The following is a 72,089-nucleotide window of genomic DNA, read 5'->3' as shown; positions in this document are numbered from 1 at the left end:
TACTTGCAAACAGAATGAAAAATCTGATAGAGAAAATCATCTCCCCAGAACAATCCGGTTTTACACCACATAGACAGACTAGTGACAGTACATTAACATTAGATGCACTGATATCCTATGCTAACCGATACCATATCAACATCTACACAATGGTAGTGGATGCCCACAAGGCATTTGATAGGGTTAATCTAGAATTCTTACTCCAAACACTACCCTACTTTAATATACCCAATAACTTCATTCAGATCATCCAAACTCTCTATAGCAACCCATACACATCTATATATATAAATAAAACTTGGTCAAATAGGATCCTAATAAAAAATGGAACAAGACAAGGATGTCCATTATCACCCTTCCTGTTTAACCTTTACCTAGAACCACTCTTTCTATACATTAAACAAAACACATACCACAATCCTCCATCAACACACAACTTCAAAATATACCTCACTGCATTTGCGGATGATCTGAACATATACTGCACTATGCCAAATTCAGATATAAACAAAATAATAGCTGCAATTGAACATTTCTCGACTATGTCTAACTACAAACTAAACCTCAATAAAACTAATATTTTCCCCATAAAAACACCCAAACTCATCTCACTAATACCATTGTTAAACACAATAAAAATAAAAGAAGAAACTAAATATCTGGGGATCACCTTTTTCCAGAATAACAAAGACTTCTGCCAACACAATGTAAATCTTAAATGGCAAAATATAATGCAGGACTGTAAAAGATGGAACAACCTAAAACTACCATTCTTGGCCAAAGTATCAATAATCAAAATGAACATTTTACCTAGACTAATGTATATATTCATGACATCACAGACAACAATACATAATAAATTCTTCAAACAAATTCATACCTTCCTAGCAAACTTTATATGGGAACCCAAAAAAAAACAGAATCTCCTATCCAAAATTAACACTCCCCAAAAGCAAAGGAGGACTAAATCTACCAGATTTTGAAATGTACTACTCGATCATTAACACTAACAGAATATTAAGAATAGCTGAACATAACCCGTCAATGGAAAATTGGTCTCCTCTTTGGGTGACAATCTATTATAGATATATTAAAGTTCTAGGTTTCAATCCCAAAGCACTTCCATTCCCGAAACCGAAAGAAATACAAACTTATAACATTATAGAGCCCTTAAAACATTCTATCAACTTAGTGCAAAAACTCTTTCAATTCTTGAACCTTAGACAAGCCATGACAATACTGCAACCCCTTCATAAAAACTCAAATTTAAAAATAAACAATAAGATGCTGGACTTAGTCCCTTTTCCCAGACTGAAAAATAAAACAATCCAAGATATTTATCCCTACCTTAACTGTTCAATACAAGAAATGAGGACCAACTTAAACCTCCCTAAATCACACATAATAATCCTAAGACAAATCAAAGAACTATGTTCCAGTTACCTCCAAAATGATATTATGACCAACAGGGACATAGAAACTTGTAGCAGGTTTTGGAAAACTATTATCACAACAAAGAAAACTATTACCAATTCATATAAAATGATAAATGAAATCAAATACCAGAAAGACATCCTCTTCTCTAACTACTGGAGAAAAATTAAACCATCCATAGATGATCAGCAAATAAGCCAGGCAATCAATCTAACACTGAAGATTCTACCCCTCAAAAATTTAGCTTACACTCAGCTCATGATCAATAACAATGCTTATTTTACACCTGCAATCCTACACAAATTTAGCACATCAAAATCACCTTTCTGCCCACACTGTAAGGACCAGATGACTTAATCCATGTATTTTGGAGCTGTAAATGTGTCTATAAACTCTGGAACTCTCTCAAGGTACAATTACAAAAAAAATGGGTTATCAAACATCAACATTAACTTGGGAATTCACTCTATTACACATTCTCCCACCCAACATACCAAGAAAACAAGCAAATACACTTTTAACAATTTTCCTACTAATGAAACTGTATATAGCTTTTAAATGGCTAGAAACGATAAATATCTCCTGGGAGGGTTTTAAACAAGCTATACAACACCTTTTAGCTCATAAAATAGTAATAGATAAAAGAAACAAAAACATGAAATCCAGAGAAATTTGGGAACAAATCTTTAATTTCATATTAGCATAATGCATCACACAGCAACTTAGAAATACACTATAATGGAACCAAAGAACACATACAAGTTCAGATATTAAATAATAAATTGGATATTACGAATGTATATACTGTCTATATAACTGTGAAACTAACAGTGAAAGCATCTATGTACATAGTGTAAATAGATATGTTGTACGACCTATATCCTGTGGTATTTGACATCAATGTATAACATATATATATATATATATATATATATATATATATATATATATATATACGGTCATATTGTAAGATAGTTTTTATTTGTGACATTTATTAATGTAAAAATAAAAATAAAAATTATTGAAAAAAAAAAAAATCTGCCAGTCCAGCTCTCTAACTTCTAACATACTGTTGCACCCATTAGCAAACCTACTATCATTTATTTGTTCTAATACTGTGAAATAATTTTTTTTAAAAGCATAGCATTTAGAAACCTGTTTAAACAGGGCATTATTTTCATCTTAATTTTTTTATAGCCCTAACATGTTCTCGAATTCTGAATCTAAGTTGTCTTATGGTCTTCCCTACATAATAATGCAAATTAACAAAATCATTTTTTGTTGGATATAGTTTTGAAAAATATTTTTTTTGAGTTTAATAGTAATATCTATCAGCAGAGAAATTTTTGAATAAAGCTGATTTTGTAACAAGTCTGTTCATTGGCTGATGGTATCGAAGGGAAGACTTAGAGAAAATAAGTCAGAAGGTTATTGAAGAAAAACATTCTAAGTTTCTCCCTATTATTAAGGGAGGATTTAAGTTAAAAGATTTCAGTACTACTTCTTCAGAAAAGATGTCAGCATTTCCTAAAGTTATGTCAATAGAAAGTGAGAATGTTAAAATAATAAAAAGAAATAACTGGCGTATTATTAAAGGAAATGTTGAACTGAGTAACATATTGGGGGATTATCCACAATTTGTTCATAAGAGAAATAAAAATCTTAAAATGTTATTAGAAAGAGAAATTATAAAAAGCTCTATATACTATGGAAAATCAGGTACTTTTAGTTGTAAGAAATGTAAGCGGTGTGAGCTCATTGGTGGGCTTAGTTGTATAACCATTCCACATTTAAACATTGTTATTGATAGTAAGCAAATATATAGCTGCAATAGTTCTAATGTAGTATACTTAGCTATGTGTGCATCATGCTCCCATTATTATGGAGGGAAGACCATAAGACAACCTAGATTCAGAATTCGAGAACACGTTAGGGCTATAAAAAATAAAGATGAAAATAATGCCCTGCTTAAACATGTTTCTAAATGCCGTGCTTTTAAAAAATTCCATTTCACAGCATTATAACAAATAAATGATAGAAGGTTTATTAATGGGTGCAATATGTTAGAAGTTAGAGAGTTGGACTGGCAGATTTTCTGAGGGAAGACCAACCACCTGGTTTAAATGAGTCTGCTAATATTAAATGCTTATTAAGGATTAGGTGTTTAAGTTAATATTTATTTATTATTTTGTGACATATTATTTTGTGATATTTATAATATTTATAATATATATTTAATTATTTACTGATCTGTGGGTCTATATTATATTATATTATCAAAGAGGCATTATAGCAAATGCCTCTTCATCGACCCTTAAAGAGCAAACCGCAAATTATGTGAATGGCCAAATCATTAGTTTTTTTCCCTAGGGAAAAAATTGCTTGGCCATCAGCATAAATTTGCCCCTTTCCCCACTGTAGTGCAATCTCGGAGTTGGTATATTTAGTTAGAGGGGTGTGGGGACAAAGTGCCCCACATTGGGGGGTGCTGGGGGCAAGGCCCCCTACTTTGAGTTGATTTTAGTGATATTTCGTTTTTGGCTGGATCAGTGATTTTTTTTCCCTAGGAACCCAAACATAACCAAACTAATGTTCTATGTGTCTCAAACAATCACAGAACTAAAACAATCCTTCCATACTGATTCAGCCAGCACCAGCATAGAAACAGTTACCCATACTAAGCTACTAGGTGTTTTAATTGATGATAAATTAAAATTAAATCAGCATATTTTGCAGTTAACCACACACACACACACACACTAGGTCGCCTGTACAGAACAACACCTTATTTCTCCAATTCCACTTGACAGTCCATAGCCAGAACTTACCAACTCCCTGCCTTACTCTATGCATCACCAGTTCTCACCAACTTAAACAAAATGGATAAATGCAAACTTGTGAGTTGTTACAACAAAATTGCCAAGTTTGTCACAAATTCATCACTGAAATCTTATCACTGCAAAGCTTTAAAAGAGCTAAAATGCTAGAACTATACCACTACTTGTCATACTCCAGTCACTGCACACAAGCTTATCTGCACCCCAGAAAAATGCAGTGCACTCCAAAGCACCCTGCAATACGATTCCTGTACTAAGGTACAGCAACACATTTCTTCTACTTACAACCAAATCTAATAACAACGCTGGTGACTCTCTCTACTCTATGTCTCAAAACTGGGGAACTCTATCCCTGTCAAAATTAGGCAAATACAGAAATTACCTATTTCAAACCCAGCTCCAACAAAACTTAACAATAACTGGTTATGTTCATGTAGCTCACCTGGATAGCCCCACCTCACAATACTGCATTGCCCTTACCTGTTTACCTCTTCCTTCCACTTCTTCTCCTAGTCCTCATTTTTCTTCCTTTCCTTATTTCTCCTACATCCTCTGTTTAACATCACACCATTTGTGCTCGCATTTACATATTCTACCAGACATCCTTATAAAATTATCACAAGCTTCTTCCTCCCCCTTTAATTATCGGTTGAGCGCTGTATTTATACCAAACTATGCATATTATCTGGAGATGTATGTATGCTAAAGATTTATGTAACCTTAACCATGCTTATTATCTAAAGCATTACACCTGTAAAACATCTTTCATGTGTTAACAGTTTTGTATATTTGCTGCTATGGTTCCTGGCAGCAATTGCCGGTAAACAGTACCAGTCCACAAGCATTACTTTTTTGACAGAAAAACACAGCAAAAAACACATTAAACACTATTCCAGCCCCACAAAAGTAAAATAAACACAATTTCTTCACAGAAAAAAAATGTCTTTTATTTATTTACGCAACTTTTATACTGACAGAAAAAAAACAATGCTCCATTTAAAAGTACATTCCATTCTTGAGACAGTCCATTATAACACAATACTTCTAGCTTTAAAATAACTTTCCTGAAGAGGAAATTAATAAAACATCAACAACATAAAGAAACTGGTAGTTTTTCTCCCCCCAAAGAGAAGTTATCTGCCCACCAGAAAAAACACAAGACAATCGCCGATCCTTGAAAGCCTCAGAGGAACATACTGTTTAGTGGCACTAAAGCTCTGAAGGGCTTCACCCCCAAACTTAACTTTTAGTCAGCTCAGCTTCCGCTGCCTGACAGTTTGGGCATGTGGAAGGTGCCCTGCAGCTTTGGAAGCTGGACGGCTGTTATATCCTTACAGGATATAATCCATATAACTAAGACTCAGCAGCAGTGATTAATATGATGAACATCTATCAGTATCATTGTGATGTATTAATATTCTACTGCCCATGGTTTTTTGCTATGATATCCCTAGTGACAGCATTTTTGTTTCTACTACTTCTGGGGGAGTGGTGGTGGTGCTGCGGTAGCGTTGTCGCCTCACAGTAAGATGTTGTCCTGTTCGATTCTCAGCTAAAGCATCTTCTGTGTGGAGACATGCGTGAATGAGTGTACCTTTGTTGAAGGTTGTGCATCAGAGCTGGCAACTCGGCATGTAAAAATCTACTGCCAATCATTAGCGGACCGGAGTTTCGCTATGGCGACCCCTAACCGGGAAAAGCCAAAAGACACAACATCAAGGCACTACTTCTGAAATACTTTTGGGTGTATTAATCCATATTGTATTAATACTGAAATATGTTTCTTCTCTTTTCTTCTGAACCTGGAGTATTTATTTATTTATTTGCATTTGTTTATCAGGAAAGTCCGACTGGGCAGAAACCCATTTTTACTGGAGGCCCAGGGAGAAAAGCTCTAGAAATTACATACAATTACATAGACATAATAATATAATTTATATACAGCATATTAGTAAAATATGTTAGGAAACGTATATTTATTTTATTTTATTATATATTTTATTTGATATTTGTTGACTGGGTTAGTCCGACTGAACTGAAGCCCTTTTTCAGTGTTCCCCATTCTTCCTGTTCTGTCTGCTTTAGAGGATGTGTCTTACTGCCTGCAGTTTTCCTGACAGCCAGGAAAAGCTCCACAATTAAGTATATGTACAATAACAAAACTTTGCTGCTGTGACCATTTGTTCTACCTCATACCATACATCTTTTACCCCATATCCTTTTGGTGTAGCACCTACAGCCATTATGGATCACAGGTTAGCCACACTCACAGTGGCTTTTGGGGTCCCCTCAGTGGGCAAATGAGAGCCACTCTTGTTGGTCCTGGGAGTGGGGAAAAGGGAAGTTTGCCCTGTTGTGTCGGAATGCTGTGTCTATTCCTGGGGAGCTTCTTTTGCTATTAGTAACTTAGTTGACTCCATTTTTCCTGTCAGAAACAAACAGAAAACCGAGCATTTATCTACTCCTCAGTTTTCTTTGGATAGGAGTAGTTTACTGTGTCTGGCTCAGGGTTTAATTCAGGCTAGTGATCCTTCATGGAAGATAGTTTCTGGTAAAAGAAAGAGGGACTCCTCTTTATTCTGAATCTGAACAGGAAGATGCAGGAACAGATACAGTTTTTGCCCTGAAATTTCTGATTTTGAGACAGAGGAGAGCTCCGTTTCTGATTCTCCCTGTTTGGGCTTCTGTTTCACAGAGAGCGGTGCTAGAATGTGCCAGTGTGTATGAATTTTTACAGAAGGATTTTCCTGAACCTACTTCCATTCCTCCTGTTCTGTATGCTTTAGAGGATGTGTGTTACTGCCTGCAGTTTTCCTGACAGTCAGTAGATAGATAGGATATGTAAAGTTCCTCAGTTTTTTAAATTTGTATATGTTATTCTCAAACCTGATCCAGCAGTTATAGCTTTAGATGATCCCACTACTGCTAAGCACTTAGTTAATTCCAGTTTTAGCATTTTTTGATAAGGATGGGAAATTACTTATAGGTGTGGGAAAACGTGTATACTTTTGCAAGTTTGATTTTCAGAATTTTGAATTGTCAGGCTCATACTTTAAAGTTTGTTTTGACAAACTGTAAAATAATGAGGAATTTTTTATCTGCAGGTTCTCCTTGTGAGGAAAAATATGCTTTAAGTAACTTAATATCTTTCACTGAGCAGGTCACTACTCGTTATTTAGTGTGTGTATGACTATGTTGATACTTCTTCCAGGGCTAAGGTCACTGTTACTGTTTGGAGGAGGTTTATATGGCTGTATTCTGAGAACCTCCCAGATGATGTTAAAAATAAGATTTTAAATTCTCTCTTGGATAGAGATTTAGTATCTGGCCTGTCTGATGCAGGAGTGATCAAAAATGTGATGAAAAGGGTAAGCTAAACCAGGGAATCTCTTAGATTTTGCAGCCTACCTTTTCAATTTTTCCAAGAGATTTTCCCCTCATCCTGTTTTATCAAAAACAGTATAAACCATGTCAATAGAATAGAGGTAAACAGACATTTAATAAGAAATGGTAAAGGTGCTCCAAAAAGAACTCTTGAACCTCCCAAACCCAAGGACAATCCAACAAGTCTGAATGACTGTTCAAGAGACCCTGTGAAACCATCCCACCCTGGCCCTTTTTTCTTCTTCCAGAAAGTCTGAATCTCCATTTTTGTTTTTAGCAACAGATAGGTTTAGACAAATGGGTTCTGAACATTATTTATTTAGGCTACAGATGGCAGTGGGAGGAAATCCCTCCTTTTCAGTGGGTCATTCCTCATCTTCCAGATCAGACTCTTTTGTTACTACTGGTTCTTCATCACACGCTGTCCCAAGAAGTGATAGAACCAGTTCTTCCTTTCCAGGTGGGAAAGGGTTTTCATTCAAGAATGTTTCTAGCGCCTATGAAAGAAAATTCTTGGAGACCAGTTCTGGATCTTTCTTTTCTTTCCAAACCTGTTTGTGATAGTGCCCAAATTCAAAATGATGTTGCTTCACAACCTGTTACTTCTTCTTTCTCTTTTATGTTTCCAGGCAATACTAGACTTAAAAGATGCTTCTCATTACATCCCCATTCATTGAGACTTCAGACTTTTCTTAAGATTTAGTGCGTCTGAATCACACTTTCAGTTCTGTCTTACCCTTGGGACTATCCATTACACAGAGAGTGTTCACAAAGTGCCTAGCACCAGTTATAGCTCATTGCAGGCTGCAGGATAGCCACATTTTTCCATATTTAGACATCTTACTTATCTTTGCAGAGTCTTTTTCAAAGTGTTGGGAATCTCTCTCTCTCTCTTTCTCTTGGGTGAGAGATCTCTTACCCAAGCTAGTATTCCAGGAGAACATTCAAAAGTCTTTCTTGACTCCTTCACACAGGATTGTGTCCCTGGGATGTCAACTAGACACCTCAGTTCAATGAGCTTTTCTTTCACAAGAAAACGTTGATCTTTATTTAGATCTATTTCTAAGGCTTTCCACTCAGATTTTCATCACGGTGAGGGAATAACTCATGATTTCAGGTCTCATGGCATCTATGATTTTCATGATACCATTGGCAAGACTCCACAAGAGAAAGATATAGTGGTATCTGAATCTCTTTGGTTCCAACATCAGCATTCTTTATCTTTTCAAATCCCAATGCTGGGGTTTGCCAGAAGAGAAATATTTTGGTGGAGAAAACAGATATCCAGGTCTCCCCTTCTCTCTCCCTGCTTCAAAGCAGCAAGTCACCTTAGACACTTTGGACTTTGCTTGAAGAGCAGTTTCGGAAGGGATAGAAGTGCAGGTAGTGTATGATACCAAGGAAAGATGCAAGCACATAAATATCAAGGAGATGCTTGCCCTGATCAAAACACTCAACTTTCTGAACCATCCTTGGTCCCTGAGACATCTTCAAGTGCTTACAGCCAGCACCACAGTCATGTGGTATGTCAGCATTCAAGGGTGTACCACATCATACCCTCTTTGCAAACTATCCATATTAGATTTGGATATAGCTTCACAGTACAATCTCACTCTATGGGCATCCAACATTCCATCACAGTAAAACTGTATCAGACAAGTTGAGCAGGATAAGGGAAACCCTCATAAATGGAAACTAGATCAGGGGGTCTTCCAAGATTTGATCCATCTGTGGGGAGTTCCTCAAGTAGACCTCTTTGTGTCTCTGAATTTAGTTTTCTCTCTCTCTAATGATGTTTTACTGTTGAAGCAAGGTTTTATTTGAAGGATGCTTCTTACTTCCTTCAGTTTTGCTGTCTTAATAGTCTTTATTGTTGATGCATAAGCAGCATTTGCACCTGTACATTAATCAGTAAAAACTGAAACATAAATTTCGGTCTATTTCCACTTTAGTAATGTGGATACTTACGTAAACACAATGAAGACAGCAAAACTGAAGGAAACATGAAACATCCTTTAAATAAAATGTCAATTTAACACTAAAACATCATTAGAGAGAGAGAGGGAAAACCAAATGGCTTGGAAATGATCTGTTTGCCCTGTTTGGAATGTGGTTGCAATAATGTGTAAGTACCATTTGCTCTTTATATCCTAGATTCTAGACAACAAACTCTTCTCCCTAACACAACATGGCATCAGGCCATGCTGTAGTACTACTAGAGTCCTGCTTTGCTTCACCAACACAGTTTTCACCTTAGAAACTCAAATAACCTAGTAGCTACTCTCTTCCTTGACATACTGAAAGCATTTGTTACTGTCTGCCTAAAAAATTCCAAGAAAAGCTTTCACTATTTGGCCTTACAGATTCTGCATGTAACCAGTTTCAAAGCTCCCTAACAACAGAGAGCTAGCTGTGAAATGTGAAAACAACTCCTCCTCCTTCCTCCCTATAAACCTTGGTATGCCCAAGGCTCGGCTCTGGGTCCCCTTTTGTTCAATATTTTCAGAAATGAGCTATACACTGCTTGCATGTAAGCCTATATAGTCCACTATGTGGACGGCTCCGCATTAATAATCTCTGCAAAAATTATACCTATCCTGCAGCAGATAACTCAACAATTCTTCTCTTCCTTAGAAACTTCTCTTGACAATTCACAATTATTACTTAACTCCAGTAAAACAAATTAATGTTATTCAGTCCAAAACTACTAACTAAAGAAGAACAGCATTTCTCGATCTATAACTTCAAAAACAATACCAAACTTTACCTGGTGACACACTAAACTCATAGGAGTGACCATAGACAATCAAATGAAGTCTGACCAACATGCATTTCAAGTCATAGAAAAGACTCGCCAAAAATTAAGTAGTCCTTATAGGGCCAAACATTTCTTAACTGTCAAGGCCAGGACTAGCATTGCCTCTGCTTTCCTACTCCCAACCCTCTTGCATACCTCTCCAATTCTAATAAACATAAGCTTCTCTACAATCCACAAATTTCAATAATGCTACAACAAAATAGCTTAATTTGCTGCAAACATGAACTATAAATCTCAAAATTGCTTGAGCCTTAAAAACTTAAACTGGCTTGAACTCTCACACATTCTTACTTATTCCTGGCTGAAAGTAATTCATGAAGTACTTCATCAACCTGAATTATGCCAAACCTTGAATATCTCATACATCCCTACACACCAAACCAACCACTTCGGTCTAGCGATAAAACTCTACTCACAATATCTAAATCCAAATGTCTAGCTGGTGATATATTGTTCTCTCATTGTGTATCAAAAAATGGAACTTTCTTCTACTCTGCATAAAGCTATCTGAAACAAAACACTCTTTGAAAGTTGAGTCTAAACAACTTAATAGAATGTGGCTTTGCACCTGTGAAACTCCAGGATAATTTCCTTAATGACTACACACAGCACAGCAAAATGCTTAACCTGGCTGCAATCCCTTGTATTCAGAGATGATTACCTCATGTATGGCATTTCCTTTGTACACTGTATCTTCCAATATACACATAGTTGTATAGCTAATTTGTTTGTCTGTATTCCTCTGTTTTCTTTATTGCATTGTATTTAATTAAGTAGAATAATATATTTGACTGCAGCTTTTCTCTCCAGGCATCCACTGAAAAGGATTTTTGCCCAACTGGACATTCCCAGTCAATAAATGCAATGAATGAATGAATGAATGAATGAATGAATGAATGAATGAATCAATCAATCAATCAATCAATCAGTCAACCAATCAAACACACAAACAAACAAACAAACAAACAAACAAACAAACAAACAAACAAACAAACAAACAAACAAACAAACAAATAAATAATCTGAAAAGTGCCCAAACTGGTCTGAATTCTTGTCATCAATCATTGCATCTGTTTTATCATGGAAGGAGTCAGATGGAAGGAACTGTTAAGTGAATTCACTCACTCTTCAATCCCACAAAATTATGAGATAAAATTTCATCTTCATTATGTACAACCCTGCATACGTTCCAATGTGGCTTTGGAATTTCCTTATTAGGAGTACTTTCTGACTGACCTTTCACTGACCTTTCACTAAAATGAAACCAGCATGATCTGAATTCTATCCTCAGTAAAATGCACAAGTTCCCTGTCTGAGTTCAGCAGAGATCCCAGAGAAAAACCTTCCTCTTGGCCACAGCAGTAAAGTCTGACTTCTACTCAGTGATGGAGAACCCCAAATAGTTTTAAACAAGAAACTACCACACCAAAGGTTTTAGTAACTGTTCTTGAGACTTCATCTTTGACCAAGCAGTCATTCAGGTATGGAGAAAATATGAATTCATCTTTACTGCTTTGCAGCCGTCATCATGACCAAGTACTTGGTAAATGACCTGGGCAATATTATTGAACCAAAATGAAGCATCCTACATAGGAAATACTGATTTGTTATCTTCTGTGATCGTTGAACACTTGGATGCTACTGCAGTCATCTTTTAGATCTAAAGTCTCCATTGATCACTTGTTAAGCAACAGTGATAGGAGGGATTACAAAGTAACCATTAAAAAACTTATTAAGACTGGTTAAGCATTTCTTAAACTGGCCTCGACCCAGCTTTTTTTGTTAGACTGTATTTGAAAGGGAGATATGACATTTTTCTATGACTGTCTTTCTCACCAGTGATTTTGGCAATGGGTCTGCCTTAAGAGTCAAGGCATGGGACCTCTGGTGACTCTGACAACACTCTATCCTGAAGTTCCCCATCCCAGGATACTATAAAGACAAGGCTTGAAGAAGAACACCCCAGATATTTCAATACTTTACTATTCTGCCTCCTTTCAGTTAAGCTTTTCTAATGAACACATTCATCGTAAGGGAAACCCACAGGGCAACAATGAGATGGCCTAGTACAGAAGGGTAAAGAAGATAGGTTACCTCCTCATTCTAAAGTAATGGGATTGCCACAAGTAATTTTCGATATATCAGAGAACTGCTAGGACTTGAAACCCCTTCCTACACCACTTTGTGATCTACCCTTTGCAATGTAACTAATTTTTTGTTTAAATCTTCATATGAAGCAATAAAATGCATTTGATATGTTATCATAAAGGCAATGAAGTATTTGGGGGCAGGGCTTACATTCTATAGGAAAAAAAAAATTTATATAGGGAAAAAGAGGATTTTGATGAACCAGTTTTGATTTGCACCAGCACAGTGATAAGTTGTGGAATGATAATTTTATTCTGATTTTGGTATAACGTAACTTGGAGGGTCCGTAATGTCACTGGTGAAGATAAAGTTTCCATGATAAATCAGTGACTAACACAAGTGCAATGACACAACATCCTAGCTAAAACATTTTCCCAGTGTACCCCTCTGATGTGGGAGATGCACACTCATGCACCTGACATGTAGTATCTAATTCCAGAATTGTTGTATGTCAGGATGCTCTTAGACAGTACAATTTCAGTCTTGGAGTACAAATTACAACTACTACATATTTGCTTTCTCACTATGGAAGACGTATCACTAAGATATTCTACTTCTGCCTGGAACCCAAAGGTAAGGTTAATGATTTTGTAATTCTTAACACGTATATATTAATTGATCCACACACGACTGCAACATCAGAGAATATATTGCCACAATGCCTAATCATTTGGCCTGCCACAGATTTGTTAGAGATAGTTACCTAATGAGAACCCTAGAGATTCTTGCATGGGAAATATTAAAATATTAAGCATATAACTACATTAATTACTTTGTTAAATGGCAATAGCATTAAATTCACATATCATGACTGAGTGAGCCTGCAAAGGATATGCCAACAGTTTACTAAATTAAGTATAGTGTTCCTATTTCCAAACATTCTGAATTGCTTTGCTAAGGCTGCACAGCAGAGGCATGTAGGATCTTCCTAATGATGTATTACATTAATCTTGTCCTCTTGGCTAATCATGTTTGATATGTCAGATTTATTTTACACTTAAAGGGATGACATATAAATTTAAATTAGAGACTATTCATTCCCTGGTTAAAGAAAGATTTATTGGATACTGGGGTCAGGCCCTCTGGATTTAATGTCCTTAAGCTTGACAGGAAAAACAAATACCCTGGTGGGGTTGTCATTATCTACAAAAACTGGTTAGAAATAATCCCACTCCCCATACAGACCCCACAATTTAACAATGTGGAATTCCTAATATCACTCCTCAAAATAAACAAGACAGAGTTTCTCTATATTTTAGCTGTTTATATTTTACCTGGTAACAATATTTCAAAAGAAGAAGATACCCTTTACTGGATATCTGACCATATTCACCAAAACATATTATACTAGGTGACCTCAATGTAGACTAGTCACTGATCAGCAATGACACTCAGTCAAAATCAATATGGCTTTACACAGCTAATCAATTCCACCACTAGAATAATTAAAACCTCTGACTGACATTCAACTTTAGATTGAATCCTTGCAAACAAGCCAAATACATTCAAACATCTGGATGCCTGCTGTGAACAATAAGCATCCACATTCCTGCCCATGTAGTCCGAAACTACAGTACCCAATCTAAAAATATAATTTGTAACCAAATATGTAATACAACAAAATTTAACAAAGACACATGTATAAATAATCTCACCCATTATAATAGGAACATATTAAAATCCATGTCACATAATGCCACAGTCTCACACTTTAATGAAACTTTTATGAATATTCTTAACAGAATACTATACAATAAAAAAAACTGCACTATGGTTAACTAAAGAAAGTAAAACATCATGCTTCAAAGAGACAAAGCCTAGAAAGACTGGCATAAAAGCAGAACATAGAACACATTTCATACTTTTAGTCATTTTGGAATTCTTGCTAAGGACAACTTTAAAATGGATAAACAAACCTGTTATACCAACCCCCAGCATAAACATATAAAAATACCCACATCTTTTTTAGTTATCAATAAACAAAGTAATGCATTCTGGCCAAACCACCACACCCTCTTCTTCTATTTCTAACACCTCTGACTCAATGTCATCTCAACTTATCTCCTGCTTTATACAGCCAACACTATCTCTTATTAATAATAACAATTCACCACTCTCAGTCATCCCCATCTTCTTCTAACCAGTCACATTCATTCTCCTTCCTCCTGGTTTCCTCATTTACTATAACAAAATGTCTACTGTAGCTAAAATCAACCTCTTGCTGTTGACCAACTTCCAACAATGCCTAAAATAGCAGTTGATGCCATGAATTTTGCTGCAGCCATACTGATAAACTGATTGATATCTAAGAGATATCTGGAAAAAAAAATTCTATATAATACCACGTCACAAAGGTGGCACATCAACAAACTTCAGCTATAGACTTACTGTCATCCTAACCACTCTGTCTAAAATACTAGATAAATGTATCCACTCATAATGTATGCAGTATATTAACTCTAACAACATTCTCTCCAAAGCTCAGCATGGTTTTAGACCTTATTGTAGAACTATCACTGCACTCCTCAACTTAACCAATATCATAAACCAGCATAGAAATGAAGGCAAACTGGCATCTTCACTATTCTTAGATTTATCAAAAGAATTTGACACCATATCTCAGTAAAATCTTCTTGGTGAGCTTTCTTCTCTTGGCCTCATTCAGCCCTATCTCCTTTAGTTTCATAGCTATCTAATTGAGATGCAGCAAGCAGTCAAATGAAAACAAAATTTCACTTCCTTCCTGCCAGTCTCTGACAGTGTCCCACAAGGATCAATATTAGTCTGTCTTTTATTCATCATATTTGTAAACTACATACTGCCACTCATCTGCTAGCATATTTCAATATGCTGATGACTCAACTCTTATATGTGCAGCCCCAGCCTTACCAACATTTTAGGTCATCACCCAAAATGCTTTTCACTCTTATTGAAATGTGGCTAAAAGATGCAAATGTGCTTTTGAATCCTAAAGAAACAAAACTTATGCCCTTAGACTGGGAATCCTACATGGCTTGAAATCTACAGGAACAGAGATTCCTGGACTTCGTAAATACAAACACCCTTAACCAAATAGTGAATACGCCCACTAGAGATTTCAACATGAAGACCTTGTATTCCAAATATGGGAGAATGCTGTACCATCTCGTCCAGCCTGGTAAGGTCTGATCATAAAGTTGTCTCCTTTAAATTAAAATCAACTCCATAACACCAGTAAAATCACTAACAGTTAGGAACTATTACAAGGCAAAGTACCTTTTATTGAGTGATGGTTTATCAACATGCAATGCCCCTCCAAACCCCGAGAACACAGCAGCATGCACTGAATTGCTCTCAGAAGCTCTGTACAACTATACCAATGATTGCACAGAGGCTAATGTGCCTACTAGAAGTAAGTCCAGAACTAGCCCCAGAAACAAAATGCATAGGTGGTATTCCAAATTAAACAGGATGTACAAGAAAATGAAAAAAAATATATAGAAAAAATCAAGAAGGGTAATTCCCATAAAGATAAAAACTCTCATAAAACTAAATAGGCAACTAAGAAGGCTAATGAGGTCAAAAAACCCAACTATGAGGGTTGGCTAGCCTCCCAGGTGAAAGATAACTATAAGGCCTTCTTCAGATATGTCATAAACCTCAAAGGCAGCACAGAGCAATGTGCTGAGCTGGTGGTTAATGGTGCCATATTCACTAAGCCTGGCGATATAGTGAACCTGTTAGCAGACAAATTCGGTTCCAGATTTACAACTCTCTCACATCCAGTCATCTCCCAACAAATACCCTCAAACATAAACCCTGCATCAACAGCTAGGGAGCATATACTGGCTGTGCTCGCTAAAGCTAAGAATACAGCTTCAATTGTCTCTGATAAAATCTCATGATGCTCCTGAATGGTCTAAAATATGATTTCTCAGGACCCCTGGAGTCACTATTTAACTACAGTCTTAAAACAGGCTTTGTGTTATGAGAATGTAGGATTGCGACAGACATCCCTCTTCAAAAGGCAGGACTCTTAACAGATTCTGGAAATTACAGGCCCATTAGTCTGCTAGTCTTATTTGCAAAGCTATGGAATGAATTATCATGGAAATTTCCAACAAGGACATATGAGACATCCAGAAACTTGATCCATCCCAGTTTGGCTTTGTTAAAGGAAGGTCATTTTTACTGAACCTGGTGGACTTCTTTGAAAAGGTCACTAAGGCAATGGATGAAGGGAAAGTGGTACATACTGCCTAACTAGATCTAGCTAAAGCATTTGATACAATGCCCAACTCGGGTATTGTCAACAAACTTATGGAACTAGGCATAAATCCCTTTATAGCTTGCTAGATAGCTTGCAGGCTCATGGGTAGGGCCCAAGAGGCTAGGATCAGTGAAGCCACCTCCAGAAAGAGGCTGGTCACCAGTGGAGTCCCTCAGGACTTTGTCCTGGGCCCACTCCTTTTTGGCATCTAATTCTAGAATATCAAAACCAAGTTTGTAGATGCTTACAAACTGGGAGCAGTCAATGAATTCCACTCCCAAGACAAAAACATCCTTCAGGAAGATTTAACACAGACAAACCATGGCTTAAAACCCAATACCAAGAAATGCATTGTAGTACCATTTGGGAAGCTGGCCACCCCGCATAACTATGTCATCAATAAAACACTCCTAAATGTTGATTCACTTGTCAGGGATCAGGGAACTCATGTAGATAGTAACTTAGCCTTTGACAAATATGTATCCAAGGTAGTAAGAGAAACCTTTTATGTTGCACAAATTATAAGTAAGGGCATGGCATCTAGGTCCACAGAGGTCATCATACCACTGCATTCTGACCTCATCATAGAGTATAATGGCCCCATCAGTATATACCTAACCAGACACATGTAGCAACTGTAATGTTCAAGAGGTTCCTTACAAAAAGAATATAGAGAGTAAACACAACACTCAACTCTGATCCCCTCAAATCTCTGTCTATTTGCATTGTATCATACTGACTTGGCAGATAAGGCATCCCTGGACCCTGTTTTAATGAACCTTTTGCACATCCACAAAGCAAACACTATCGGAATTACTAGATCAAATTTTCCTTGTGACATAAATAGGACATGTTGGAGAAACAAATATGTTTCTCAGAGAATTCCCATTCTCTGGAACAGGTTCTCCATCCATGTGAAGCAGAATTCCTCCCTAACCATATTTATGCACAACTTGAACGAATGGATGGGTAATTAGAAATTCACCCCTGGTCTGATGCCCATGTCTGTGATGGACTGAAGCCATCAGTAAATCACCTCCTATACAAGTCAAATTTGTGGGTTATATTTAGGTTTCATGGCTAGGCTTATAATGGCCCTAGTTGTCATTAGTCACCTGTGAACCTATGAGCCTATGAACAAAAACTGAAACTGTAACCCACACACAGCTTCTGGGCATCCTAGTTGGCAGTAACCTGAAATCTGACCAATACATACTGCAAGCCATTAAAGACACTCACCAGAAACTTAGCTCCCTCCATAGAACTAATCTCTACGTGACAGATGATGCAACACAAACACTAGCATCTGTCTACATTCTTCCATCTCAACCACATGCCTCACCGTTTCTTACAAACCTAAATAACAATAAAGTAACAAAATTTGCTGCCAACCCTACATATAGGACTCATTATTGCAGAGCCCTGAAACAACTAAACTAGCAAGAGACGCCCAGCTATTTAACATACTCACGACTTACTATTGCACACAATCTTATACAGCCACCATAAAAATGTCCAGCACTAAAGGATACCCTGCAGCACCACTCTCCAGGCAGAGACCTTCTCTCAACCAATAAACTCTTAGTAATCACAACAAAATGTAACAGCTCGGCAGACAACTCACTGTACTCCCATTACATACCAAAAACTTTGAATCATCAATCAAAATCCCAACATACATAAAACAAACCATGAAGCTTTCTGCCTTCAGGTCCTTACTAAAACAACACCTAAACCAGACGTGGTCATGGACTTGCTCGTCCCCTGGGTACTTCAATTTTCCTTTGTCAGCTCATACCCCCTATCCCTTTGCAATGTCTATCCCCTTCTACACAACAAACCCTTTTGGGTCTATATCTCCTCATCAAAGTTTACTTATCTTGAACGGCTATTCATTGAACCGACATCATCAAACGGCCCTTCATCGAACGTTCACATCAGAGAACATTTTTCCCAGGGGAAGAAGTCACTTGGCCAGCATACTGAAATTTGTCCTTTTCCCCTCTGTAGTGCAATCTCAGAGTTGGTATATATAAGTAGGGGGATGTGAGGGTGCAGACCCCACACTGGGGGTGTGTGGGGGCATAGCCCCCTCAGTTTGGTGTGTTTGATGTACTGTGGCATATGTGTAGGTAGGTATGCTTGTGAAGTGATTTCTTACCGTAAGAAAAATGTTCGCTGATGTGAAGGTTCGATGAAGGGCCGTTGAATGATGGCAGTTCGATGAATAGCCAGCCATTCGAGGTAAGTAAACTTTGACGAAGTGATTTAGACCCAACCTTTTTACCACTCCTCAATTTTCTTCCTACCTTAATCCCCAAATTTACATTTCAATTTCTTTCTGACCTTCCCACTTCATCCATACCCTTCAAATACTCTCAGTCACACTCTTATAACCTGGTACAGTGTCAGTAAGTACCCCAGCATTCTTATCCCCACTATCCTTGACTCATCAGCTATATATTGTGCTTATCTCCCTTTTCTGGCTTTAACTGCTATCTGCCTACTGACTAACATTTCACACTTCTTACCTCCGTTTTATTTATCCCTGACATTTATACTGTAACCCTCCTTTACTCATAACTTATAAGTCATATCTAATGTCTGTTTGTCCCATATATTGCTCATGACCTGTTGCATAGTAAATGTTTTATCCTTGGAATTTAATATCATGTATAATGCCACCACTAAAGGATATCTTTGTATAGTGTCACTTTAGAGCAATTGCCTGTTTGTATCAAGATGTCTTAAGATGTATGTAATGAAACTTTGTAAACATTTTATTTTGTCATGGGTACCTTAACTGTATCTACTGGAGCTCTCCCCCAGGCCTTTGATGAAAATGGGATTTGCCCAGTTGGACTTTCCCAGTAAATGAAGGCAAATAAATAAATATATAAATAAATACTCCAGTGTTTGACAGCAGAAGAAAAAGGGTCTCTTGATGTTATCTATATCAGTATTTTTAGAAAGTAATTGACAGGCCTTTGTTGCACTGCTTTTGGTGAAATGTCTTAGTAAATGTTTGATCTGAGCAGTAATTATTTCAAATTCTTTGTTGCCACTGGTGGAGTTTAAAATAACTATAGTCCCAAGGTAAAAGGTTATTTCAACTATTCATTGTAAGGTATGGTTTTATAAGGAGGTCAAGCGCTGGATTATAATTAATATCTAGAGCAATTGCTTTAGATCTGCTTCTGGAAAGACAGAGACACTGGAGAAAATTTTAAAGTATCTTCAAAATTAAAAAACATATTAAAGTATCTCATTTGCAAAATTTATGTTATGGCTTGTAAAACCCAATTGAAACATTCAAAGAACGGAAATGCCTGTAGTATTTTAAATAAATATTTACCTGTCAAATATCACAACCATTTTGTTATTTATATTTGCTTTTCAATATTTGGGCTAAGTATTAATATTGATTAAGTCATCTTATGAAAACTGGTTGATGCCAAATAATACAATGTTCACATTTTGTTATGTGCGCCGTTAAATTTGCCCAACAGGGATAAAACCACTCTGGTCTGGGTACACAAATTTGGCAAAAGATATTTAATTTTTTTATCCAGAATATTCAAAAAAAGATCTGTATTAAGCACGGCAATTGGCCAATAAGAACTACAACATAGTTGGTCTTTCCTTGCTTTAGTAGCTCTGTTATACTGACTGACTTCTATGAAAGGAGGATGTGCATGTTGCTATCAAACAAAACTGCAAGCTGTCAGTATAGATGCTCTGTGTTTTGAGGTCAAGGTTTATGCAACTCTGCAGTCAGACTATCTTTACTTGCTACATAATTAAATCTTGTGTCCCCCTACAAATGATTTAACATGGAGGTGTGTGCATCCACTCAAATCCTGTTACTTAAATTAACCAACTCTGTGATTATTGTATCTCATAGAAAATCAAGTTCTATAATATACTGCAGTCGACCAATAGGTTAAGTTTCAGGGGATGGGTTTCTAACTAAGTTTAATTTTTTGCAAGTTGGCATATGCTGGATATATGTATCAGACTACGTGTAATGTTATTTCTGTAGTAAATGTAATAAGATGTTAGCTCACTCTCCCACAGTTATCTTACCATCAATCCCCATAAAACATTTCTCATACAAATTAGTCAGTACAATTACGAGGACCATGGACTTCTAAATGTTTGTATCCTTTGAATTTAATATCATGTATAATACCATAGTAGTGATAATAATGAAATAATCGTGGATGATGCCATATTTCACATCCTTTACATTAACTGCTTGGTCCACAGTTTTATGAGTATCTATGTTATCCAGTTAGGCTAGAACCTTTAGGTCATTTAATATGGTGAAAGCACAATCCTACCCTGATGTAAGATCCTTTTCCATAAAATATAATAAGTATTTTGTATTGCTCTTTTTAAACTAAGTCCTGACATTGGATACATTTAAGACATCCAAGAGAGTCAATTATATCTATAGCTAGGGTACAAGCTGTATTCTGAAGAAGTTTTTAATGTGTGGGACATGTGACAAGCTTAAATTTAAGTTACTTATGCTAAACAGTCTAATGTGTGCTCACAAATGTGAGGGTTATCTTCTTTTTTAAGACTGAGATTGCAGTGTCTTAGAGAATTAAATTTTCTCTGAGATATATTAATCTTAGTTTTGGTATATTTAACACACAGGGAGTTTAAGTGGTTACCACCCTTAATGCTTATGTGTGAAAGGGGCTTTGCCCTTGCACAAATGATTTAACACTAAAATAGTGAATTTTGATAGTTACTGTTTTACTTTCAGTTCAATATTTAGTGATTTTATTTTTGAGCGGTGGTCACTAATCAAACTGTAGTCATAAAGCTATGCAGGACATCAGCTACCACTCTCATAAGGCTACTAAAGTATAATGTTGCCCGTTAAGCTTAGGATATTCAAAATAAAATAAGTGCACCTATTACGATAAAACTATGTCACATGATTCTGTTCAGGACAACAAAGAAGTGCATTCTTTTAACAGGACAATGAAGTCTGTTAACTCCGGAAGAATGTGTACCATGTTTAAAGGTAAACAGTTCACTTAACTGTCATGAATATTTTTTTTCTCTATAATGTTTATTTAATTTTGAACAATAAAACAACATTTTCCAATGAAGAACAACAGCAAACTGACCAAGTAGGTAATACAAAAATAACCAAGAAACAAAGAAAAAGAACTATATTACATATATTTACAAATGTGTCATTCATCTAAATAAACAAGGTAGTCAAGCATAGAAATACGTCTGCAAAATTAAGCCAAGAATGTGAAGGAGAGACAGAATTTAGAGGGAGAGAGGGGGTGAGTGAACCTTTATCGAGAGTCATTATCGAATTTTGAGATAATTAAATAGACATTTAAGAATTGACTAAAAGGTCGGAAAACAAAAATATATTTGATAAGAAAGGAATATTGAAATACTAGAGGTTGGGTATTTAATTAAAAATATGATTGAATAGTGATTCCCAATATTCAATAAATTGAGATTGCGTTTTATGGCTAAATGTCACAAGTTTATGGGCTATCAAATGTTTGATCACCATTTGTTTGAACCCCGCTCCATGAAACTGATGATCTGTCCATCCAGTTATATGCAGTATATAATTTAATTAATGAAAAAAGGGTAATCAAGATGCGAGTTTGTACTGAAGTTAAACCCGGGGGGAGGTATGTGAAGCATTGCAAATTCCCATGACAGGGTAGATTTTTCATACCCTATTTTTTGGAGTTGGACCATTAGGGAATTCCAGAACTTATAAACACATTTGCAAGTCCAAAATATATGAAGGAGGTCAGCTCTCTGATGTTCACAATAAGTGCAAAAGGGTGGGGTGGAAGGATTACATTTGTGTAGAATTATGGGAGTAAAGAATGCATTATTAAGAATTATAAGTTGTGTGTACAGCAATTTTTTCAAGGGGATTACTTTAGGGGTTCATTTTATAGATTGTTTTATTTGGTGGTTAGAGATAGAGGGGTTTATTTTAAGCAAATAGTTTGAAAATAAAATACTATTTTGATATTTGATAGCAGTAATCAAATTATAGGTACTTGAGATAATTTTTTTCTTTAGTAGCATTAGTTTCCACAGAGCTTTACAAGTCTCTATATATCTTTATCTACTAAGTTATTATTGGATAAATAACCAAAGCATAATTTTTTAATCTGTCTTAAAATAATAGTATAACTTTTAGGTAACTTAAGCTTGTCTCTTATCTCTGTGGTGGTAGAATTTTGAAGAGGAAAGAAGTCAAGGATTCGCTTATCTTTTAAAACTGGAAAGTTGTTTAAGTTTAACATTGAATTATTGAGTTTCATATTCAGGTTAAGATGTATGGGTTGCAGGGTCTCCAAGGCAATAGATAAATTTAGAGATGCAAAAAGTTTTTGTAAGTTGATTATAAAAAAATTTATTGGGGTGATTACCTTATAAGTTATCAGGTTTCTTTTATGAAGAAATGGAAGGGCTTTGGGATTAAAGTTGAGTGACTTAATATAATTATAATACAGGTTTAACCATAGAGGTGACCATAAGTTCCCTTTTTGGGTCATGTTCAGTAGCCTTTATTATTCTACTGCTGTTAATGATGTCAAAATATAGTCTAAAATCTGGTAAATTAAGTCAACCATTCAATTTTGGCTGCATTAAATTATGGTAAAATATCCTTACAGATTTAGGGGATCATATAAATTTGGCCAAGAATGAATATAACCTTTTAAAGAATTTATTATATACTATCAATTGAGAAGCCATGAATATATATAAAAATCTGGGTAGTATGTTCATCTTAACAACTGCAACTTTTGATAAAAAGAGTAGTTTTAAATATTCCAAAATCCCAGTTTATCCCTGACAAACGTATCTGTTCTAAGAAGAAACTTGCAACATTATAAACATGATTTGATCATGAGATTTAAAGACAGGGGCTCTGTGGCTGGTTTTGTACATCGGGCATCCAATACTGTGGATGGTTTGGTCAGGAAGGAACTTCTCCAATATAAAGACAAAAACAATAGTGATGGTTCTGCCATCCGTTTTATAACTACATATGGCAGAAATACAGATTCATTGATTCACAGTGTCAATCGCCACTGGAATATGCTGTTGGCTGACCAAACTTTATCTACCATGTTACCAACTAGATGCTCTTTTACTTTTAAGAAAGGTAAAAATTTAGGTTCATATTTCAATCACTATAAGCATCTCCTGCCTGACATGCCAGTGTCATAAACAACCCTCCTAGACAAGTTAATTGGTTGCTTTCCCTGTGGACATTGTTCATACTGTTCCAGGTTTATCAAATCCAAAACATTTAGTAGTCAGAATACCAGCCAGGTCTTTGATATATTATTTTATGCCAATTGCCAATCTGACTGGGTTATTTACTTGGCCACATGCCATTGCTCAGCATTTTATGTGAGGCAAACCTCACGTCCTGTCAAATTCAGGGTGGGGGAGCATCTTAGTGAAATCAGAAACAAGAAAATTACCAATGCATTATTTAAGCATACTCTTTTTCATCCAAGTGCGTCTTTCAATTTTATTATTATTGACAAAATTAGAGCACCAAGATCCAATAAAATGGGCTGGCATGATATTTTAAATAAAAAAGAGAAGAAATGGATTATCAAACTTGGGGGTTTATTCCCCCCTGGACTTAATGAGCATTTATAACCAATGGTAATGACTGATTGAATTAATACTATATAAGGAGTGTATTGCATTCTGTTTATTTCACACTGAGGAAGGCATTGTAACTGTTTGCCAAAACTGGTTTGTGCACTCATTCTATCTGATTGATATGTTGCTTGCAGTATCATCAGAATAAAGAAATCCTGATGCTACAGCTGCTGGCCTTATTTTTCTTTTGTAATTGGTACTGTTATGGGCCCTTGCAGCCACCCTACTTACAGAGGCTTCGGTTGTTTCCTAGTTTTAAACTATCCCATCTATTACAGTCCTGTGTTATATTTTGACAAATTTTAGAATATTATTTTGATAAAACTCTCTCTTATTTTGACAGAATGAAATCCACAGATATTTTGTGAATTGTTTTATTTTAATTGTGGTTGGACTGGCGTATACTAATAGTAACTTGGATGAATTTAAGGGAAATATTGTGGATTTGTCTAGATTAAGTTTATAGTTAGATAAGTTTGATAAAGTTTCAATAGCCTTTAGTAGTTTTGGGATATCGGAACTTGATAAGATGAAGTATAGGTTTAGATCATCGACGAAAGCTGTTGGGGATATTTTGGTATTAAAGATTGTTGGGGGGTTATGATAAGTAAGTTGCTTGATAAGTACAAACAGGGGTTCTAAGTAAAGGTTAAAAATATATGCGGATAATGGGTTGTCCTGTCTTGTCCCACTTTTAATAATAATTCTGCCTGACATATTTTTATTTATGTGAAAGACTGTATAGGCCTTATCATATAGGGCTTTAATAATTTGGATTAAGTTAGGGGGAAAAGCAAAATAGGGCAAAATCAATAGCAGAAAACTTATATTGTCTGTCAAAACCTTTATATACATCCACAACTAGTGAAAAAATGTAGTATTTCCTTTGTTGTGCGAAAGTCATTAGTGCTTCTAGAGTAAGGGTATTATCACAGGTTTGTCTAAATGGAATAAATCCAGATTGTTCTGGTGAAATAATATATGTTATTATAGATTTCAATCTATTATCTAAAATAGATGTGAGAATTTTGACATCTAGGTTAATTAAGAAGATGGATCTATAGCTCTTAGGATCCTTAGGATTTGCATAATCTTTTACAATAAAGGCTGTTTTCGATGAGTTAAAGTGAATGTCTGTAATGTTATTGTTAATTATGTAATTATAAAGAAGTAATAGTATTCTAGAGATTTTTTGGGAAAAGATTTTGTAAAATTCTGCTGTGAAGCTGTCTGGATCTGGTGCCTTATGAGGTTTTAGATTCTTTATTATCATAATTATTTCCTGTTGAGAGGTAGGGGCTGACAACATTTTTTGTTGGTTATGATCAAATTTGGGAAAGGTCAAATTTTGAAGGGTGAAGGTTTTATCTTGTTCTGGGACACAGGAGATTTGTTCTCCATATATTTGTGAGTATAGATTTTCAAACAGGTTAAGAATATCTGTATTAGAGCAATATTTCTTATGTGAGTAATTTAACTCAGATATAATAGATGTAGATTTTTTAAGGGTAATTAGTCGAGCCAGAAACCTAGGTGGGATTTGTGCACCTTCTGCATATTTTGCAAGATTTGCCATTTCATGAAATGACATGTTTTTACCGTTGAGTAGGTAAAGATCTTTCTGAAGGCTTGTTAGTTGGTCCTCAGTTTCTTTATTAAAGCATCTTTGTTGTTCCAATTCCAGCTTGAGAATGTTTTTTTAGTAAAATGTCTTCCTTATACTGAAGTTTCTTATGGTAAGTTGCTTTACTGATGAATTAACCTCTAAACTGTCATGAATATTTTAACATCCCATGTCTCACTTAAACTGAATAAAAAGGAATGGTCTGCCAAGTTTGTTTAATACCATAAATATAGATCAGGATATTTTAGACTAAAAAAAAACAAAAAAAAAAAACAAATATGCTAAAACATAAAACTATATACACATTTTATATAAATTTTAAAAGCATCAGAATACTGGTATTGAAAATAATAAAACTCATGTAATAGGATCATAGCTTCACAGAAGGTCACTAGGCTATCGACCCGGAGGTCATTTCAAGCCTAGGCGTTTCATCTCAATGTAATACCAATGATACTATAGTCAATATCCAGGATTGTATTTAGTAATGACTGCCCATGCCCTTGTGGTTGCTATTCTGGGTAAGAATTTATGGTGCCCCATCCACTCGTCCAGGTTCCTTTTGAACAGTGTCATAGAGGTGCTCTGCTTGACATGAATTGGCAGTCTATTTCAAAGATGTGGCAGTCACTGGGAGACAAATTTGTCCCTCCAGCACATCATGTTCAAGTCGCAGGCCATATTTAGGTCCCTGAAATGGGTGGCTCTAGTCTTGTTTGATTTAAAGATATGCAGCAAATTCATTAGGTTTGGGTTGGAGATTGCTCTGTAAGCCTGGCATAAATCTCCCCTAAGAAGTCCATACAATACTGAGTATAGTGACAGGGACTTTAGTCAGTCTGTGTAAGGCACATTCTGGAGTCCCTCGATCTACTTTGTTAGAAACCTCTGAGGTCTCTCTAATTGCTGCAGGTGCTTTGTATGATATAAGTCAAAAGGGGCGTTATACTCAATTATGGGCCTGTTTAGTGACAAGTATAGAGGAATTATAATCTCCTTTGCTCTAGAGGAGATGCCTTTGCTAATCAAGTATGCTATGTAGAAAGCCTTTCTTACTACAGTAGACACATGATGGTCAAAGTTAAGGTTGCAGTCTACTTGTGACCTAGATCCCTTACCACTTCGTAGGTACATAGGGTATTGTTAATTTGACAAGTGTGAAGGGACATTGTTTTTACTGAAGGGAATGATGATGCATTTCTTTGTATTTAGTCTGAGACCGTGACTAAGATGCCAGTCATTGGCCTGCGTAAGACCCTTCTGAAGTATACTGACATCATTTGGGGATTCGATAATTGCACCCAGTTTGCAGTCGTCTGCAAACTTGGTCGGCCACAGCCCCTTAGTTTTGGCCTGAACTTCTGAGAAGTATATACCTAACAGTAGGGGGCCCAGCACTGACCTTTGTGGCAGACCATTGGTGACACATCTACTAGTTGATATGGAGCCACCCACTTTGATAGTATGTGACCAGTTGTGAGCCATTTGGCAACTCATCTTACAACAAAGGAGTTTACATTCAGTTTGCTAAATTTATTGTTAATGCCTGAGTGTGAGACTGTGTTGAAGGCCTTGGCCAAGTTAAGGTATGCTGTGTGTACAGATTAGCAATTGTTCAGTGATCCTGGTCACTTTTTTGAAGAAATTCATTAGGTTTAACAGGCAGGATCTGCCCTTGACAAAGCCGAATTGGGTTGAATCCAGGGTTTGGAGGTCATCTATGTTTTTATTTATGAGGTCCCATGATGATACTTTCCATGGCCTTACAGATGAGGGTGGTCAGACTTACGAGTTTAAAATTCCCTGAGTCTGTTGTTAAGCCATATTTGTGGAGGGGAATAACTGTTGCTGTTCTCCATTCCACAGGAACATATCCTGTGGTTAGGCTGTAATTGAATATGGTACCTAATGGTGATGCTAGTTCATGTTTTAGTTTGTTTAGAAGACAGCCTAGAATGCCATCTGGCCCCATAGAGGCTGTGGTTTTTGTCTTAGACAAGGCTTTACTGACCTGCTCTTTGGATATGTATGGTGGGGGGGGGGCTGGGGACAAGGTTTGTGATAAGTTTGGAGGGTATAAGGGAGTGAAATTATTGCTAAATCTGTCCACTAGCAGGTTTGCTATCTCTGCGGGATCAGTTTGTGTGATACCATTAGTCACTAGTTTGGCACATGTTTGGGTCCTATCTTTTAGGTTGCATATGTACTGTAGCTGTAAAAGGCATTATGGTTATCCTTAGCTGTGATTGCTAAATTTTTCTCAAAGTTACCCTTAGAGGATTTGAAATTTTGCCTTATTTGCCTGCTGAGGCAGAGGAGGGTGCTTTTCCTTGTTGGGGCCTCGTATTAGTTTTCTTAGGAACTTTTTGCATTTGTTGTAAAGATTTTTGATGCTGGATGTCCACCGGGGTGGCTTGTTTTTACTTGGGAGTTCTGGCTTTGATTCTGTCTGGAACAGCCAAGTCTGTACACTTATACAAGTGATTGTACAGGTCTTTAGTGTAAACCTTGCTGTAGTTACCACTTCCAGCTTGGGGTGGGGCTTGGAATGCATTTATACCTTCCCCTAGGTCCCCTAGGAGGTTATAGTTTGCCTTGGTGAAGTTTTTTAGTCTGACTTCACCCTTTGTGAGTTCTAGTGTTAGTACTATTTCGAAGGTGATTGATTTGTGGTCAGATTTAACTAATTAGGGTCTGACAGTTGTGGTGGTACATCTGTTTGTCATCCTAGTGTAATGTAGGTATAATTTTACTCAGTCTTAAATGAAGGTGTCTTATCCCTGGTTCAAGGTAGTGTAGTTTCAACAAGACTAATTCCTACCCCAAAATCATCCATTAAAATCGCTCTCATTGTAAGGCATAACTTACCTCCTAATATCCAACACAAAATGCCATACAAATTAATACGTTTTGATCTATCACAGTAAGAGAAATTATTGGAAGTATGTTCTAGATGATTGTCCCTATTGAAGTGACACTCTGACCCCATGTGCAAAAATGGGAAAGGGGGATGTGGATAGATAGATGGATATCTCTTTGGTATATCCAACACAAAATGCTGTATAAATGAATACACTTTAATCTGTCACTGTAAGATACATTTTTGGAAGTATGTTCTAGATAATTGTCTCTGGTGAAGTGACACCCTGAGCCCATGTGCAAAAATGGGGAAAGGGGATGTGGATAGGTGGATGGACATCCCTTTGCTATATCACCTCTGTATTGCTTCTATTACCTTCAACTCCACAGATGTTAGATGAAAAAGACTACATTCCATAACTGGCCTAACAATAGATGCAAATGGGATCTTTAATAAGTTTGATCTCTTGATTTTACATTGCAAATGTAAGCCCTATTTGTCTGATAGCTCTATTTCTTATGTCGACAAAGTGCTGACCTGACATTATTCCAGAGCCTATTAATATTTCCAAAGTCTTTAATGTATGGTACCAGTTCAAGAAACCTTGGTTTCAACAAACCCAGTTACCTCCACTGAATATGCGGAAACATACACAACCATACTATACCAGCATGTAAATAGCTGCATAGATGTAGCTGTACCCTGTAGAAACAAGCACAGAGTAACCTCTAGAAGCAAACATCTGTAGTGGATCCACAATATCAACAAGCTTTACAATAAAAGGAAGAGAATTTCAACCAAAAGTAAGAAGAATAATTCCTCGAATGATAGAGCTATCAACATTGAAATAAACAAACAACTCAGGACACTAATAAAATCCACCAAAGCTACATTTGAGGCTAAAACAGCTATCCAAGCCAAAGACAATCCAAAGGTCTTTTTTAGTTTTGCTCATACCCTTATAAGCACAATGCAGTAACAGGCCGAGATGATTGTGAATGATGTTACCTACAGTGAAACTGAAGATATAGTGAACCTACTGGCTGATAAATTCAGGACAGACTTTACCTCTCTCTACCCTTCATCTGCCCCACAAGATATACCTGAAACCAGCTCACCTCCAGCTATCACACAAGACCATGCCTAAAAGTGCTATCAAAAGCTAAAAGTACTGCATCAATGGGTCCTGACAATATCCCTGGATGTATCTTAAACAGAATGAAGCATGGTTTAACCGCCCCCTCCCCCCAGTGACACTGTTCAGTCTCAGCCTCCATGCAGGTTTTTATACCAAGCGAATGGAGAACAACTACAGTCATTTCCCTGCATAAGGGAAGACCATCCACCAACCCAGGCAATTACAGACACATAAGTCTGATCAGCCTCCTATGCAAAGCCATGGAAAGACATAACATAGAACTAATCAATAAAGATATAGCAAACCTCCAAACACTGTACCTTTCTCAGTTTGCGTTTATCAAGGGCAGGTCATGCTTACTCAAACTGCTGGACCTTTTTGAAAAAGTTACCAAAGCAATAGTTACCCCCCACACACACAAACACACTCACACACACCACCACGGGATTGCCAAATGGCTCACAGATACAGGAAATCAAATTAGGAGAAGCTACCTTCAAAAAGAGACCAGTCACCAGTGGAGTCCCCCCAGGGTTCATTGCTGGGACCTCTCCTGTTTGGCATCCACTTCTCTGAAGTAATAACAAATATGGAAGGGCTTTGGCTGACTACATTTTCAGATGATTGCAAACTTGAAGAAGTCATTAACTCTTCAAATGACTTAGCCATTCTGCAGGAAGGTTTGTTCCAAACAAATAACCAGTGCCAACATTATGGACTAAAATTAAGTACCAAAAATGCATTATTTTATCCCTTGGTAAGTCAGCTATTTCAGTGAACTATCACAATGGCTATACATCCTTAAGAGTTGACCCAGTTGTTTGGGATTTGGGAACTTATGTCGACAGTGACTTAACTTTTGAGCAATGTGTTCACTGTCATAAGCAAGTCCTTCTACATTTTGCAGCCTATGAGCAAAGGGAGTGTGTCAGGATCTAGAGATGTTATTGCCCCCCTTTTCTCATACCTCATTAGGCCAATCATTGAATATAATTCCCCCTTGGCATATAACTGTCCAGATACATGCAACAATTGGAATGCCTACAGAGATACATTACTAAAGGATACAAGCCCTAAACAATGTATCCTACATGAACTGACTCAAAGCCCTGTCACTATACTCGGTATCATCCAGATTGCCAAGAGGTGACCCCTGTCTGGTGTAGAAGGCATTCTCTGACCTGATACTGATGGAATTACTACACATCAGTAAGTCAAGTGGCATCAGAAATACTCTGCCTCATACTTCTCAACCTTTTAGCACAAGAAATATGGACAAAGCCAAAAATAACGGAGGGGGGTGGGAGCAAGGCTCAGTAATAGGGGCAATTTTAAATACTGTTTGTTTAAACTTAGAAAGTTGCTAGAATAATATGTGCTGTGATAGCATGCATTTTTAAAGGATATGAAGTCTGAAACTCAAATGTCTGTCATTATTTAATGACTTCAATCCTCAATGTTTTGCCAGAAAAATCACAAATTTTATGAGGACAGACCAAAGTATAAGGCAAAAATCTGGACAGTCTATGAAAATCAAGACAATTGAGAAGCATGCTCTATCTAGGGATCTAAACTTCTTCTGCAGCATCAACAGAATGACTTGGAGGGACAAGTATATCTTGCAAAGGATATTGCTGCACTTGAACAGACTTCCTAACCACGTAAAACAAAGCTCATCCCTGTCCATAATCAAATGCAATTTGGATCTGTACGCAAGTATAAGAAAACATACCCCAGGACTGCCTGCTGTATTATTAATGGAGAGATACAGCTCCTAAATGCTTCAATCCGTGCAGCGGTCCCCTCAAATTATCTATGATATGATCCTAACTATTCTTACTGGGGTAATATATAATTATTGATAATGGGATGGGCAAGGTCAATCTAATACAAAATGGGCTAGGTCACGTCAATCACCAAAAGGGAAATTGTCTAGACTTAAAATAACTCACATGGGCAGCTAGCCTAGAACATACCTATGAACCTAAGAGTGGAATTGCCAGGTTTGATGTGTATATCCCCTCTGGCACTAGGCAACATTACCTTGATTTTACTAACATTAAAACTCATGTCTAGTTTAGTGACCCAAACCTCAGGCATGCTCACAAAGTTATTTAGAGCTACATCGTTATTGACATTATTTATGAAGTTCCAGTTTTACAGGTGTCAGCATATTTTGTGACCTAAATATCAGGTAAAATTGGTAATGTAAAAAATGCCATATTGAATTACATGGGACTTAAAAGTGATCCATGTGGCAGTGTATTTCCATTAGGATTTTAAGCCTTGTCATATTAAACATTGTTTCCTGTTTCTTAACCAGTTCTCTATCTATTTATGATATATTGAATAATACCCAGGTTATTCACGGTGTCCATTATTTGTTCATGTAATACACAATCAATTGCCTTGGATATACAGATGTACAACTGCACACCATTTCCTTTGATGTAAGAATGAAGAGAGCTTGTCATAAAATTTGATTTGACAAGTGAGAGCAGCCTACCCTTATCAAAACTATGTGGAGTATTGTCCATGGTTAGACCATATTTGTTGTCCCGTGTAAGAAGCTGAAGTAAACGTCTCCCAAAACATTTCCTAATTACAGTGTTAAAGATATATGTCTGTAGCTCAATAAATCATACTTTTTCCGTCCCTTGTAAATGGAACAGCATTAGGTTTATTTCATTATTATGCTAATACAGAGTTTGTAGGAAAACCATGAAACATTTTCTCTAATATAATCACTAGATCATTAGAGATAGTCTTGGACTTTATTTCCGGGAATATTATCTGGACTAGCTGAACAAGTTTTTTTTTTTTTTTTTTTTTTTTTTTTTTACCAAATCTGGGTTATTACCAAGTCTATATTATAATATGGTGGTTTATCTTTTATTTCTGTTAATAAGACCTTTTTTGTCTGTAATAAGTCTTTCCCTGCTTTTTAATGTATGATTTATTTTCCTTTTTGCTAAATTTGAGGCAGCCACGTTGTGTCCGTGTGATAATGATCTACTAAGTGTTCTTACTGCAGTATTAGATGCATTTTTCTTTATCTTACTATTTCAGAGCAGGTATTTTGCTCATTTCGAAGTAGGAAAATGGTGGCAAACAAGAGACGTCAATACAGCACAAGCTCCTATCAAAGAATATACAGAAAAGAGGTTGAGCCACATGCCCCAAGAAAAGATGTGTATTGTTAAGATCTACTTTCATAATTTCAATATTAATCTGTTGAGTTGTCAAAACCCTACATGTTAAGTAGGCAGTACCATTTTGATATGAAAAAAAAAATACTTAATGGAAATGAATATATTTATTTTTAGTAATGGAAATTAGTATATTTATTTTTATCCGCATCCATGATCAAATATGCAGTCAGCAATACAAACAAGGTGGGAAACAGTTGTGTATGAACAATTATTAATTTGAATCAACAGTGCTATTACTTGTATAACCATATACTCGGTGATTAAGAGCAGATTAGAAGCTGTTGGGAGGCACCAGAGAATATGCTAGAAGAATGGAAAGCAGACTAAATTAAAATAGATTTCAGCTAGAAGAACTCAAGATTCCTCAGAGAAAGAAAATGTAATGAGTGGGATAGTGTTGCTGGGAGTAGCATTGTTATCTGATGCCAAAAGGTTCTCAGCTTTGGTTTGTAGCTGGAATGACTTATCTGCAGTGCCTACATATCTTCCCTGAATTTGTGTGGATTTCCTCGAGGCGTTCCAATTTGTTCTCACATTCCAAAAAAATGCAATAGGTATAATTGCAACTTCTAAATTATCTGTAGGTGTGTGATAAGGGAAAAAGGCCTGGCAATCTACTTCCATTTCACTTCCCTTCCCTCCCAGGGTTGCTATAGTAGTCTTAAGCATGGAGAAAAATATGCATATATGTACACGTCTGGGAGCTGTTACAAGGCCGTTACTTACTGCCAAGAATTTATTCCATAGAAATACATTGGAACACAGAGGTGAAGCAAAACCATTTACTGTCTAATATAAGTTTTATAGTTATAAAGTTATAGAGATTTTAGACTAAGAGCCCTTCTGCAGGAATTAATAAATCACTGATGTCAGACATAGTGATTTAACACATATTTTGTCTAGAAAAGAATAAAACAGTACATCATTTCTCTTTCATTAGATAAAAGAAATACTTTACAAATTGCCAATGTGAGCAAAAAAAAAATCAGTTGCAGCTTGGATGTTTAGAACTGTGACACACATGCCTTAGATGCAAAGTGTGTGTGTGTGTGTGTGTGTGTGTGTGTGTGTGTGTGTGTGTGTGTGTGTGTGTGTGTGTGTGTGTGTGTGTGTGTGTGTGTGTGTGTGTGTGTGTGTGTGTGTGTGTGTGTGTGTGTGTGCACATTTATGTTTGGGCGGCGCAGTGGTGTAGCGGTTAACGCTGTCGCCTCACAGCAAGAGGTTCTCCGGTTCGATTCTCGACTGGGGTGCCTTCTGTGCGGAGTTTGCATGTTCTCCCTGCGTTTGGGTGGGTTTCCTCTGGGCACTCCAGTTTCCTCCCACATTCTAAAGACATGCATCTGGAGCATTTCTCCCCGGGCCTCCGCTGAAAACAGGATCTGTGGAACCTAGTCGGACTTTCCCGGTCAACAAATGTTAAATAAAATAAAATAAATGTTTGAGTCTGAAAACTTAAAAGGCTTGGATCACTGTTTCAATAAATGTGAAGGCCCTCCCTGAATAATTTATTAGAAAAAATGTTGACTTAGAACAGAAGAAGAACACTCAACACTAGTTCAAATTATTTAGTTTGAGAAAATGAATCACACTAAATAAGTGATGTACTAGAAGACTAGTTAAATGCAGAGAAGGAAAAATAAAGAATCTTACTGTGATAGATGTTTTTAATATTTTCGTATATGTATATGTGTGTGTGTATGTGTGTGTGTGTGTGTGTGTGTGTGTGTGTGTGTGTGTGTGTGTGTGTGTGTGTGTGTGTGTGTGTTTGTGTGTGTGTGTGTGTGTGTGTGTGTGTGTGTTTGTCTATTCTACACCCGCGTGTACATATGTTACATTTAGAAATGAATGCTGATACTGCATTTGCAATTACAGCTGAAGCTCTTCAGCACTTCATGTGTGGTTTTTAGCTAGAAGTTTGCTGCAAGTTTCAAAGGAGAGCAGTAGTAGTACAAGAAAAGTACTACTTTGTCTACTTTTAAGGCTAGTCTTAGGTTCATAGGTCCATAGGTAGGTACTAGGCTATCTGCCCGAAGGCATTTATAAGACTAGCCAGAATGTGTTGGCTTTCACTTCCCCCTTAGATTAGTTCCCTGTGCCTCTGTCCAGCAGAGCCATTAAAGTGATCCCTGAGGTAAACTTTCTGTTTCCCATCCACTCGTCAAGGTTTCTCTTGAAGAGGGTTAGCGAGGAGCTCTGTCTAATATAGATTGGAATCTTGATCCAGAGCATGGGGAGTCTCTGGGACAGGAATCTATCCCTCCAGCACATCCTATTTATTGTTGTGTTGAGGTTTAGATCCTTGGAGCATGTGGCTTGAGGGGATATGGTTTTCTTTATGTGGTGCATGTCCATCAATTATGGGTTGGACATGGCCTTGTATGTCAGGCAGAGATCACCTCTGAGTAGGCGGTATGCAACCGAGTACAGATGGAGTTTCTTCAGTCGAGCTGCATAGGACATCTGTTTGAGGCCAGTGATCCTCTTGGTGAGGTACTTCTGTGGTCTTTCCAGTTGTTGCAGGTGTCTTGTAAGGTACATCCCAAACGGGGCATTGTACTCTATGATGGGTCTGATGAGTGATGCGTAGAGGTGCCCAATAACCTATTTCGATCTGGATGCAAACCCTTTTGTGATTAGGTGGGCCACATAGAAGGATTTTCTAACCACTTTGGCAATGTGATTATCAAAGGAGAGATTACTATCTACTTGGGTCCCCAGATCCCTTATAACGTCTTTCATATTTAGGGGCTACCACCTATGTGGTAGTTTGTGGGTACTTTGCTTTTTCCAAAGGGGATGACTATGCACTTTTTGGCATTTAGCTTGAGGCCATGGTTTTGACAACAGGTATCTGTCTCAGTGAGACCCTTTTGGAGGATGTCTTTGTCAGCCAGAGAGTCAATTATAGCCCCTAGTTTGCAGTCATCTGTGAACTTGGTCAGCCATAGTCCTCCTGTGCTTGCTTGTACCTCTGAGAAGTATATGCCGAACAGGAGGGGTCCTAGGACTGAGCCGTGGGGAATGCCACTTGTAATAGGTTTAGAGTCAGACCTAGCTCCTGCAACTCTTACCATGTGGGTTCTGTCCATGAGCCAGTTGGCAACCCATCTTGTGACATAGGGGTTTATGTTCAGGCTGGTGAGCTTGTCTATAATACCTGAGTGGAGAATGGTGTAGAAGGCCTTTGCGAGGTCTAAGTAGGCTGTGTGGACCACCTTTCCCTCGTCTATAGCTTTAGTAACTGTCTCAAAGAAGTCCACTAGGTTTAGGAGGCATGATCTGCCCTTAACAAAGCCGAACTGGGTAGGGTCCAGTGTTTGGAGGTTCCCAATGTCTCTGTTAATGAGGTCCATGATGATGTGCTCCATGACTTTGCAGACCAAGCTAGTCAGACTTATAGGGCGATAGTTCCCGGGGTCCGTTGTGGCTCCACCTTTGTGAAGCAGAATAACGGTTGCTGTGCGCCACTCTGTGGGCATGTAGCCTGTGGAGAGGCTGAGTTTAAACAGTGTGTTTAGGTGAGGGGTTAGTTCACCTTAGAGCTTGTGTAGGATGCAGCCTGGGACACCATCCGGTCCCATTGATGCTGTGTTTTTGGCTTTGGAGAGGGCTGTTTTAACCTGAGTGTCTGTGATTTCAGGGGAACTACATTCTTCTGGTATAGTTATGGGCCCTTTTTGGGGTGAGAGAGGGGGTGAAGTTTGCACTGAACCTGTCTGCCAGAATGTTGGCTATATCGGTCGGTTCATTGTATTTTGTGCCATTCTGCACTAATGCTGAGCAGATATGAGAATTGCCACTTAGATTCCTGACATAGCTAAAGAATGCCTTGTGGTTGTCTTTGGAGTCCATGGCAAATTTTCTTTTGAAGCTAGCCTTGGATGATTTTATGAGGGAATGTAGTTTCTTGTTGATACTGATCAGGGATGTCTTCCCTTCTTGGGGATTTACTCTTTTCTGTACTAGTTTCCTCCTTCTATTGTATAGCTTGTTTATGGCAGGGGCCCACCAGACTGGTTTCCTTTTCTTGGAGTAGTAAGTCTTGGTTTTGTTTGGGATAGCACAATCCATGCATTCTTGTAGGTGCCTGTAGAGTGCATTAGTTAAGGATTTTGCAGCTTGGACAGCATTATCCTTTAGCATGGGGGCTTTGAAACTTCCCACCTTAGTCTTAAGTAACGTGAAGTTTGCTTTTGAAAAGTTTTTCACGGTGATTTCTTTGACCAGGTGTGGTAGCGGAATGTGGATATCCAGAGTGATTAGTTTATGTTCAGATCTAACCAGCAAGGGGTTGACCTCTGGTGTGGAACACCAGTCGTTCATGTTGGTGATGACCAGTTCCATTATGTTGTCACCTCTGGTGGGGGTGCTGACCAGTTGATCCAGGACGTTTGAGTTTAGAAATTCTAGGAAATGTTGGGCAAGGGAGTTTGTACTTGAATAGTTCTCCCAGTTAATGTTTGGGTAATTGAAATCATCCAATATCAGGGTGTTTGGTAGGACCTTTATATTTCCCAGTGTTTCCAGGAATGTGGAGTGGGGGTCCTGGGACATGGTGGGTGATCTGTAGCAAGCTATTATTTGAATAGCAGTTTTGCCCATTGTTAGTTGCACGTGGATGATCTCTGAAGCATCGTGCTGTGCCACTAGCCTGGAGGTGTGGTTATCCTTGATGAATATGGATACTCCCCCACCTTTTGTATTTCGGTCTGGGTTTTGTGGCCGAAATGTATGGTATGAGTTGTAGCCTGGTAGTGATGGGGTGCTCTCTTGAGCCTTAAAACAGGTTTCTGTTACTGCGCATATATCGATTTTTTCCATACTGAGAATTGCCTCGAGTGCTTGTATTTTGAGGTTTAGACTTCTGGCATCGAGTAGCATTACCCTCAGTTTTTTGTTACTTGTGCTATTTACGGTGGTGGGTTTGTCTTTTGAGCCTTGCCTAAAAATGGCAATATGGGGGTGGCAAGAGCCTTGGCCAGTATTTGAAAGCCTAAGGGTGACAGGTGCAAGCTGTCTCTAGTGAAGCAGCGTGGCTTGTCAAGCATGTCACCCCAGGCTGACAGACACTGGATCCCCTTTGAATGACACCAGAAGCTTAGCCAATTGTTGAAATTGACAATTTTTTCTCTATACCGTGGTATCATTTTTGGTGAGGGCAGGATGTTACTCAGGGTCAGGGTCATACCAGTGTGGGCTACGTGATCAGAGAGCTCCTCCATGTCTCATTTCATGTAGTCCAGGGAGGTACGGCTCAGGTCATTCACACCAACATGGAGAACGGCAGAGTCATATTTGTACTTATTCTGGAGTGACCTGAGTGCTTGTGTTATGTGACAGATCCTGGCACCCGACAGGCAGCTAACAATAACCTTCTCCTTGTTCAGCCTAGTGAGTCAGACGTCAGTGTGTCTGACTTTAGAGTCACCTATTACTAATGTGTTGGGTATGTTATTTTGCCTTAAAGGCTGTGATTGCATGGCACACTGGATTTGTGAAGTCTGTGTTTCATGGTTTGTGTTGGGGGGGTGGAGGTTGCTTGGATGTCTGCTTTGAAGGTCTCTGTTGCTTTTGAAGATTTTTATTTAGAGCCTCCGAGTATGTTTTTGTGTATTTATGTGTGTTTTTTGCCGGTGCTGGTTTCATAGGTCTATGTGAGACTGGTGGTGTGATGCAAGTAATTCCCTTCTCCTCTTGACTGCTTGGTCCAGTCTTGGGTTGAGAGAGCGTATCCTCCAGTTTGGCTGTATAATTGCATCTCTCGCATGTATTAGTGTTTGGTAGAAGGAGGAGAGGGCTGTCTGTGAATATGAGGCAATTGTAACATTGCCTCAAAATGCCCAGATTCACCAGTTGGACTGCAGAGTACACCTGAAATTGGCCTTTGGACATGCCTGGATAGGTACAGTGAACTGTTTTACTGATTGGCTGGTAATGTCAAATAGAGAGCCTTGTCCTTCTCTACAGTATGGGGGGGGGGTCTAGTGCTAAGCTTTATTAGTGCTTGCTATGAGTTTTGAGCAAATGCTGGGGTGAGAAGTGAATGGTTTGAGTGCTTAAGTTGAAAGTTTGTCTAGTTCAAAGGGAAAGATTGAAGAGTAGACTTTGTGGAGCCAGGAATAGTTATACCCAAGCTAACCTGCGCTGCCTGGCGCTGAAAACGGCGCAAATGCGGGTTTTATAGCAGGGAAATAAAAGCGATAGAAATTAGCCCAAAATGGCCAATAAACTACTAATTTCTGGGCTGACACCACTCCTCCAGGGACAGATAGGCTGCTCGGATCTCCCTCTCTCATAGTGAACAGAGAAACTTCCTTCTATCCAAGTAAGGTATGGGCAAACACAGAAACTTGTAACACAGCCCTGAATTCAGCACTAACCTGAAAACTGGACTACACTACCTTAGAAAGGTGGGAAAACAAGTTTTTTTTTTCAGAAAATAAAGCAGATACAATCAAAAAAGCACTTTAAATGCACAGAAATGGCTATCACACGTGAGTGTGTAGCCTACAACAGTTAGACAGGTAATTTAAACACAAAAACTACTTTTTTAAAGTGCAGGCAGTAAAATAAGTACAATATGTAGCTGAAACAAGCTTTTTAAATCACAGAAACTCTAGAAAATCTGTGTTTTAGGCAGAATTAGCTAAAGGCAGCAAGAAAATGCAGAAAAAGGTTAATCACTCCAAAGTCTCTCTTTTGTCTTTCTGCTGGAACTCTGCAGGGCACCAGACAGGAGCTTGCTGAGCTGTATACTAGCACAAAAACCTCTCAAATGCGGGTTTTATAGCAGGGGAAATGAAAGAGACAGAAATTAGCCCAAAATGGCGAATAAACTACTAATTTCTGGGCTGAAACCACTCCTCCAGGGACAGATAGGCCGCTCAAAGCTCCCTCTCTCACAGTGAACAGAGAAACTTCCTTCTATCCAAGTAAGGTATGGGCAAACACAGAAACTTGTAACACAGCCCTGCATTCAGCACTAACCTGAAAACTGGACTATACCAGCTTAGAAAGGCGGGAAAACAAGTATATTTTTTATTATTTTGTTTTTTTCAGAAAATAAAGCAGATACAATCAAAAAAAACACTTTAAATGCACAGAAATGGCTATCACACTTGAGTGCGTAGCCTACAACAGTTAAAACAGGTAATTTGAACACAAAAATGACTTTGTTAAAGTGCAGGCAGTAAAATAAGTACAATATGTAGCTGAAACATGCTTTTTAAATCACAGAAACTCTAGAAAATCTGCATTTTAGGCGGAATTAGCTAAAGGTAGCAAGAAAATGCAGAAAAATGATACTTAATCACTCCAAAGTCTCTCTTTTGTCTCTTTGCTGCTGTAGAACTCTGCAGGGAACCAGGGAAGAGCTTGCTGAGCTGTATACTAGTCTTGATAACTGGATGGATAGCCACAAATTTACACCAGACTTATCATGCATGGCCCTGCTTGATATGGGAGGTGAGCACTATTAAATATTCACAAAGGGTGGCAAGAACTTTTAAGTGTGTCTGCTTAATGGAGTCTATGGCTAGGTATCGTATGCTCCCTGTGCTCACTTGCCTAGTATTGTACCTAGGTTCCTACTGGGAAAGAAGTAATGTACTCTCTTATCACTTTTTAGGCACAAATTAGTATTACAGCAATATTTCTAACATCACAACATATTAATTTCCATAGGAAGGGCTCCTGTTAGTTGGAAAGTTTAAGTGTAAAAGTTGTGTTGGTCCAGTAATGGTCATCACATCACCTGTGTGCTCCAGTGTTTAGTGGATAAGTCTGGTATTCATCACCACTGTGCTCCAGTGTTTAGTGGATAAGTCTGGTATTCATCACTCCTGTGCTCCAGTGTTTAGTGGATAAGTCTGGTATTCATCTCCTCTGTGCTCCAGTGTTTATAGTGGATAAGTCTGGTATTCATCACCCCTGTGCTCCAGTGTTTAGTGGGTAAGTCTGGTATTCATCACTGCTGTGCTCCAGTGTTTAGTGGATAGATTTGGTATTCATCACTCCTGTGCTCCGGTGTTTCATGGATAAGTCTGGTATTCATCACGCCTGTGCTCCAGTGTTTATAGTGGATAAGTCTGGTATTCATCATCCCTGTACTCCAGTGTTTAGTGCATAAGTCTGGTATTCATCACTCCTGTGCTCCAGTGTTTACTGGATAAGTCTGGTATTCATCACTCCAGTGCAACAGTGTTTAGTGGATAAGTTTGGTATTCATCACCCCTGTGCTCCAGTGTTTAGTGGATAAGTCTGGTATTCATCACTCCTGTGCTCCAGTGTTTCGTGGATAAGTCTGGTATTCATCACCCCTGTGCTCCAATGTTTATAGTGGATAAGTCTGGTATTCATCACTCCTATGCTCCAGTGTTTAGTGGATAAGTCTGATATTCATCACCCATGTGCTCCAGTGTTTATTGGATAAGTCTGGTATTCATCATCCCTGTACTCCAGTGTTTAGTGGATAAGTCTGGTATTCATCACCCCTGTGCTTCAGTGTTTAGTGGATAAGTCTGCTATTCATCACTCCTGTGCTCCAGTGTTTAGTGGATAAGTCTGGTATTCATCACTCCAGTGCAACAGTGTTTAGTGAATAAGTCTGATATTCATCACCTCTGTGCTTCAGTGTTTATTGCATAAGTCTGGTATTCATCACTCCTGTGCTCCAGTGTTTAGTGGAGAAGCCTGGTATTCATCACCCCTGTGCTCCTGTGTTTAGTGGAGAAGTCTGGTATTCATCACCCCTGTGCTCCAGTGTTTAGTGGAGAAGTCTGGTATTCCTCCCATTTTCTGCATCCATAAATTAAAGTAAATGAGACATATTAAATCCTCCTCACTAAGTGGTTGTCCCAGAACCAAGTGCAGTAAAACACAACTGTATTAAATAAGGTAAGGTACATATAAATATGCAAGGAATATTAGTGTTACATAAATATTCTATTTCTGGACTAAGATATAATGTAGGACTGAATTAGCTCTAGTTATAAATCCATTAGGAAGCATACATTTGTGATGTAAAGCTTTCAAATTTTCATTATTGTGTTGATTACCTCCTTTCCAGCAACACCGTATGATGCCTAAAAACATATAGATTCAGATGTCAGCAATGTATGCACTAACCAAACAGTGAATCATTATACCCCACCTTTATGCATTAACCTGCTTTACTGTGATGTACAGTGAGTATGGAATCAAAATTATTTCATAGGCGTAGACTAGGCTAATGACCACTAGGGCCTTTATAAGCCTATCCATGCAACTTAAATGTATCTCTCAAGTTATTGTGCACCAAAACCAAGTAATCCACAGCAAACAGGACTATAGAATCAGACCAAATTTAATAGTTGGAACGTATAAACAGTCACGTAAAAAATACACCAGTTACAGTTAAGTGCTTTCACCCAGTACAATAACAGACTTCCTCAGAACAATGTACCACCTCAATATAACCACCTATATAACTTTTTTAAAATCATATTATCAAACTAACAGCAATACAATTGGCTAAATATATTAATTAATTAGTACCTAATAACTAATTAAACATGTTTCTGTACAAATTCTTATCAGCATCCAATTAATACAGTGCTTCGGTTTAAAAATGACCTATTTAAAATACACAAAACACCTTAACTTTGTTAAAATGTACCTCTAATTGTAAAGGAATAAGTGAGAAAATAAAATGTAAAATGTTCCTCATAAAAATGCTGGAGAGGTGTTACAATTTAGGAGCCCTCAGTTTCCACACACTGCTAATGCTAATTGTGTTATTAAGCCCTGGAGCCCTGCCTGCATCAAGCTTGAGCTGCCAAAGCAACTCTGTGTACTCTAATCTTGATTCCCAGTTCCCTCCCTGGGGGTCCACCAACTCCTGTTCCAACACCATAAATTTGATTTTCATATCTTTACAAACCAAGGAATGTCTAAAAAAGGCATTTGTGTCTTTACCCCTGGAGACTTCGTACATATGTTCATAGATTCTCCTTCTTAATTGCCTTTTGGTCTTATCTATGTAAAAACTTTTACAAGAAGTACAAATCCCCATGTATACCACACCTTTAGTACCACAGTTAAAGTGTTTGGAAGTCCTAAATCTAAATCTCCTAGCTGGAATAAATACTACACTCTGCTCACATATATAATTACACTGTTGACACGCACCACATTTGTATGTTCCCACTCTGGAATTCTCTCGGGCCAGTGATGTGTCATGTGCTCTTTCCAACAACTCCTTTAGATTAATGTCCCTTCTCCTAACAAACTGTGGATAAGTTGGGAGGTAAAGCTTAATTTCATCATTCAGATTTAAAATAGGCCAATGTTTCTTAACAATCTCCTCAACCCTAGTAGATGTAGCCGAAAATGTGTGAGTAAATGGCCCTTTTTGATGGGGTTCCACTCTACTGGACTTCACAGGATTGTTGTTACCCGTACCTAATAAAGGAAAACATTTTTTGTCCTTATTGTCAATGACCTCCCTAGCCATCCTCTCAATCAATTCTGTGGAGTAACCTCTTTCCAGGAATAACAAAGTTAAAGTCTTAATCTCCTCCAAAAAATGTTCGTTCCTGTTCGTCATCCTCGAGGCCCTAATCATTTGGCCCTTCACTATCCCCTTCTTTTGATATAGGGGGTGGCCACACTCGTAATGCAAATAGGAATTAGAAAATGTACTTTTTCTGTGTAACGTAGATTGAAAACATTCATTGATATTGTCTTCGAACAGGGTTACATCCAAGTAATCTATACTAGACTCACTCACCGAATGTGTAAAAGTCAGAAATTCGGTGGTCTGATTAATGTAAGACATGAAATCCTCAAATTCCTCTTTTGAACCATCCCACAATAAAGAAATATCGTCCAGGTATCTGGTGTAATAAGTAATATGTCTACACAAATCTGTTTTAAGAACATAATTCTGTTCCCAATAGTATAGTACACAATTGGCATAAAGGGGCCACAAGGTGCCCCCATGGCCACTCCTTTCTTTTGTTTATAAAACTCACCATTGAAATGTATAAAATTATTATTGAGAATTGTTTCCATAAAATCCAGCATTAAAGCTATAGTGTTAGCATCCAGCCCAGTTTCAATAGTCAAGACCTCCCCAAACCACTCAAGGCCTGTTTCATGCGGGATACTGGGGAATAACTCAACCAGGTGTATGGTGACCAAAAGAATGTCAACCCCAAATTTATCCGCAGTCATCCTTTTCAAAAAATCCCAAGAATCCTTGGTAATGTGGGAAACTGAGGTAATAAACTTCTTTAACTTACAATCCACAAAGGTGGCTAAAGGTTCCGTTATACTCCCTACACCTGCTACAATAGGTCTAAACTTAAGGTTGTCAATGCCCTTGTGTGTTTTTGGAATCCCAAACATATTTGGGATCCTATGATTCTCCACATGCAAATAATTGTAAAGCCTTTCATCAATACTACCTTGTAATAGATGGTCCAACAGGTAGTAATTAATTTTGGAGTAAGCTATGTTAATTTCATTACGAGAAACTAAGGCGTAGTGGTCAGGATCCTGTAATATTCTGTACATGTAAGTTTCATAATCTACTATGTACATTAAAACCACACCACCTTTGTTCGGCTTCATAACCCTACAATTCTCTTCCTTCAAAAGCTTCAAAAGTTTAATTTTAACCTCCATAAAATTCTGGACTGGTGCTTCACTAAAGTTAAGCTCCCTGATGTCCCTTTCAACCAGTTCTTCAAAAATTCTTAAAACCAGATAAATAGGGGGATTAAACAAACTTCTTCTAGTCAGTTCACGTTCTTTTAATTCTTGTCCCTTAAAAACAATTCCCAGATTTAACTGTCTAATAAACATTTTCAAATCAATGATGGTGTTGACCATCACTCCAGGACGAATGGGTACATAGTGAAATCCCCTCGAAAAGAGACCAAAATGTTCATCTTCAAGTTATTGTGCCTTACAGATTATTCTAAATGCTGTGTGTTAACTAGGGCATGATTTAATGGTTGCATGTGTCCATCAGGGACATAGGTGCCTGACCTGGGATGAATTTTCAGTTTCCCATCCATGGTCCAGGTTATGCTCGAATAGGGTAGGTAAGGGCTCTGCTTCACATAGATGGGAAGTCTTTTCCAGAGAACAATTCTCTGAGATACATACCTGTCCCTCCAACATGTCCTATTTATGTTATAAGCAAAGCTTAAGTCCTTAGATCTCATAGTTTGATGCTGTTCTTTCTGTGGATCTGCAAAAGATCCATCAGAGCTGGATCCAAGGATGCCATGTATGCCAGGCATAGATCACATCAGAGCAGACTGTAAGAAACAGACTACAGAGATAGCGTTTTGAGGTGATCTGTATAGGACATTGTATTCATGCCCTGTATTCTTGTTGTGAGGAACCTCTGTGGGTATTCCAGTTGTTGTATGTGTCTGGTAAGGTGCATACTGAAGAGGATGGTATACTCAATGATGGGTCTGATGAGGGCTGAATACAGTGGCATGATGACCTCCCTGGACCTAGATGCCACACCCTTATTTATAGGTTGATCGATATAGAGTGACCTTTTTCACTACCTTAGACATATGTTGGTCAAATAACAGGTAATTATCTACGTGTCCCTAAATCTCTGAACACTGGGTCTACTCTTAGGGCTGTTTTAGTGATAAAATAGTTTTCCAGAGTGGCTGACTTCCCAAAAGGTACTATTATGCATTTCTTGGCATTGAATTTTAAGCCATGGCTGTAAGATGTTAGTATGTTAGGAGGATTCTGTGACTGGTTCCAGTTTGCAATCATCTGTAAACTTGGCTAGCCAGAGGCCTGGAAACAGATGGCAAAGAGGAGTGGACTCAGCACAGAGCCCAGAGGTATTCCACTTCAAAATTCATTTCATGGCTTTGCATATGACTAATGGGTCTGTAGTTTCCAGGATTTGTTGATGGTCTGCCCTTGTGCAGAGGGTTGACAATTGCAGTCCTCTATTTGCAAGGCACAAAGCCTGTTTGGAGGCTATAGCTGAATAGAGAAGCCAGTGGCTCTGACAGGTCATATTGGAGGCTACTTGGGAGGCATTCTGGTATATTATCAGGACCCATCAAAGCTGTGTTTTTGGCCTTAGAGAATACAGTTAGGACTTGCTCCCTGTTGACAGTTGGAGGGGCTATTTTAGATGATATTTCTTGGGAGGTGGCTGAGAGTGTGTGGGAACTGGGGTAAAGTTGGAGTTGAATTTGTTGGACAGCGGATTTGCTATATCTTCTGGCTCTGTTAAAGTGACTTATTTTACAATCAGTTTGGCACAATGCTCTGTACTTCTTTCTGGCTCTGACATAACTAAGGATGATTGTCCTTGGCCTAAAAGCTATCTTTACCTCAAAATTGCCTTTCTTGGAGTTAATTAGCAATCTTACTTGTCTATTTAGTTTAATGAGAGAGTTTTTATCTATATGGGTGTTACTGTTCTTAATTTTAGCTATGACTTTTTTCTTTTGCTGTGCACTATAGAGTGCTGTGTAGTGAGGGGCTTAATTTGGGATGGATACTGTCACAGTAAAATAGAATCTACTGCTATGAATAATTGTTGCCTTTTTATTTTGCCGTAATCTATAAGTGAGGGCCAGTGGGTTGTGATTAAAGAATTTAGAGTGACCTTTATACCAAGCTGCACTATATCTTTGTATTGGGGCCTATTCTATGGTACAGCATAGAGATGAGTAGCCAGCTATGGCATGACCGTGTGATGCTTGCAAGATGATTCTGGGAAAGTGTGGATAATTTAGATGAATAAGAGCTGCACAATATTTAGTGAGAAATGCTAAAAGGACAACAATAACATCAAGTTGTAATTTACAAGCTATCTGTGCTGGACAGAGTATAGCTATAAAGAAACTGACAGGGCTCATCTTCTAAACTGGTTGAGAATGGGTGGGCAAGGAGTGGGTCGATGCACAGATTTACATGGTTTAGTGAATGAAAGTGGTAACTGCGGTGGTGGTGCTGCGGTAGCGTTGTTGCCTCACAGTAAGACGTTGTCCTGTTCGATTCTCAGCTAGAGCGTCTTCTGTGTGGAGACATGCGTGAATGAGCGTACCTTCATTGAAGGCTGTGTGTCAGGGCCAGCAACTTGGCACATAAAAATCTACTGCCAATCATTAGCGGACCGGAGTTCCGCTGTGGCGACCTCTAACTGGGAAAAGCTGAAAGACACAGCAGTGAAGGAAGGTGGTCAAGGGCAGATGGAAGAGAAGAAACCTGACCTCTTCCTAGCAATTCACTACTGTTCCCAATAGTTATGGTTCAGGTTAGTGGACCACGATTTTAACAGTAAAGGCAGTACGTGATAAGCTATTAGTTCTGCATGATTTGCTTTACACTAAGATGCCTAAGAAAGTCTACAGCGATCATGTAGGATGCCTGTGTTTGCCTTGGAAAGGGTATTCATGTGTGCTCTTTTACAGGGTTTCTACTTACTTCATAGATAGTGACGTTCTGGGTACTAATTCCTAGTCAATTTCCTTGTAAAAAACAGTCTAATGGTATAAGTACTCCCTGAAGGACATGTTGCTGTTTTTACAGCTTATATAGAGCAGTAATAAACAAACCTCCAGTAAATCCAGTGAACTTCACAAGAGATATAAGCAAGAAATCACTGGAACCAAGGCAACTGGAGTGCATAATTCTGATTTAATAGTAAAGTAACACAAATAAAACACGCAAATTAAAACTTTCATCCAGAGAACTTCTTCAGAAGTTTATGTTAAAATGAAATACATCTTCAGGTTTAAATAGTAAATTAAAAGCACATGACTAATACAATTAAAAAACTGAAACACAATCATGCGTTGCCTTCAATAAAGGTTTTAAAGACACAATCATTCAGACCAGGTGGAATTTGGGCCTTCAAATGTAATATCCATTTCAGTTCAGCTGTCTCTTTTTTAAGTAATAAATCTCCACCTCTCATGTGTTCAAGTAACATTTCTAATATTGCAAATTTAAAGTTGTGATTTGTGCCTCTTTCTGATTTATGCTTAAAAAGAGTATTAGAAGGTATTTTCTTATTTATTTCTGAAATATGACTACATATACGTTCTTTCAATCTCTGGTTGGTTTTACCTACATAAAATGAATTATATTGGATGCAGAATAAGGTGAAGTCCCAAGACTGGAAAAACTCCCTTATCAGCCTAAACAAAATGTTGAAATCCCTCATCAAATCCTCTAAAACCAGCTATGAAAACAGAATTGCAGCAGATAGTAAAGACAACCACAAGGCCTTCTATAGTTATGTAAAGAATCTCCACAACAATACCCAGATTTGCTCTGATACAGAGCCAACAGATATTGCCAATATACTGGCCGACAGATTCAGTACCAAATTTACCCCTCCCCCCAAGGGACCAGTCACAATATCAGTAGATTGCCAGGCACCCAGTATTACTGCTGCACAGGTTAAAACAGCACTGTCCAAGGCCAAGAATACAGCTTTTATGGGATCTGACAATATCCCTGGCTGCATTCTACATGAACTACAGAGTGAACTGGCACTTCACCTGTGTGCCCTGTTCAATCACAGCCTCACCTCAAGCATCGTCCCTACCGAATGGCGCACTGCTACAGTCATCTACTCTCCACAAAGGAGGAGCGAACTCCGCTCCATGGGAACTATCGCTCCATTAGCCTATTGAGTCTGATATGCAAAACTATGGAACGCATCATCATGGACCTAATAAACACAGATATAGGGAATCTCCAAACTCTGGATCCCACACAGTTTGATTTTGTGAAGGGTAGATCATGCCTGCTCAACTTGGTCAACTCCTTTGAGTCAGTCACCAGAGCTGTGGATGAAGGCAAGGTGGTTCATACAGCCTACCTTGATCTGGCCAAGGCCTTTGACACCATTCCCCACTCAGGAATCATAGAAAAACTCACTAAGCTAGGGATCAACCCCTATATCACTAGGTGGGTTACAAACTAGCTCACAGGTAGAACCCACAGTGTGAAAGTAGCTGACTCCAAGTCAGACTGCTGACCAGTCACGAGTGGAGTCCCACAGGGTTCGGTCCTGGGTCCTCTTCTGTTTAGTATCTACTTCTCTGAAGTCCAGGCCAACATGAAGGGACTCTGGCTGACAAAGTTTGCAGACAATTGCAAGTTGGGAGCTATTATTAACTCCGCAAGTGATGTTGACATCCTACAGAAAGGCCTCACTGAGACTAACGACTAGTGTCAGAACCATGGCCTTATTCTCAATGCCACAAAATGTGTCATCATCCCCTTTGGAAAAAACCTGGTTCCCATGAATTACCACATTGTTGGTAGTCCACTGAACACAGAAGGTGTTATAAGAGATCTCGGAACACAGGTTCACAGCAACCTCTATTTTGAGCACCACACTGTCACTGTGGTCAAAAAGTCCTTCTGTGTGGCACATTTCATTACTAAAGGTTTTGCATCCAGGAAGAAAGAGGTCATTGTCTCCCTCTACTCTTCCCTCATTAGGCCAATCATTGAGTACAATGCCCCATTTGGCATGTACCTCACTAAATACCTGCAACAACTGGAGAGACTGCAAAAGTACCACACAAAGAGGATCCTAAGCTTTAAACATTTGTCCTATATGGACAGACTAAAAAAAACTCCAACTATTCTCTGTCTCATATCATCTACTTAGAGGCAATCTCTGCCTGACTTACAAAGCCATGTCTGACCCATCTCTGTTAGAAATGCTACATCTAAAGAAATCCCAATTCCTCCACACCACATGCTCCAGAGACCTCAACCTCATTACCACAATCAACAAAACATGCTGGAGGGACAGGTTCATAACCCAGAGGCTGCCCATGTCATGGAATAGACTTCCCATACATGTCAAGCAGAGCACCTCACTGGCCCTCTTCAACATAAATCTTGATGAGTGGATGGGAAATAGAAAATTCATCCCAGGTATCACTCCAGTGGCTTTACTTGACAGATGCACTGGGAACTAAGGTCGGGTGGCACGATACCAGGGTAATCCTATGGGCTAGGCTTGTAAAGGCTCCAGAGCCATTAGCCTAGTACACACCTATGAACCTATGAAGCTTGGTCACATGTTGCTAAATATACTGTATTTCTACTATTACAGTTTTCATATGCTTTCAGTACTACTTCCTCCCTACTTACAGGGTGAAAAAAGTTTTTTTTTCTAGTGTCAATGTGTATGCAGAAGTTGCAGTTACCACATTTATAAGTACCTCTTTTATTTAAGTTACTACTAAACCATAAATTGGACTACTCTTAATAACATAATATATGTTTCAGGGTAGTATTTTTTTATGTGAAAATTTAGGCTGGTCGGTATTATAATTCCTTAATTCTGGGATGTCCTGAAGGATTTGCCACTGTTTACGTATAACATTTTTAACAGCTAAGGTGCTCTTATTATAAGTCAAAATGCACCTATTGTTGTTCATATTTTTCTTTCTGAATTTGGTTTGAGGGTTGTCACCTTTTAAGTGGGCCAAAGTGGGACATGTGAGTGTGGCCAATATGACACTGTCCACACCCTCTACTATGATGTCACTGGCTGGTTGGCTGCTGGAGTGGCTAGTTGGCTAGCTGGTTGGCTGCTGAAGTGGCTAGCTGGCTGGATGATTGACTGCTGGAGTGGCTAACTGGCTGGCTGATTGGCTGCTGGAGAGGCTAGCTGACTAGCTGGCTGCTAGGGTGTCTAGCTGGCTGGCTGGCTAGCTGCTGGAGTGGCTAGCTGGCTGATTGGATGGATGGATGCATGGATGGATGGATGGATAGATGGATGGCTCTATAGCTGGCTGGTTGGCTTGCTTGCTTACTAAAACACTGCAAACCACAGAATAACCAAACAGAAGAATGTCAGCAATCCAAAGGACACCACAATTTATTCCAAAATAGTTAAGCGCTTTCCTCTCCACTACAGAGACTTCCTCAGAACAAAACATTAACCTCAAATTAAAGGAGTAGCAATGGGGGCCGCTTGTGCCCCCATTTTTGCCAATCTTATTATGTCTTTTTGGGAACAAGAGTATGTGTGGTGTCCTTTGGATTGCTGACATTCTTCTGTTTGGTTATTCCCTAGCTTGCTTGCTTGCCAGCTGGCTGGCTGGCTGGATTGCTGGATGAATGGATGGTTGGCTCTGTAGCTGGTTGGCTAGCTTGCTGGCAGGCTCAGCTGTTAGGAAAAAAAAAAGACAAATCTCACTCTTACTTTCATGTGGCTGTAGAAGTACTAAAAACAAACTGCTCTAGAGCTGCAATCCTAGTAGGGCTCTTCCTGCCCCAATCCCCATCCCCTTCATGAATTGCAGCCAACTGCTGCATGATTTAAAACACCCAGACCTAACAGGGAATAGCTTTGCCTTCAGGTCTGGTTTGATGACGTAACTGAATTGCCTTGGAAAAGCTGGACGTAATTGTGTCTTTCCCATGGTGATTCAGTGCAATCGAAATGCAAAACTTTTCAAGTCCCACTGCTTTGCACAGTGGACAATGGGATAAGGCAGATCAACCTGTGAGTGATGATAATGGGATCACTGATAATGGGATTGGTTGCGACCCTATTTGATTCTCTGTTGTGAAGAAAAAAATAGGTTTACCTAGAGAATCTTGTTGAGTTTTAATTCCTTCACACATAGTTATTACCTCATTTTTGTTATATCCTCTTATTGTAAAATCCTCAATGGCTGACTCCATTTGTTCTGACATATAGGGGTCTATTGTGTTTAATTTTGCCACTCTAAGGAACTGATTATTGATTGCATTCTTAAATGTCCAATGTGGGTGCATACTACTTGTGTATAATATGTTATTTTTCTTAACTGGTTTCTTATATAAACTTGTGTCAATAAACACTTCCTGATATTTAGTAATAGTTATATCTAAAAAAATCTATTCTTCCAGATGATAAGCACTTTTTTAAACTTTAAAACTCACACTTATTAGAAATGTATTCAAAAAATAAATTAAAAGTATCCATATCCCCTTTCCATACAATAAATAAATCAACTACAAAACAACGTTAAAATAAGATATTTTCATAGAACAGATTCTCAAAAAATAGTATATGTTCTCGTTCCCATAGATACATTACTACATTTGCAAAGGTATTTGCTACAGGTATGCCCATGGCACATACTTGCTTATACAACTGATTTTGAAACAAAAATACATTATTCAATAGTACCAGAGATAAAATATCACATAACATAGTAATATATTGCTGTTCATACTCTGTAAATTCTAATAAGAACTATTTTACTAACTGTATTCGAAAATCTATAGGTATAACCGTGAACAAAGAATCAATGTCTAAAGTAATGAAATGACAGTCTTTCAAGTCTTTATTAATGGACCAGTCATATAGGCCTTTTAGGAAGTTACTAGTATCATGTAAAATCTTGCCTGTTCCTTCAAAGTTATTTCTTAATTGTGACTCCAAAAACATAGAAGCTGGTTCTGTTATCCAGCATGGCCCGAAACAATGGGTCTCATTGGTGGAACAGGCTGATTTATGAAGTTTAGGTACACCATATATGATTTGTACCTTTGGATTCTTAACCATTAAGTAAATGAATGGATCATTATTTATTATTTTGTTGATGTATAAGGTTTGCAAACAGTTTGAAACATGTCTAATAATAACATTCTTTTCTTGCACAGAAATTCTAACATAATCAGAAGTAGAAAGCTTATTAAACATTGTATTAAGATAAAATGGTGTATCCATTATAACTATTCCGCCACTATATATATATATATATATATATATATGTACAGGCTTAATTACAATTTTGTTATGATTAATCAAGTCCTTCATCGTGGCCTGTTCACTTAATGTAGAATTATGAAAGGAACTCATATTTCCTTTTTTATACAGAGCATAAATATCTTTCTCAACGGCACACTCGAGTACTTTAACAATCTTGTGATTAAAGGGTATAAAAGTACTATACCATCTGTGAAGGCTGCCAGCCTAGCCAGATAGAATTTTATAGATAATTCTATCATTTGTAAATATGAATGTTGAACTACAGACTTGTTTTCTTAAATGAAAGAATATGCTGTTAAATGTGAACTTAAAACAATGTAACAACATTACCCTCTGCTGTAAAGAAAGCTAAGACAAGCATTTCTTGGTTGTCCTTTGAAGTTCAAATTATTTCATGACTGTCTTTAATGTTTACAATTCGGCTTTGGCCAGAATAGATGAATGCATCCTGCCTACTGTTTTAACTTAAGGAATAATTACTAGAGTTTACATATGGAGTGTCTTTTATTGATGTAGTTTCCTGCAGCTGCAAGATAACAAAAGAATGTAGTATCTGTCAGCCTGGGAACCCCAGGAAAGTGCAGAATGATGTAATGGGAATCAGGACTGAAAACAGCAATTTAAACAGAGAAAATCAGAAGGCATTAAGCATTTCCGTCTTGATCATCCAACTCACAGCACTGTCTTGCTCACATGTAAGTTATCTTAGACTTGTGTTTTCTTTTAGAAATAGCTAGGAACTAGAAAGATTAGACTAAGTGTTTTTCTGTGATATCAGAACTGTACCACTGAATTATTTTAAGTATTTCTGTGTGATCTCTTAACTCTTGACTAGCACTGTATAGTAGAAAGTATTGTCTTGTGGTTTTAATTGTTTATTATTAAATATTTTAAAACCTTTTAACTGTGTCTGGTTTTAGTAGAGATAATTTAAGCTCTTAAGAGTACTTGCATGCCTTTGGTAAAACTGTACAAAGCCACTATAATAGCTTTAGCCCTGGGTTATACTACCAATTGGATAATAATATTGCACTGTAATAATTGGACACCTTTTTAAGGGCCTTTGAGTAGCTGATAATTATTAGTAGGTGGTGGCAGCTGGTACTACCGTATAGTATGTGAAAAAGGGGCACGGCTGGAGAACCTGTGCCAGCCTTCCCCAGGAGTGTCTGTGTGGTTGTATATACTCTTCTCAAAGTGTGTATGTGTCAGCTATTTGGGCAGGGACACAAAGCACTGGTTGGACAGAGAGGGTGCTAGAGGTTTTAGCTTGCCCACTAGGCTGAGATCTGGACCCTATAGCTGTGCCAGTGGGGAGTCTTATTGGGGACCTGGAGAGCAAGGGTGTGACCAGCCCCAGACTGACTGTGATCTCTGTGTGCTCTTAAGGGAAATTGCACTTTACTGTGTGTATTTGTTATCCTTTCCTCATATATGAGACACCCTCTCTGGTGTTAGTGGTGAGGATTGAGGCTCCCTGATTGCTGGGCCAGAGCACGGGCATCACATATTAATTGTTTGGCAGAGGTGAGATATCCACATCACATATTAATTGGTTGGCAAATACTAATTGGCTTGTAGTGGTGTGGGTAGAGTGAATCCTGTAGCTTTCTTGTGTACAGTGAGCTTTGAAGGTGTTTTGTACTCTAAAACAGCCACGCAGTGAATACTCAGAGTTCGGATCACAATTGTTTTATTTCTTTTATTAGCTTAGTTAGTCAGGGTGAGCAGGCAGCATGTCAGCAGAGGAGTATGGAAAGCTGACAAGGAGCCAGCTGGCAGAGATGTGCCAGGCTAGGGGACTGGTGCATGGAAACCTGACTAAGGCAGACCTGATTGCAGCCTTGGCTACAGCTGCATCAGAAAACAGCAACCAGGAGGATAATCAGTGGAGATATAATACCCTCAGAGAATGGACAGCCCAACCTTTCTGCAGTGGACTTAAAAATCCAGCTGGAGCTAAAGAGTCTTGAGTTGGAGGCCAGGCATGTGGAAATAGAAGCAAATGAGAGACTGTGACGTTTGCAGGCCGAGAATAATGAGAAACTGTTATGTCTGCAGGCTGAGGAAAAGGAGAGGGAGAGGCAGCATGAGAAGGAGATGCTGACTCTTTGCCAGAGTCATGGAGATAATGGGGAAGGGAGTAACTGGACCCCAAAAGGACAACAGGTCAGTAAATTTCTTCCGCAGTTTAAAGAAGGGATAATTTTGATAGTTTCATTCATATGTTTGAGACGGCATGTAAATAGTATGAAGTTGACCAAGAGCTCTGGGTACGATTCCTGACCCCCTTACTCCATGGTAAAGCTGTAACCATAGGTGCCAGAAGATGTTGAAAACTGGGGGTGGCCGAGGGTGAAAGGGGCACTTAGTGATCTAAAAAGGTCAGTTTTTACAAACTATTTACTACTACAACATAGGTTCACTTGGAGGGCATCTAAGCTTACCCAATTACCTTTTGGTGCTTGAATTAATATTTCCTGATTTGTCTTACATATCCCATGGCCGATAAATGGAGTATATTTTCTATTACCCATCCTTAGATCCAAGTTGCATTTGAATATGGACAGGGATGAGCCTCTGTGATACATATCCATCTCTCCACAACATTCAGTTTAAATACCTGGACTGAGTATTTTTGATGCCATTTGACTTGCTGATGTTCTGTATTAGGATGGAGGATGCCTTGTATGTCAGACACGTCACATCTAAGTATGCTGTAGTAGCCACTGACAACCCCCCCCTGCAGTACTGATAAGCAGAAACAAGATGCCTGAAAATATCAGTAATCCAACAGCTGACATTCTGATTTGTCTTAAAATGCTGCTAAATTGAAAGATTTTGGAATCTGAAAAGTGGTTATCCTAGATGTGACAATAGTAGTGAATGGCACTTGACGTCACCTATTTCTTTGGGCTTCTCAGCCTATTACAAGCCAGCATTGCCCTTTTATTCATCTGTATTGTTGGCTGATAGCCAAAGTTTGCCACTACTACAAATATGCTTATTTGCTTCCTCCATGGGTTTGTTTATTAAGAGTTATTAATGATTGAGAGATTAATCATCCTAAGCCTTTCTCAAAGGAAAGGCAGGGCAAGTGCAGCAAAACTGGTACACCATGGCAGCACAAAAGATATTGTACAGAGTACTGCAGTAATTATACCTCTCAACTGTACAGATTTTCACAGAATGTCCAGATTTTTGCCTCATATTTTTGGTCTGTTCCTCATAAAATATGTGATTTTCTGGCAAATCGCTGGGATGATCTGAGGACTGAAGTTGCTAAATAATGACATACATTTGCATTTCAAAGTTTTATATCCTTCAGAAAAATGCATGCTAAGACAAACTCTGTTGTTCTAGCAACTTTCTAAGTTTATAAGAGCAATATATAAAATCTGTCCCTATTTGTGGATCTTTGTCTCCCAGTTCTGTGAGGCTTTGTTGAGATTTTTTTGTGGAGAGGTATGTTGCAGTTTAATAAAAGTTTGTGCTTATATGAGGATTTGCCATTTGACAACCATTTTTGTTTAGAAAGGTTGCACTATAACGCTCAATGCATTTGCTCAAGAATAAGCCATAATAAGTAATGGTGAGGTGTGTGCTGGGAGGGGTGGATATAACAAGAATTTCATTAGGGATTAAAATATGAGGCAAAATCCATGATGTTCTGCGAAATCAGGGACAAATGAAAAGTATAAATCTAAAAATTGAAAATGTTTATGAGTTAAAGCAGTAAGCAGTAATTAAATTATGATCAGCTGACTAGAACCTCTAATTGCACCTCTAATGTATTGCAATGTGGCTTTGGCTTTGACGAGTTTACTTCACTTTTCATACCCGATCTTGTCCACATCAAGTATGTTTTCTTTCACCTCACACAGGCAGTCCTGTGTGTCTACCTTGCAACTGTCCAGAATTTTAAGACGTATTTTTGGTCTGCTCCTCATAAAAAATTCTATTTTCTGGCAAATCACTGAGGTTTGAAGTTACTAAATAATAACATACATTTAAGTTTCAGGTATTATATCCTTTAGAAGCGCATGGTAATATTGCTAAAGCAAAAGCGTTGTTCTAGCAACTTTCTAAGAGCAATATTTAAAATCTGTCCCTATTTTTGGGCTTTTGTCCCTGTATGATGTTAAGCTTTGCCCAGGTTTGCTGCACTAATAGGGTGAGAGGTATGCCTGCTTCGAGTACATCTGAACATGATTCTCAATAATAATAATTTATTCACTGTGAAAAGGGATGACTCATACATGCAGCTGAAGGCTGTCCTAATAATTTAATTCTAAGACATAGTCCGACTCCGATCCTCAGTTCACTGCCATAGATGTTCTCAGCAGCCACTCAGCAGTGAGTCAGTTATCTAAGAAAAGACAAAACAACAGCAGCCACTCAGCAGTGAGTCAGTTATCTAAGATAAGACAAAACAACAGCAGCCACTCAGCAGTGAGTCAGTTATCTAAGATAAGACAAAACAACAGCAGCCACTCAGCAGTGAGTCAGTTATCTAAGATAAGACAAAACAACAGCAGCCACTCAGCAGTGAGTCAGTTATCTAAGATAAGACAAAACAACAGCAGCCACTCAGCAGTGAGTCAGTTATCTAAGATAAGACAAAACAACAGCAGCCACTCAGCAGTGAGTCAGTTATCTAAGATAAGACAAAACAACAGCAGCCACTCAGCAGTGAGTCAGTTATCTAAGAAAAGACAAAACAACAGCAGCCACTCAGCAGTGAGTCAGTTATCTAAGATAAGACAAAACAACAGCAGCCACTCAGCAGTGAGTCAGTTATCTAAGAAAAGACAAAACAACAGCAGCCACTCAGCAGTGAGTCAGTTATCTAAGATAAGACAAAACAACAGCAGCCACTCAGCAGTGAGTCAGTTATCTAAGAAAAGACAAAACAACAGCAGCCACTCAGCAGTGAGTCAGTTATCTAAGATAAGACAAAACAACAGCAGCCACTCAGCAGTGAGTCAGTTATCTAAGATAAGACAAAACAACAGCAGCCACTCAGCAGTGAGTCAGTTATGGAAGAAAAGACAAAACAACAGCAGCCACACAGCAGTGAGTCAGTTATCCAATAGAAGACAAAACAACAGCAGTTAAATCAGCACTGAGACAGTGAGTCAGTTACAGAAATGATTCACGGTGAGTAAGTAATACGAGAGAAATTATGGCTATCCGTTTACTGAGGATCCGAATGGCCAGCACATAAACTACATTTTTTGGGGGGGGGGGGGGCAGAGAAAGAGGCACTTGGAGGGGGAGGGCACCACCACTGGCAACAGTCACCTTGATTTATGGAAACGTGTATCATCTATAATACTAAAATTAATAAGAAGTAAAAGGAGGTGGAATTCCTTCGCAGACACTTTCCATAATGCCTTTGCCACTCACTAGGAAAGATACTGTGGTCAGGCATACCTCTCATGGGTAGCTCATTGTAATGAACTTTCCTCGTTTTGAGCTTTAAAAAGTTCATGCCCCCCCATAGTTCTACATTGAAAGCATCCAATACACATTCAGTTAGGACTTTTTTTAACTGATATCCCTTGGTAAATCATACCAAAAATTTAACTTCTGCGTGCGCTTGTGTTTAAATCCACGTTAGCGTGCATCTGGTCCTCCTACTCCACTGTGGACTTCTGGTAATAGTGGGAGGGTGCTCCCTCCCCCTTGCCCTATGGTTCCGGTGCCTATGGCTGTAACTGTTTTATTTAAAATGCCTGACGTTGCATGTTTTGATTATACTGCTGTAAAAAAAAAATGTCTTTTAGAACTGTTTAAGCTAACACCTGAAACATATAGGAAAACATTTTGTGAGCATAGACACAAGGCAGATGAAAGTGTGTGTGAATATGTTGCTGAATTGAGCACTTATTTCCATAGGTGGGTGAGTGGATGTCAGGTCACCACTTTTGAAGGGCTGGCAGACCTTTTGGTGAGGGAACAAGCCCTTACCACTTTGCCTGAGGACATGAGGATTGGGTTAGCTGATAGACAATGTGCTACTTTAGATGAGTTGGGGAAGAAGGGAGACCTATACCTGGCATGCAGGGCAGCCCTGCACAGGAAGGGGACCCCCAATACTGCTTATGGGTCTAAAGGAACCCATGGTGGGCAGCACAGACTGCCACAACAGAATCTGCCAGTAGCAGGGGAAGCCACTAGTCCAGGTACACATCCAGGAGCTAGGGTTAAATGTTTTGAATGCAACCAGTGGAGCCATGTGGTATACAGGTGTCCAAGGAGGCAAGGTGGGGAACAAAAGGTGAGGGAGCCAGTAAGTGGGAAAGACAAAATGCCAATGGCAGGTTGTCTTGAGACAACAGGGGTACTAAACTACCATCCTGCAGATGTCCTGAGAGGGAAGGATTTGGATGAGACAGTACCATGTGATTATGCACTTACATGTAGTCAGGCTAGGAGACAAGCATGTGGGTCTGGTAGCCCGGGGAGACCCAGACAGACTGCATACTTGCAGCCAGGACTGGTGAGGTGGTTACTTCAGGGAGAGAGCTACTCTGTAGCAGTGAGACTGAATGTGAGCCACAGCTGCTTGTGGGTACTGATGTTCCCTTGGACAGAGTGAATGCAAAGGTAGATGTGAGTATTAGCACCCAGGCTGGCAGTGAGGCACCACTGTCAGAGGATGCCAGACTTCCTGTGGAAGGGGAGCCGGGAAGGGTTACAAGGAGAGAGTTGAGACAGGCTCAGCTCTCAGACCCTACATTGCAAGGCCTGAGGCAGGTAGCTCGGGAGGCACCTGATTCTCAAGGAAAGGGGGAATCTGTATACTGGGACAAAGGGTTACTATACAGAGAGTGGACCCCCTGAGAGAGGGCTAAAATGTGAGAGAGTACAGCAGTTGGTAGTGCCTAGAGCCTACCATCTGGCACTTCTAGCCATAGCCCATGATATTCCCTTTGCAGGCCATATGGGCATAAAACGTACAAAGAGGCATGATATGCAGAACTTCTATTGGCCTGGAATTTCCAGAGATGTAACAGGGTACTGCAGGACCTGTGAGCAGTGCCAAAAGATAGGCAAGGCAAGAGACAAGGTTAGAGCTCCTTTGATGTCTTTGCCTGTGATTGAGGAGCCATTTCAGAGGGTAGCTATGGATATTGTGGGTCCTCTGAGTACCCCAAGTTCAACAGGGAAAAATGATATCCTAGTGGTAGTGGATTATGCCATAAGATACCCTGAGGCAGTGGCTTTGTCCTCCATTGAGGCAGAGAAGGGTGGCAAATGCTTTGTTAGAGATTTTCAACAGGATAGGTTTCCCAAAAGAAATACTGACTGACAGAGGTGCCAATTTCATGTCAGACCTGCTGGCTTGTCTGTGGAAGTCCTGTGGGGTGAAGCACATGAAGACCACCCCCTACCATCCCCAGACTAATGGTCTTGTTGAGAGGTTAAACTCTACAATCAAGTCCATGCTATGGGCATTTGCAGATCAGTTTAAGAGAGAGTGGGACAAATATTTGCCCCATCTATTGTTTGCTTACAGAGAAGTGCCCCAGGAATCCACAGGTTTTTCATCCTTTGAGTTGCTGTATGGGCATAGGGTGAGGGGACCTCTAGATTTAATTTGAGATGAATGGGAAGGTGAGTGCGAGTCTCACAAGGAGTCTGTAGTGGCATACATCCTAAACCTCAGGACAAGGCTCAGGGAACTCATGGGCTTGGCCCAGGAGAACCTGGAAGAAGCCCAACAACAGAAAAAGGTGTGGTATGACAGGAATACTTAAGCTACAGAATATGCTGTGGGGCAGCAGATAATGGTTCTTATTCCTGTCAGACACAACAAGCTGCAAGCAGCTTGGAAGAGTCCCTACAAGGTGGTAAGAAAGGTAAGTGATGTTAACTAGATGGTGGAACTGCTAGGCAGATAGCAGGCGCACAAATTGTACCATGTTAACATGATGAAACTTTACCATGATAGGGAGGCCCTTGTGCTGAGCATTTGCAGTGGATTTCAGGAGGAGTCTGAGGAAGATCTGGGGACTGATCTCCTCAGTTAGGCTTGGGCTGACACCTCAGTGGAAGGGGTAGCAATGTCCCAGCAGCTATCTCCTACCCAGTTTCAAGAAATCTGAGCAGTGTTGCAAGAATTTGGGGACATGTTCACTGGGAAACCAGGGTGCACCCACCTGGTGCAGCACCAGGTGGATACAGGACCACAAAGGTCTATTAGACAGGCCCCTTATAGGGTGCCTGAGAGAGTCAAATAGACTCTGAGGGAGAAGGTACAGGATATGTTGGAACTAGGGGTGATTTAAGAGTCCAACAGTCCCTGGGCCTCCCCAGTGGTGCTGGTGCCAATGAAGGATGGCAGCACCAGGTTCTGTGTGGACTACAGGAAATTAAATAGTCACACAGAGTCAGATGCTTACCCCATGCCTAGGACAGATGAGGCCCTAGAGCAGCTGGGTGGGGCTAAGTATCTTACAACCATTGATCTTACCAAGGGTTATTGTCAGGTGCCCTTGACTCCCAGTGCTAGAGAGAAGTCAGCCTTTGTGACTCCTTTTGGTTTGTATGAGTTCACAAAGATGCCCTTTGGGATGAAAAATTCCCCAGCAACTTTCCACAGGCTGGTAGATTGTACCTAGCAGGAGCAGGAGGGTTTGCCCTTGCTTACCTAGATGATATTGCCATCTACAGCCATTCATGTCCAGAGCACCTTCAGCATGTCAGGGAGGTGCTGGGCAGAATACAGAGGGCAGGGTTGACCATTAAGCCGAGCAAATGTCAGGTGGGTATGGTGGAGATCTCCTACCTAGGGCATAGAGTGGGGAGTGGTAAGATAAGGCCAGAACCTGCCAAAGTGGAAGCCATTCAGGCATGGCCTGCACCTGTTACTAAAAAGCAGCTGAGGGCATTTTTAGGGACAGCAGGGTACTACAGAAAGTTCATCCCCAGTTATAGTACCATAGCTGCTCCCCTCACAGACCTGATAAGGAAGAACAGGCCAGATAAGGTAGTGTGGACCCCAGCATGTGAGCAGACATTCCAGAAGCTCAAAGAAGCTTTGGGAGGACCCTCTGTGTTAGCCAGTCCAGATTACAGCAAAGAATTTGTTGTGCAGGTGGATGCTTCAAACCATGGCATGGGGGCTGTACTTAGTCAGATTTCTTCAGAGGGGGAAGAGCACCCAGTAGTTTATCTCAGTCGTAGGTTCCAGCCCAGGGAGGAATGCTATGCAGCTGTAGAAAAGGAATGTCTAGCCATAGTGTGGGCATTGCAGAAACTTCAGCCTTATCTGTATGGAAGGAAATTCACTATTATGACAGATCACAACCCCCGAACATGGTTAAACAGAGCCAGCCAGCAAAATGCCAAGTTGCTAAGATGGAACCTGGGGTTGCAAGCATATGATATGTCAGTGCAGCACCGCAGTGGGAGTAGCAATGCCATTGCAGATGGGCTCTCAAGACAGGGAATGGGGTAGATACACTCAGATAGACCTAGCCCTCTCAAGCGGCATTTCTCAAGGGTCACTTGAAAAACTAGCTTGAGTTCTCTGGGGGGGGGGATGTTAAGGCTGCCAGCCTAGCCAGATAGAATTTTATAGATAATTCTATCATTTGTAAATATGAATGTTGAACTACAGACTTGTTTTCTTAAATGAAAGAATATGCTGTGAAATGTGAATTAAAACAATGCAGCAACATTGCCCTCTGCTGTAAAGAAAGCTAAGACAAGCATTTCTTGGTTGCCCTTTGAAGTTCAAATTATTTCATGACTGTCTTTGATGTTTACAATTCGGCTCTGGCTGGGCTAAATGAAGGCATCCTGCCTATTGTTTTAACTTAAGGAATAATTACTAGAGTTTACATATGGACTGTCTTTTATTGATGTAGTTTCCTGCAGCTGCAAGATAACAAAATAATGTAGTATCTGTCAGCCTGGGAACCCCAGGAAAGTGTAAAAATGATGTAATGGGATTCAGGACTGAAAATAGCAATTTAAACAGAGAGAATCAGAAGGCATTAAGCATTTTTGTCTTGATCATCCAACTCACAGCACTGTCTTGCTCACATGTAAGTTATCTTAGACTTGTGTTTTCCTTTAGAAATAGCTAGGAACTAGAAAGATTAGACTAAGTGTTTTTCTGTGATGTCAGAACTGTATTACTGAATTATTTTAAGTATTTCTGTGTGATCTTTGAACACTTGACTAGCACAGTATAGTGGAAAGTATTGTCTTGTGGTTTTAATTATTTATTTTTAAATATTTTAAAACCTTTTAACTGTGGCTGGTTTGTGCAGAAATAATTTAAGCTCTTTAGAGCACTTGCATGCCTTTGGTAAAACTGTACAATGACACTCTAATAGCTTTAGTCCTGGGTTATACTACCAGTTGGATAATAATATTGCACAGTAATAATTGGACACCTTTTTAAAGGCCTTTGAGTAGCTGATAATTATTAGTGGGTGGTGGCAGCTGGCACTACTATATAGTCTGGGAAAAAGGAGCACAGCTGGAGAACTGTGCCAGTGGGGAGTCTTATTGGGGACCTGGAGAGCAAGGGAGTGACCAGCCCCAAACTGACTGTGATCTCTGTGTGCTCTTAAGGGAAATTGCACTTTACTGTGTGTATTTGTTATCCTTTCTTCATATATGAGAAGCCCTCTCTGGTGTTAGTGGTGAGGATTGAGGCTCCTTGATTGCTGAGCCAGGGCAGGGGCATCACATCATCTATGCAAAGGAACTATAAAATCAACACAATCTTGATATAGTATCTTCATATTAAGGGTTCTCACAAAATATTTGAACTCTAACAAAGTCTTAGCAATATCTACATAACATGCAAGCATGAACGATAACCCATTATTTAAAATGACAAGCTCATTGTCTGATAAAACATACTTAGAAATATTAAAAACTAAATAGTTCAAACATTTGTTTGACTGCGTGTCAGATGGCATTTCCCACTCGGCATCGTAATCTCAGCATGGGGAGAGCTTTTTGCAATACAAAATAATTTTTTATAGGTTCGAGGGCTCCAATCATGTTGGCATCTATCAGTGCCTGCTGCTGTTGCTGCTCCTGGCTGTTTGAGTTAAGGCAGGGAGTCATAAAGTTGAGGGGCTGTAACTGTATTGGTAGATACAACTGCTGCATAAGACATAACTGTGCCACTATAGGTTGCTAGATGTCTCTGTACTTTCAAGGTCAACCGGATTCAAGATTGCAGATTTGAATGAGGAAGTCTGTTTGCATTTTCGGTAATAAAAATGCTGTTTGGGTTAGCAGTAGATATAAAATTATTATTAGGTTTACTGGAGTTATTCACCCAAACAAAGATGTTGTCACTCTTAAAATCATTATAGTCCCTCAAATTTTTCAAAATAATTAATGTGGGCTAGAGACTCATAGAACAGATTAGATTGTATGTTCTTTTCTATGCTGTTGGTCAGTTCATTATATAGCACTTCCGCTGTCATCTCTAATTCAATAGGTTTAAAGAATCCATTCTTAAGCTCCATATACCTAAATGAGCAACTCAGGTTTATTAGCTGCCATCTTCTTAAAAGATCCAGATACTTATCATGGAACTTAAGCATTTTCAGTATCCTGAAACCTCTAGGGATGATTTTATGCTGTAAATAAGCATTGAAACTTAATCTTTGCCACTATAGTCTCTTATACTGATATATAGTATTTTCAGTCTTGTACCTTTGATACATATTGTTGTAATATGTCCGTATTTTAACTTATGGTATAAGGACTTCCTGAAGAACATGTTGCTGTCCTCGCAGCTTATAGGAGAAAGAGCACAATATTAGGGGGAAGGTTCAACTTGTTCTTTCACAGTACTCCCACTTATATAAAGTATATGCAACAATATATTTATGGTTAACGCATAAGAGACACAAACACCTACTACAAGACAAAGGTATATATAATATAAAAAGAAATGTTAACAAATGTTTATGTATCTCTGGTGCCAAATGGCTTACATATGTTGTTTGCAAAACATACATTTGAAATTCCATTAATTATGCCTTGGTACTTTCGTTCAATACTGTGGTAGCATTCAGGTAAGATAGATGTATAGACAGATGAGGGAACTATTAGATCATGTAGGAGCCTATAAACAATGTCCATGACTACATAACAAGAAGACCTTGTACCGATTAAGGTCTGTGAAACATGTTCTTTATGGTTGGATATTCTCAATGTTTAATTTAGATTCAGTTGACATATCTTTAGTTGTGTGTCATTTTGATGTGCATGTTTTTGTCAATGAGACATTTTTTTAGATCACATAATTGTTTATTTGCTTCAGGTCTGTGGTTTCAAGTGACAGTTTTGACTGAATCTGTGTTTTTACATTTTAAAACACAGTGTTTGATGACAGTGAATCTGACTTTTGGCTTAGAGTGATGTCAAATTTAGTGGAAGTGTTTTGACTGAAATTTGATTTATGGTGCATGCAACTTAATTTACTTAGGTACAGCATGACTCTGTTTTTGTGAGACCATTGAGCACTGTAATAGACTGGGTTCTCTTTACCCCCAACTGTTGTGTGACCTTGATTTTGTATATATAAATAAGAGTGTGAGGGATGAAGCCCACACTGGGATGCAGGGGACTTGTTCCTTTGCAAATATAATTTACAGATGGCTTGTGTTTTCCTGAGGAATGCTTTACAGGATGATGAGAAATTGACTAAAAGTTCTTCAAAAGAGTATGAGCCAATGAATTTTAAAGAAGCTGTCACAACCATAAGATACCACAACATTGTAATATGCTCCACATATGCTGTTATTTCACCTACAAAATCTGAACAGGCTACTGCTAAACTACTTGTCAACTGTGGACTCATATAATAACCACCAAACTGGAGTTGAAACTGTACACAGTTAGGAATAGGATGCAGGACAGATTCAGATAGAACTCCAGGTAGCAGACTACCTTACACATTACAAGGTGATGATGATGTCTAGCACAGGTTGAACTCATGGTCACTTCAGTGCTAATTTTGACCTAATGCAATGTGCAGTGACTATACTTCGAATAAGATAGCAGCTTGAAACTGAATTAAAAAGAGAAGGTAGGTTCTAATGACAATATATATAAAACATCATCATTTTTGTTACAGGTGCCACAAGACACAGTTGGAGAGCTCCTGAAGATTTAAAGATAGCTCCAAGAACAACAGTTTATTATGCCAAAGCCATGTGTTTCAGCAGAAGGTTAGGTAACAGGTTGCTCTTCTCTGAGATGAGATAGCCAATTGTCAGGTAGTTTAGCACAGATGATCAGGAATATTCTCACTAGAGGCTGTTACTAAGCAGACCTGGACCTAGGAAGCCATCGAAATCCTAGCAGTGCATTGAAGCATCCAGAACCCAAATGGAAAAGGACTTTGTGGTAGTCTCATTGTCTGTGATTTCCTGATGTCTTCTCTGAATTGTGTGCTTTGTATGGAAGAGCACTGAACTGAGCAAACATCCCACTGTTTAAAGTTTCTAGGAGTTTGTTCTGTATAAGTTAGCCAATCAAAATCAAACGTATGTCCCCAGAGATGTTGGCTAATCAAAATCAGGTACTCCAATCCTACTTTCACTAGAAGTTGGCATATTGCAGCCCAGGTCCTAGGAAACCACTGAAGTCTGTCATTGTAGTGCACTGAGTGAGTCAGATCCCAGACTGAAATGGGCTTTATGGTCTTCCTTCTCTGTGGTGTCCTGGTGTTGTCTTGTCTAGACTGTGTATTAGAGTTCTATTGGTAGGTCAACAATAAAACTGAACTGGGCAACTGTCTAATTACCTAAAGTATGTAAGGATTCACCTCTGCAGTAGGTGCCCAATCAAAATTAAACTCACACCCCCAGTGAAGCTGACTAGTCAAAGTCAGGCACACAGATCCTTCAATGGAACACAAGATCAGGTAGGTGACATATAAAAGCCTCTATTGTCAGTGTAGGCTGGAACACTACAGACCTCATCCTAGGTAGAGGCTGAAGTCCTTGTAATGCATTGAATCAGACACAATTCAGATGGAAAAGGGCTTTGTAGTCCTCTCTTCCTTCTCTGTAGTCTTCTGGTATCTTTTCTGGAGTGCTGATACCAACAGCTCAGCATCAAAGAGCTTAAAATTCTGCCATCTGCTTTAGGGTACATTTTTATTTGCTAACAGGTGAGGTAGCAAGGCTGATTGTAGTATACAAATATATGCATTTATTTATTTATTTACTTGCTGGGAGAGTCCAACTGAGCATGATGCCCCTTTTCAATGGAGGCCTGGAGAGAAAAGCTCCACAAGTTAAAAAAAAACTTAGTTACTTATAATAATAATTTGTTAATGTCAGGTCTTCACCACCCTAGTACTTAACAAGAGAAAGCCATTTACTATATGTAGATAGATCATACATGCACAAGAATTTGATAGCAATAATAGTAAGAGCATATATAAGACAAGACAGATGGTAATAAAATAGAGGATTATGAATGGGTCGCTAATCATAACCATCTTACTATGTGTTCAGGACATGGATGCCAAGAAATTCACCTTGAAAGTGAAGAGGGGAGAATCTTGGCATTCATGCTGAGAACACATAATCTAAGGTTATGATTGGTGACACGATCATAATTCTTTGTAGTGCATGGAGCTTTATGTGCTCCATGTATGATGCAGTAAAATAGAAAATAAAAACACTTAAGTGTTTTGCTGGCTTTAAAAAGCCATAAAGCACATAGCATTCACTGTGAGAAAGACAGTGTAACACAGTCAGTTATACTTACAATCATCTTCCATACCTGTCAACTATCCAGATTGTTGAAGAACATCCAGGTTATTGCATTATATTTTTAGTCTGTTTCTCATAAAGACTGTGTTTTTTGGAGAAATGACTGAGGACTGAAGTCACTCAATAATGACATACAATTGAGTTTCAGAGTTGGTAGATGGTATCCTTCTGAAAATGCAGATGAACACACATCATGTTACTCCAGCTAGTTTCTACATTTATTAGAGGAAGGGATACCTTATTCCTACAGACAGCAAACAGAAATAAATCTTTTGTTCTTTCACTGTCATTTCTGGTCAGTACAGGCAAATTTTACTGCCTAGTCCTAGACCCAACCTTAACAACTTAAGCAGGGGGTGCTTAACATTTGTTAAGGTCAGACGTTCTTCATGTTTCACTGTTGCAGTCATTACATTTGGGTAATCTGCTGGCAGGTTGCCCAAAGTCGGCCTGATTAACAAAGTCTTGGGTCCTACGTCAGTTGCTGTCCCTTCTTCCGTGACGTCAGGTCGTCAGGGGTATAAGACATGCAGCCGATGCCATTACATTAGTCTTTCTTGCCACGCGGTGCCCGAAGCAGAAGCAGTTCGCAAGTGCCGGTCGGCCGACTCCTGAAATTTTCGTTTTCGAGTTTCAGATTCGAAGTCTTCAACTAAAAAGCTAATTACCCCGTTGGGGAAACTTTTTCTTCCTCCTTACCGATGTCAGTAAAAGTTAATAATTGCATTACTTGTGGGAAGCAAATACCTCATAAGGATTTTTATTTGTACTGTATTCCTTGCCTAGGCCCTGACCACAATGTACCTTGCTGTTGGTTCTGTGCTTTATTTAATCAACACACTATCAAATGTTGGTACATTTTTGCTTCTAAATATTTTGGCTCGTACTTTAATTATCCAGAAATGTCGTTGGTTAGCAATCTGACTACCGGAATACCTAAAAAACGCAAAGAAAAAGATAGAGACAGGCCGTTGAGGTCCAAAACTGCCAACGATGCTTCTCCTAAGCCAGTCGCCAGTTCGCCGGTACTCAGTGAGGCACTTTCGCAGCCCCTGATACCCGCTACTTCTGATTTGCAGGCCTCTACTGAGACCCATTTAGAGTCCAGTATGCCGCGAGATGCTTCAATTATGGAACCTGTGGATGTCTCTACCTTGGATGGGTCCGGATCCACTGTGCAGGCACCAGCTTCTGAGGGTGTTTTCAGGCCTACAGATTTGTATGTTAGACCGACACCATCTTCAAAACTAAGGGCAAAATCTCAAACTATGCCTAGAAAACCGATGCCTGGGCCACATGTGCAGGCCCCTATGCCTAAAAAACAAATGATCAAAATGGCTGAAGATTTAATTACTCTGAGCAGGGGTAGCCAACCCCCCCCCCCCTTCTAAGAGGCCTAGGCAATATGTTGAATTATGAATCTTCTGAACAAGATTCTATTTCTTCTGACTCTTCTAATGAACAGGCATTGTCTATACCTACTTATGAGGACTCTGATGCAGAAGATTCCATTCCTTCTGCTTCTCCCCCTGAGGATTTTTCCTTTGGGGAAACTTTGCATACTTTAAGGGAACATTTCCACTGGGAAAGTCAGGATTTTTCTGAATCTAAAAAGAGACTTAGGGATTTTCTTCTTCTTCCTCAGCATAGGCCTTTGGCTATACCCTCTGTTCTAGACATTGCTGATGATGTTTTTTCAGAATCTAGAATGGCTCCTGATTCTCTGCCTCCGGCTCCTTGTAAGCCAGACAGATACTACAGGGTTCCTGACTCCCACAAATTCCTTTTCAAAAATCCTGTTGCAGATCCTGAAACCATTTCTCAGGGTCCCAAGGGCATTAGGGCTTCAACTGCTAAAAATCCTACCCCTTCTGATAGAGATTCCAGGGCGCTGGTTAGATGGGGTAAGAAGGTTTACACTTCTGCAACCCTGGCAATCAGAGCTTTAAACTGTCAATTTCATATGCTAAAATATCAGCAGCATTTCATGGGACTGCTTAAACAGAAAATGATGTTGATTTCTGACAGTGTGGAAAGTAAAGATTTACAGGATTTATTGCATTCAGCTGAACAAGTTGGAAAACATACTTTGCAATGTGGTTTTGATTCTTTGGAGGCCTCTTGCAAGACTGCTGTAACTGGGTCTGTGCTAAGGAGGCATGCTTGGCTCAAAGAGCAAAATCTGCCTGATCATATTAAAGCAAAATAGTTAGATGCTCCTTTACAACAGGAATGTCTCTTTGGTAATAAGGCTGAAGAAGTTCTAAAAAAGATGGAAGATAAAGCTAAATCTATGCAAACTGTGAAAGATTTCTTACAAGTACAACCTCCACGATTTAGTAGACACTGGCCTACTAAGAACTGGTCCTTTCCAGTTCCTTCGAGAGCCACTCAAGCCAAACCCAGACATTCCAAAGGCACCAGGTTTCAGTCCCAAGGGACTTTCAGAACAAAACAATGGGGTGCCTCCTCTTCCAAATCTGGAAACAACAAGACACCTCCCTATGGTAAGCAGTCTCAATGGCTTCCCTTTACACTTACCAAGCACTTACCTTTTAGCCTCCCCTTTGGGGGGAAAACTGGCTCTTCATGCAAAAAACTGGCAACTTATAACCCAGGACAAATGGGTTTTAAATATAGTATCCCAGGGATACAGATTTTATTTCCACACATTGCCAATTCCAAACAGATGGCCACATCTGCCCCCAAATCAGTGGGCAGAGACCCTCATGAGCATGGGGGCTATTCAACTAGTACCAGAAGAGGAAAAGGGACAAGGTTTCTGTTCAAGACTTTTCCTGGTACCCAGAAAAGACAAATCTTGGCATCCAATTCTGGACTTATCTACTCTAAACACCTTTCTGGACATCCCAAAATTCACCAGTTACTGCCTATACTAGGCAAAGATGCCTGGTTGGCAACTCTAGATTTAAAAGAGGCTTACCTGCATATCCCAATCAGTGAATCTTGCAGAAGATACCTCCTCTTCAAAGCAGGCTTCTTGCATTACCAGTTCTCTGCACTGCCCTTTGGCTTATCTACTGCACCCAGGGTCTTTACAAAGTGCCTGACTCCAGTAATTGCATTTTGCAGGCAAAGAAATATTCAAATATATCCATACCTGGACGATCGTCTAATTCAGGCAGAAAACAAGGACATTCTTCTAAAACACCTGGCATTTGTAAAAAGGGTTCTAACTTGTCTAGGGTACACTATAAATGTAAAGAAATCACAACTGGTACCCTCTCAAAAAATTACATTCCTGGGTGCAAGCTTGAATACAACTGCCCAGATGGCTTTCCTTATGCCAGAGAAGCAAATTCATTTGGTGGCTTACTTCAAACAGGTGGCCACAAAAACCCTGCTTTCTGCAAGACAAATACTGCAAGTCTTGGGGTTCATGGCCTCCTGCATTCTTCTAATTCCATATGCAAGACTGCATATGAGGAAACTTCAGCGGTATTTAAAAAGTTTATGGAGTCAGCATTGTCACAGCTTGAAAACAATGATTCCTATCATACCTTGCCTGCAACTAGAATTCCTATGGTGGGCAGACGCCTGCCACCAAAACAAGGGATTGCCATTCACACCACCCCCTGCCACCCAAACCCTAACTACAGACGCATCAGACTATGCTTGGGGGGGCTCATCTGGCAGAGAAATGCATTCAGGGCAAATGGAGCCCAAATCAAATGCACCTTCACATCAATCAGAAAGAAATACGAGCAGTACAGAATGCACTGACAGCCTTCAAGGTCTACCTTCATCCAGGACAATTAATGATAAAGACAGACAACACCACGGTTATGTGGTACATAAACAAGCAGGGGGGTACACACTCCTACCCCCTTTGCAGACTAGCCATGGCATTGTGCAACACGGCCTTGACCTATCAAATACAACTACAAGCTCAATTCCTGCCAGGAAAGCTGAATACTCTGGCAGACGAACTAAGCAGAAATCTCATGGACCCACACAAATGGAAACTGGAACCACGGATTTTCAACATGTTGACATGCAAATGGAGGAGCCCAGATATAGATCTTTTTGCCTCACCCCAGAACTATCAGTTGGACAAATTTTGCACAAGAACTCATCACAAAAAAGGCTGGAAAGTGGATGCTCTA

Source organism: Protopterus annectens, chromosome 3.part1 (genome assembly GCF_019279795.1).
Source record: "Protopterus annectens isolate FY-2018-M chromosome 3.part1, PAN1.0, whole genome shotgun sequence".
NCBI classification, from domain to species: domain Eukaryota; kingdom Metazoa; phylum Chordata; order Ceratodontiformes; family Protopteridae; genus Protopterus; species Protopterus annectens.
The sequence above is the reverse complement of the archived record's forward strand: the minus strand, read 5'-3'. Positions refer to the sequence as shown.